The 72089-nt window shown below is 46.5% G+C and overlaps 1 protein-coding gene and 2 pseudogenes across 1 annotated transcript; 1 reads left to right on the top strand and 2 right to left on the bottom strand.

The window, feature by feature from the left end:
* Positions 1–39843: 39843 nt before the first annotated feature.
* LOC120836101 (G2/mitotic-specific cyclin-A-like) lies at positions 39844–61809 on the bottom strand. Its single transcript, XM_042287671.1, has 8 exons — positions 61266–61809; positions 57465–57711; positions 55772–55917; positions 53275–53498; positions 50603–50807; positions 48279–48392; positions 43949–44082; positions 39844–40554 (listed from the first exon to the last, which is right to left on the bottom strand). Exons 1-8 carry the CDS (start codon positions 61482–61484, stop codon positions 40506–40508), a joined length of 1338 nt encoding a protein of 445 aa, XP_042143605.1. The 5' UTR covers positions 61485–61809; the 3' UTR covers positions 39844–40505.
* A 1105-nt stretch (positions 61810–62914) lies between these two features.
* Positions 62915–63627, bottom strand: LOC120839833 (annotated as a pseudogene).
* A 1308-nt stretch (positions 63628–64935) lies between these two features.
* On the top strand, positions 64936–70965 carry LOC115325755 (annotated as a pseudogene).
* Positions 70966–72089: the final 1124 nt, after the last annotated feature.

The raw sequence follows: 72089 nt of genomic DNA, 5'->3' as shown, positions 1-72089 counted from the left end.
ACACGTCGAAAAGACGGATGGCTGTGATCCCGTATTTTCATGGAATTTCACATTACCTGAAGGCGTGTGCTAAGCAGTTTGGGAGTTGAAACAGTTTTTAGTTCTGATTTCAGGTTAGATAGATTAACTCCTTTTGAAACTGAAATGCAAGAGTGCAGGAAAGGTCACCGTGAAAAATCGATCTCGTGCAGAAACAGTGTAGTGTATGAAATTCCGATGGCGTGTGGCTTTGCTTATGTAGCGCAAACTTCGAGGTGTGTTAATGACAGACTAACAGAACATAAGAGAAATGTAAGGATTAACGCTACTAATTCTGAAATAGCTAAGCACATAAATGAATGTAACAATTGCACTGCTTTGTGGTCAGAGACGGAAATAATACATAAAGAAGTGAATGACAGTAAGAGACTGGTAAGGGAAACCATTCGGATTAAATCAATCGGTAATTGTATAAGTCGGGCTTCATTGCAGTTGGGAAACAATGCTAAAGCATTTTTATTTTTTGCGCTTTTTAGAGTGAGTCCTTCTGTATCTGTCTGTTGTGGTTGTCGTTCCGGTTTGGAAATATTCTTCCCAGTTCTCTTTGTGTTCGCGGACATTGTTGGTCTTTGCACTCAAGTTTTGGGTCTTGTTGGTTCGTGGGTGTAGTGTCAGTGACACACAGAGAGAAAAGAGAAGGAAAGGAAAAATGAAAAGGTTTTCTTTCCGGACAAGTGGATGGTTTGCCCCTGTTCGTAGTATTGCTTCAGGGGGCGTCCCTTTGCACTGTTGTCTTTGGATTTTTTTTTTCTGCTGTGTTGTGTTTTTGCAAGGGGCGTGTTGAATATTTGGGTGACCTTGTGGTTGTGAGTATATAAGGATGTGGGACTAAATAAACATTTTAGCTGCGTTTGGGAGGTTCTCTTCTTCACTTGTCTCTGTCCCTTCTACTTTTAAGTTTCTGTTTCTACCCCAGTCTCGGGTTAAGTTCCATCATGATTGACGGAATGTTGTTTTGCCAAAACTGATTCCCAACAGCGCTGGATTAAGGAGGGGGGCTAAAGAGGCTGCAGCCCAGGGCCTCAGCCCTAAAAGCAGAGGAAAGAGGCCCCCTTGCCTTGGCGTATTTTTTTTATTATTATTATTTTTGCATGACAATTGCGGAGGGGGCAGAAGAAAAGTCGGGATGCCCTGAGAGCGGCCTTCCCCCTTTAAATCAATGTAACTACAGACAATAGAACTTCAAGCAGCCGGAGAAGTCAGGGACCCCGCCTAATGTCACTTCCTGTAGCTTGTTTACTTCCGAGTGACCTTGTCAGCACTTGCAGAAGCAAGGCCTCTGGCTCTCGGGGGGTCCCCCATCCTAGAGGCACTCAACCCCGTCCCGCTATGAAGTCCGCGTTTGCTGGCGGATTGTCGTGGAGTCTTTTGTGGTTGTTGGAAAAAGCCCCCGATTACCCCCTCGTCTCGACGCAAGCGGAAAGCGCTCCGGCGGCACCACCGATAGACGAACAAGTACAGAAACACTGCATCGGCATGTGTTTTCAGTTGCCGCATCAGCTTGCACAGACGTTAGCCGCACAAAACACTAACAAATAATTTCGTGGGTGTATTTTTTTTTTCTTCTGGTTGGGGGAAGCTGAGCACAGAAATCTTGAGTCGCTCTTCGAGAAACTGAACCAGATGCAAGTGTGCTGGGCATCTGTATAGTTTCCAGGCTACTATTGTCATTGCAGAGGGCTTTTGAGACGCCAGATCTTTACTTTGATAGAAAAAAAAGAAATGCTTGGGGTGACGCCGTTTGGAGCGCTCGGCACTCTAAGTGTTCTCTTACCGCCTGGTCTTTCAGCGCAGTACCACGTGTTTGCAAGCTGCCTTTGCCGCGGAATACTCCGATTGAAAATTTTCCTGTTTAGAATCGGATGTGTCTCAAACATCCCTTCCTTTTACCACTGTAAAAGCCACATCCCTATCCACGAGAAGGCACACGTGGCTCTCATTTGCAACCTACGTAGCGTTTTTCAATTAAGATGAAGAATTTTACTCTTCCACAGACATGGGAATAATTCTCTATATTTTATTGCCGCACGGAACGTCGTGTTCGTTATGATGATAGGTTAAACAAACACATGAATCTCCACCCCCTGGCCTCTGATTGGCTCTACTGGGTTAAGGGCGTGCACGTACGACGCAGTGGTATAAATTATATGTATTCTATGTTTGGTTGGTCAACACTTTACATCACCTGTGACGTCGTTCATGTGGAAAGAAAAAAATATGCGCCACCAATGAACACCGTCTGGCTAAAGCTTCCATGTTGAGTGAGGTGTCTACATGAGTTCAGAATTTCCCAAGATATTTATTTGCTTCTAAAATTCCGCTTCGAGATGTCCAAAGTCCCAAAGTGCTCATTAGCCCAGGGCGCCTATATTTCTTTATCCGGCCCCGATTCTTGTCATCCCTCACCACCTCCAACAAGAAATATAACGTCTACACGAGGACACTATTGCCAGCCATCTCAGATTTTCAAGAACTTGCGCAGGATTCCGACATCCATCCTTCTGGCCCGGAATTTTTATAACTACTATATTCAAATATGTCTGGCGTTGCCACCTGCGCCAGTGTCCCACATTGTCCCCTGCTGCCCTTCACAGCACCTTATTTACCGTTCAAGCTTGTGGGAGTCGACCTCTTTGAATCCGTTCTTACATCTACTTCCCAAACCAACTGGACCCTTGTTGCCATTGACCCTTTAAAACGTTATGTGAAACAGCAGAACTTCCCCATGCCACAGCACCTGATATTGCTGCGTTCCTTCTCAACTAAGTGGTTCTCCGCCACAATGTGATGGGCAACGTGACCCAGCCGGCGGCACAGCACGCAGGACGAACACAAGAAGCTCAGCCAGCGGGAGTTAGTGTGGGAATCTCCGTCTTCCGAGTAAGCTTGGATCTAACAGTAACTTCATTAGCTGGCCCTCTTTCTGCTTCAAGTGCCTCAGCAAGACAAGTTGGCAAGGGTATGCAATGTCAAAGTAAACATATTATCGCTCTCCAACGTTCTCCCTCAATTCAAGCCATCCTGGCTGAAGCAAACACTACAATGGTGTCAGAAGTAGGATTTGTCATAATGAAGCTAGCATGCCACATCACCAACTAGCGTGCCACATCATCCCCGGAAAAAACACCCAGAACACCAGCAACGAGCACCGAGACGACCGAAGCAGTCGGAGCGTGGCGCATATGCTAGCGCTATTTCCAAACTTCAATCTTCAAGCAACCGACGCCGACAACATTGGCCAAAATTGGCAAAATGGGTGGAAAGGTTCAAAAATGTGATTATAGCGTGCAACATCACTGCAGACGCACTACGCGGGACAAGAGGTGTTCGGCATCTTCCAGTGCCTACCCGACTCTCTGTCAACATTATCGGCGGTCTTCAGCACGGCCCAAGCTCCAGGTGATTCGAGAGCTTTAACGTCAGAGTTGTCGGCGCATGCGGGATTCCGTTAAGGGCTCCGGGTCGGTCAAAGATTTTGTGGGGACGTCTGGGGTGGCCCTTCTATGCCTTCTTCCGCACAGCCAGAGTTAGGTCTCGCGCATGGGTCCACGTCGATGCGGCGGGGCACGCAGTAAAACAGAAAAAGTCAGGAGACTCACTCGGACGTCACATTCGGAGTCGACAAGGTCCGCCCGTCGTGGCACATTTCCATCTTGCAGGGTCTGGAAAGATGTGTAAACCAGACCTTTAGAAAGAGAGTGACCATCCGCCTCCATGTATCGTCAGAAAAGTAACAAACATACGTAATACAGCAATTATTGTTTGAAAATGCCGTTTCTTGGAGGTCCCTGGTGTCTGCTCTAAGATGCAGAGAAAGGGGCATGTCACAATCATTGAAAGTAGTGAAAGCGCACAATAAAGACGAATACGAAGACGGAAAGGCAAACAGGACGAGCGCTCGTCCTGTTTGCCTCTCCGTCTTCGTATTCGTCTTTATTGTGCGCTTTCACTACTTTCAACATGCATAACCAACTCGCCTGCATCGCCACATCACAATCATTGGTCAGATACTTAATAGGGAAATTGGCCGCCAATGAGTAATTTTAGGCTTTTTAAAATGCTTAGAGCCTGAAGATTGAGTCATCATCATTAATAGAAGATCTCAGATTCCATTTGAGTGCCTCTTTAATGTCCTACAGATCCACTAAGCAAGGAAAAACAACAAGAATGCCGTATGAACTCTTTTTTGGCAGACCTATAAGGAACCTTCTTCCCAGATATGTCGCACCGTCTCCAGAAACAGCAGACTCTGAAGGATTGAGGATAACTGAACTTAAAAGAAGAATGTACAGCCTCGGGACATATAAGCTACCATAGCAAAGCACTAACCGGAGCAGGAAAAAGCCTGCATGAAACACTCCGAGCGTTTCCGCACCTTGGGAGCCGGGGTAATGGAACAGTCTCACTTTGTTATCGAAGGTAATAGACGCAGGAAGAATATCTGCATTCCCTCTTTTTAAAGCGAATCTGCAGCACGTCCCATTAGAATCACTGGCTTAAGTTGTTTGTATAAAGTGTAGGGCGACTTATAAACTGCTGATGAAAGTTGTTTTTGTTTTTTTAGAACTGGAGACCAATGCTTCCTTAAAAAAAAAAGGTGCTGCCTACTTAAAGTTTCCAAGAAAATGAATATACTGATTAAAAAGCGCACAAAAAACAAACACAAAAAAGAAACATGCACGGCAGACAAACATTTGTCTATCGTGTGTGTCTCTTTTGTTGTCGTTTTTTGTGCTTTATTTAGTATCAGCAACCAAGCTCATCATGCTGTCATTCTTGCAGATAAGCACCGACGGCTGCAGTCGTTAGGACGAATAAAAACAAGGTTTAAAAATAGTGCAACACTATTGGTCGCTTTAATTCACGTTCCCTGTGATAGGCCCAATACAAGATGTAATTTTGGGTGTAAATTCAACACCACCATTCTGTTCATCACACTGTTATACCCACGTCGCATATGCCGCTAAAATGTGATATACAATCGTGGCGCTGCCAGAAGTTGGAAAATCCCGGCGAGACATTGCACTGAGAGTTACTTGCATAGTGAAAACTGTCGCCCGGATTGTTCATGCTTTTTGCAATGAAAAACGCATTCATGATGCTCCACATTCACGTAGACCATTATCTACAACCACAAAGGAAGATCTGTGGATCGTTGCGGCGGCTATTGACAGACCGACAATCACCCTCGATGAAATCAGTCAGGAGCCAAGATTTTGGGTGAGTGAGAAGACTAATAAAACGGCTCCAACAAAACTTCATTCCCGTGTGGTGTGCCAAAAACCTTTACTGACACCTAGACATAAGGAGCTTCGTCTGGAATTTGTTCGATCAGTGGAAGCTGGTCGTCTTCAAAGATGTGTGCACTCTTTGCATGATGTGGGATCAGCAAAAACGTGATTTTAATTGTGCAAAAAGGCATGTTAGACCGTAGAGCGCCAATACTGGAACCATTTTTCATACACATTAAAAGGATGGACCGATCACAGAGCACCCAACAAAATTATCAGTTTGTGTGCCATCAGTATAGACAGAAAAAAAATTAGGTGACAGGTAGGTTTATTGGAAGGCCTACAAAGGCAGCCAATATCTTACTCCTCATTGACAAGGGAGGTACTCCGGTGGGTTTATTTTTGAATGTTCGTTTAAAACGGGTTCTCTCAATTATTTGCTGGAAAGTATGTTGTGGCACTGATCTGACTATCAGGAAATACTGCAGACCTAAGACAGCCTACCTTTTTTCTAAAAATAATTCATTTGCTTCAGCATAGAGACTCAACACAGGGGAGGTATGAAATGCACCAGTGGCAAGACGAAGGCCGGCATGATGGGTTGGGTCCAACATTTATAGTGTCGTTGCCCTTGCTACACTAAACATACACCACACTCATCCATACACTAAACAGCCGTAATCCAGGCATGATCAAACAACCGATCAGAAGCTTAAGTCATGTGGAACGGAACCTTTAAAATGTTCAGAGCCTTGTGGCATTTAGGTTTTAATGTTTCTATATGTTGGCTGAAAGAAAGCTTGTAGTCGAATGCAAGGCCTAGAACTGGGAAACTGCCGCGGAACCCTCCCCTTCCCCCCCTCTATATTTGCCGACCGAGAAGCAACAGATGCACAATCATAGGCAATTTTGCTCGTGTTGCTTCCCATATATCCCCACCCAATCAATTGCGATGTCAGTACAAAGTGAGATGAAGGCGCTTTGCATGGACCTGCCGCGCAGCATGCAGCAGAGGAGGGGGCGTTGCAATTTGGGTGTTCACAAAACCCATGAGACCAGCTTGTGGAACCCCTGTATTACCCGGAGCCAGTTTGAGACCCCTTGGCCTAGAAAGTTGTGCTCCGTACTGAAGTGAATTGGTGCATTGTAAATCGTCAACGAAGGTCATTGGCAACACACCACACTTCCGTAAAAAACAAACACAAACAAGAGGACACAGAGATTTGAAGATCATCCACGTTAAAGGAATAATTAACGGAAGGTGGCAGGACACACATTATTGAATTCATCTTTACTATAAAAGGGCGCAGTGGTGGAACGGACAAGTGGTGATTTCGAGCGGCTCTTGTAGCTGGGAATAACGGGCTTTGGAGCAGATTCCCACTTTTGGAGCAGAAAATTTTGAGCTTTCAAGCCAAAAAATTTTATACAATCTCTTTGAAAGTTTGCCTGTAGAAAAAACTACAGTCGCTGGAGTGTTGGGAGACTATTTAAAGTGTCATACCTAGAGAAGACCTGTTCGCTACATATACGTATTTACTTATTGAGCAATCATATGCCAGTAATTTCGCAGATGTCTCAATTAACCCATTACGAGTATCGATGGGGTCTTTGGTCTGTGTTTGACGTAAAAAGATGTCTTGGGCCACTTTGTAGGGTTTGTATCACGGTGACATAATTGTCGCAAGTTCGACATCAAATGGTCACTTTAGTATTGAATCTGTTTCCCGCTGCCGTTGCTCCCACTCAACCTGCTACTGGTCATAGAGCACCTAAGTGGAGCACATAGCTACTCTAACTGATCACAAGTAGCGCTAGATATTCACTGCAATCAATGTGAGCACCATTCGCACAGACCGTTGACTCTTTGTCAGGCCTGTCTAAATAATGTATTTTGGGTTCGAAGCAAATTCAAAGTGAATACAGTAAAACCTCGTTATAACAAAGTTGAAGGAGCGGTCGTAATTATTTCGTTATAACCATTAGTTTGTTATAGCCAATGTCCATTTCTTCCCACTATTGGCAAGCAAGAGGAATTATGATTGCTTTGTTATATCCATTAGTTTGTTATATCCCGTTTTGTTATAACGAGGTTTTACTGTAGTGGTTTTGGCCGAATATATATTTCTTAATTGAATATTGAATAGTTGATGCACGCCCTCCACTACTGTTGCACCATGCTTAAACTAACGTTCAGCTGAACTCGTAAAGGTTGTTCCCAAGCTTCTAACTGCCCACCTACGAGCTCTGTTGAATTTAATCTAGCTATATATAGACTGTGACCTCAGAAAGTCTAATACCTACATGGGGATGGTAAGTAAATGACCGATTTGACATAAAATTTAACCTACAAAGCAGCACTGTCACACCTGATTGAGGTAATTCATAAATCTTCTTGCTATATGAAATATTTTCTTTGATTCTGATTGTTAAAAAAAAGCACAATTAATAAGCATAGGTTGTTAGAATACTTCTGCCTGACATATACCCTTGCATACTAGCCACAGTCATTAAGGTGAAAGCCTTAAGTGCAGTTCACACACTTGCAACCGAGTAGGACGGAGAGAGATAGTGGTTTTTACGCCTCTTACCAGGTCTTAGGACCAGCTCCACAGCTCAGCATCCCGTCCTAAGACGTCGCGAGGGGTTTAAAAACTGATCCTGTCTCTCAGTCACTCTGTTACAAGTGTGTGAACAAGCCTTTACTTGTCCCACTAAGAAAACAATTTAAAGAAAATGGCCATACAAATGCAATTGAACGGCACGCGACGCTTAATGAGCAATTATACTTGTCCCATTACCTTGGCGTCATCCTTGCAGTCGTCCTATAAGTCGTCCGAGACTTCTATGAGGACCTCATTTGTCAGAGTATGCGAAAAACAAGCGGCGTCCGTCAGCATTGTGACCGAAATATGGCCATAAAAATATGTCATCAAGCATCATGAGCATTTTGTCATCAAGCGTCATCATACTTCATCAGCGTGATGTCACCACCGGAGTGCCATGTGCAAAAGGTGCGCTTCGGACTTCATCTGTGCTCGTTGAGTGCATCGTGCGATGGACTGTGAGGCGACATGTATGGCCTCAACATCGGCAGCAGCATTTACACCTGCAGGCAGCAGCTCACTGGGCCACAGGCCAAGCTAATAAAACATTTGGAGCTCAAGCTGGAGAGGTGTAGCGAGCAACTGAGAGGCACTGAAGATGACCTGTTCAAGGCCTGCTCAGAGCTTCATTATGCTCTTTCCAGGTGCAACCGCTTCGACGGACAAGAAAAGGAGCTCCAAGACACAAAGCAGGCTTTCTTCAGAAGCAAACGAGATCTGGAGCTCGCAGAAGCACGTTGAAGAACTCCAGACGAAAGTGTGAGTCTAAAATTTTCGATCGAATTTCTTAAAGACCACCCTGCAGACATGCAATTTTACACTGGAATGTTAAGTTACGGACTCTTTGAGCCTCTAGAAGTTCTTGGCTCCAGGGGAAGGTGGGAAAAACGTCAAGTATGGGCCACAACGTACAGCGAAAAGACCACGAATGCTGGCATAAATCCACTCCTATCATCAAAGAAACAGCCCTCTTTAGTGCTTGTGCACCTGCACCTTGGTCTTTTTGAGAGAGACCTTGCATATCGTTTCAAGGTGTTTGTGGCCACTGTCTCGAAGCCTGGATCAACTATACCTTAGTGCACCTTGGCCAGTTGAGCATGTGATTCACCCGAGCAGAAGTAAACGACACCATGCCATTAGCGTTTAAGGAGCGTTATCCATCTACCCATGTTATCCTCTATGCTACGGAAGTCAGATGTGAGGCGTCACGCTCCCTTGTACTGCGGTTGACAACTTTTTTGGCCTAGAAGTCGACAAACACATTAAGGGGACTTACCGGTATTTCCCATGACGGAACGGCGACTTTTATGTCTCAGCTTTCACAGAATCTATCTCAGACAAAGACGCTGTTGAGAGGAGCGGTTTCTTGATGCTTTCTTTTGGCGACGGCGATTAAGCCGTGGCAGACAAAGGCTTCAAAATACAAGACCTACTACGCAGAATCAGCGTGAAGCTGAACATACCGCCTTTCCTGCACAGGGGGCATTTCACAGAGGAAGAGGTGCAAGAGACGGAAGAAATAGCTTCTCTCCGTAGCCATGTGGTGCGGCGCATCCAGCGAATCAAGAACTTTTCATATTTTTGACCGACCTATTTCCATATCAATTGCTCCTCTGGCCAGTGAGATGTGGACGATTTGTGCAATCCTCAGTAACTTTCGAAGTCCCCTGATAAAACGCTGTGACGACTAGCATAGTTATAAAAGTACCAAGATTGACTTAGCTTAACATGAGAAACATTTTAAGCTATCATGTGCCCCACCATCCACGAGGCGAACTGTGTAATTGGGCTATTTTCTTTGTTGGGAAAGTCAGCCTTGTTATAGTACTAGAGTTGCCATTCTGCGTATACCAACATTCCAGTTTTGTCATATATGAGTTAAGCTGGGGGTCACTGATCTTGAGCTTCTGTTGACTTGGTTAAAGTGCGCATGTGTCCTGCTTTCTAAGTAAATTGAGATGTTAAAAAACTGTTGCCAATTTAAAGAAAATGTGTTTTCCTACTCAATATTTATCCCAGTTTATCGAAAATCATCACAATGAACCTATCTGCTGTGAATGTTTCTACAACTCTGTGTTTACTTTGGATACAGGCTGAGCCGCATCTAGGCAAGTTGGCAAGTGGTGGACTGGGCCGTCGCAGGACTAAATGGCCTGCGGTCGCTCGTTACATTGCTCAGTTCAAGATCTGTACAAAACTTTGCACATCGCTTGGGAGTTTGCATGCGACTTGCCTCAGTGAGCGACGTGCCGAGTGACAGCAGACCATCGTCGCGTTGCCTTGTTGCTCGTCTGGAGAATCACTCCCACGTGGTTCATACCTGAGAGAAACACGTCTATGAACTTAGGAGCAGGATGTAGACTTCATGTAGCATCAACGAGGTAGAGCGGCTCAGAGCGATAAACTGGTATCCTGTTCCGCAAGCAAAAGTGACCCCCACTTGACTGCAGCCCTGTTGTACAATTTTGACCACTAGACTCGTGGCCGTACCAAATCCTGAGGCTTTTACACAAAACTGAGTCGAGATTTTTATTGTGATCGCTTTAAAAAACATGATAAACTATCTTTTCAATTCAGTTTTCCCCAGAGATCACTGTCTACATCCGATAAAAACCAAAATACAGCACAGCGGCTGACGGCATTTAGCGGAGGCATTGCAAAGCTGCCAGAGTAAAAGCACATTTGAGACTGAAAATGAACGAAACCTAAGTTATCTCATCGGTGCTGTTATTAAGGGTCAATAAGCAATTAATTGTGTGCGGTACTTTGTTAAAATCTAGACATAAAATTATCCATACTCCACCTACCTGTAGGTGGCGCCACTCGTTTTCCAAAATGGTGGTTATAGTGAGTTCCATCTTTTTATGTACTAGTTATTTTATTGTAACTGTAAAAGCCTAGTGCGCAGAGTATAAATTTTGGTCAAGCGTACTAGTCAGGAATGCATTGTATAACTACCTCGGTGATTGGAACACAGTTTTGATAGGTATTATAATTCCAGGGGGCTCATAGGTTCAGCTTTCACTTCATTCGTCAATGACACGTGCTGCTGAGAAGCGAAGTGGTGCAGAAGACATCGCCCACAAGTTCTGCAGAGCCCTGTGCCAGGCAGCGATCCCGCTGCGTCAAACAGACGGTCCTCTTGGTGACCTCTTTCGTCAGTGCTGCCCAGCGGCCAGGACCATGCCAAGTACTTCACATATGTACAAGAAATACCTTCTCAACGTACGACGTAGCAACAATCCGAGACGCCATCCGAGACGCTCCAATTGCTCTTTGACGCTTGACGAGTCACCTGATTTCCGTGGACGCCCTGCTGTTGCTGTAATGGTGACATTTTATGACCCTACTTTACCAGGCAGACGCACGTACATGCTTGATCTCAAAGTGCTTCTGCAGTGCAATGCCTTGTCGATGGCCATGCTTCTTCAAGAAGTTTTACAGCGTCTTGGCAAGCACATCAGCGATGTTTGCATGCTCACATCGGACTCGGCGTCCTACATGAGGAAGTTGTACCAAGATCTCTGCCAGTCCGACGTGGGATTTATTGGCATTCACCTAAGCAATGCTTGTCACCTTCTCAACAACGCCCTTGCCGAAGGTCTGCGGATAGAAGGCCTCACGTCTGTGCATGACTTTGTAATGCATGTGACAGCAACGCTGAAGAGTACCAGAGAGCTTCGATGGAAGTTTCAAATATTATGCAAATCAATGAACATTGAGCCCAAATTTCTTGCCACCATTTGCCCCACCAGGTGGTTTTCTTTCTACGACTCTCTGTGCGATGTCCTAGATTTCTGGATGCCTATTCTAGCTTTCTTGAAAAGCTCAGATGCGAAAGGTGAGAAATGTAAGAAGCTTCAGGCCATCATTGAGGGCAGCGAGGGAACGCTTGACCTTCTGATTAAGATGAAGTTTGTGAAGGAGAACTCGAACACGGTTTTAGCAACTTTGCGGAAGCTGGAGTCAGAAGACACACTCGTGTACGATGTGTATTCATTGCTTGCCGTGCACCTTGGAAGTGTCTTCACGGGATGGGCAAGGGACGACGTTGGCTACAGCAAGGACGTAGCTAGTATGCTAGATGTTGTGGACGAGGACTGACGGTGCGAGCTCACTTTGACCTTCCAGTCTTACCGCAGAGCCGTGGCGAAAAAGTGGGACGACAGTGTTTTTCGAAACGTGTCCGAATGTATGGGATACACGGATGCCATCACGACGTTCTGGTTTAATGTGCATATCATTGATCCGAACGTGAAGTTCGAAAGGCCCCATGACTTTGCCATGTGCAACCGTGTTTTCAAACTCGTAAGGCAGACTGACTTGATGCAAGCTCTGCAGCCACAGTTTAGTGAGTACACGAAATATGTTGTGCTTCAAAACGTCGCACCATGTCTCTTTTGGCGCTCGCATTTGGTTGATTGGCCGATTTTGGCTCAGGCAGCGCTTCATCTCCTCAGCCTGCCAGTGTCCAGTGTAAACGTAGAGAGGGCATTCTCGAAGCTCAAGGTCGTTAACAGGAAAGAAAGGGCGCGCATTAAGAAGGAGAACTTGGGAAAGTATATGTATGTTTACTATACACCTTTCCAAAAAACGCTCCTAGGCCGCCGCCATGTTGCTGATGCTGATACGGATGGTGCGACTCTCGCGCCCTCTATCAGCTAGAAATTTTCTGCCACTCTCTTGGACTGTGAAGACCCGCTCAGCGCGGTTCTCTACCTACATTTTTGCGGTTTTACATTCAACGTTTTCTAACCCCTCTTGAAAGTTTCCACTTAATTATTTTTATAAGTGCTGTGTACCCTTCCCGTGTTATCTTCCATTGTGAAAAATAAGGCTGGTAAGTGCCTGCCATTCAAGCTTTTCTGCTCGACGTACACGAGAAACAAAGAACGTCGAACGGCCCTAAAGTCTCGGCGCGATTTTGCAAACATTGCTCTCCCCCTTCCAGAGATAATCTGCAAAGCATCCTCAGTCATCTCCAAAAATAGTGCAATGGGTTGGGGTGGGAAACGGGCCAGTCGCGTTCATTCCTTTGCCTCAGAACTGTTATGAAAAAAGGAAGCTCTCCCCACAACGTGCCCAAAACAAAGTCATCTTGGATTCCTTCCGATCGTCAAGATGTGACTGTTGCCGACTGTGATTGTGTTATTTAAGATCTTTCTCGAATAAATTCTTTTCAGATAACGCGCTGTATCGTGTGGTACGTATAATATATTGTTTGAATGTTAACACTTGCTAAATTGTATGTCCGTGTCCTGTCCATCGGTAAACACGTTATTTGTGAGCGTGAAAAAAGCATGCCTCTCGTCTACCTTCTGTTGTAAATTATTTTCAACAGCCAAGTGTTTTGTCGTTTGACATGTGGCGAATCGCGTGGTGCCGTCAATACTTATCGTAAAAAAACAATAGAAAACTAGAACAATACATTCCAGTCACATTCGTTCTGTCGCGCACATACCCAACAAAAATAGTTTATAGGTTTTTTTTTATTGCTTTTTGTTTTATTCAAATGTGGTACAATGCTGCTCAATGACCTCGGGAAACACAAAATACAGCGGGAAAAGATGAGATTTAGCCGCCAGCAGTATTTGAAACTGTGCCTACGCAGGCTGCACCTATCGAAATTAAAGTCCACTCGGTACGGGTTTAAAGGGACGCCGGTGATAGTCTAGCCTCAAATCAGTGAATGGGCTCGAAAATGGTTTGCTGCCCCTGGGGTCGAGTGTTTCTTGGAAACGTGCATAAGATCACGTAATCCTGATGTACAGGAGGTGAATTTCCATGATTTGGGGCATATGATTCATATCTGACTTGTTTGGACTTGTGTTTTTTTCTTGTTTGTTTTACATTTGCACACATTTGCCAAATAAAGTGTAAATTTCTTTTTTTCAATGTATCTGTGCCGTTATTCTTTGGGTGTCATGAGTGATATCAAATCTCAGGGCTACAAGGATCATATGATCTGGTGTCCGATGGTGTTTTTTTATATTCACCGAAAAAAAATGGTAAGCTTTTGTAAGCGTAAATATACAGCAAAAAAAAAAAAAAACTAAAATTTAATTTTAAAATAAACACCGAAAGAAGTACGCCGAATTTTTAAAAAATAGAAACCGAAAACCGGAACCCTAAGCATATGGTACTATCGAAGTCCCGACCTTTGCCAAACGGCAAAAGTTTCAAATTAGCCGCCGATCCTTCTGGACCAAATGCCCAAAAATACAAAAAAGATATTATTTTTTTTTCTTTTTTTATTACAAAGTTTCAGACTATTTATTTTCTTTCATTTTTACGCACTGTCGTTTTGCCAATCTCAGCTTTTCCAATTCGAACGAACACCTGCCCGCTTGCACGTCTGCTCACTGCAGCACGTTTCGTAGGCGTTGGAAAACCGGTAAAAAGTTATAGAGTTTTGTTTTTACGTATACAAGCGAATGCAAGCACTGGGTGTTCGCGTTATTGTTGCATGTTTCATACTGTCTGTGCGCGGTGCCCAAAATTGCCGTCTTTGATTGGCATATAGCACCGGCGCACATACGCGGCGGGGAGCACGCAACTCGAATGCAAACGCACAATGCTTGCATTTGCTTTTATATTCAATACTAAAACTCTCTACATAGTAATGCACAATCCCATACCGGCTGCAGCGGTACATGGTGACAGTGGAGAGAGTTATTTGCATTTAGAAATGACATTTCACTAGCAATAGTCGCAAGTAGTTCTGCCGTGTCCGCTGAGCAGAACCGGGGGACCCTCACTAGAATGCTTCCCGTTTCCACCGCGAGAGGGCGAGCAACGAGCTGGAGACGCGAACAAGGTCACGTGTCTAGTGGTCAAAAGCGTGCAACATGGCGGCAGCCAATTGGGATCACTTTCAGCTCCCAGTTTATCGCCCTAAGGCCCTCTCGTTTTTCTTTTGCGAAGGAGGAGTGAACCCAAGAGCACAAAATTAAAAAAACTCGGCAAGTGTTCAGCTGGGTATCAGCTCATATACTCAAAGTTCTTTGTTAGTTTTAAACACTTATTTTGTGTTGCATAACCACAGTTTAGTCCTTTGCCACAAGGAGGGCACTGTAGTGTTCTGCATTTAGCCAACTGTGAATGAACGGTTGGCAACAAGGATGAGCAGTGACGAGGTAAGGTACGCACGTTATCTTCCCACAGTGTCCTCCTCAATCCACGTCATCCTGGCCGAAGCAAACACCGGAAACCAGAAGAAACGTTGACAATATAGAAAGATGTTACTAACACACAACTGTATGTCTGAATAGTGCGAGAAAATTACAATTTTAACGATGATGGCAAAACGCAGCAATTTGAGATTGTGCAGAGCCGTCTGAAGTAGGATATACTCTGTTTCAAGATAGCTGGACGAACCATGGACACTGCGGCCCCCATGACCTCATAAGAGCATCGGAGGAAAGTGTCTGAAAATACTTGATGACTGAGGCCACGGAAGCCTCGTTACCGCAACAGCAACGGTGCCGTCTCCAACAAAAAATAGTTCTAAGTTACTTTTCCTAACACAATTGAACTCGCGTGATTCTATCTCTCGTGAGAATATATAAACAATAAAAAATAATTATTTACGCGTTTATGAGTTTTATTTATTTTTAAACCGAAAAAGTGACGGCACATCCGTATCTGCTCCAGATTTTTTTTCTCGTTGTAGCACTGTGGCTGTTGGTGTCACTCTTTTTTGTTTCGCTCAACCAGTCACGCTAATGTCGCGTTTAGCACAAACTCTTCTCGCCGTAACACTACACGACATGGAAGAAAGAGGAAGACATGTTACTCTTCAATTATACTCAAGGGGGGATACTACCCACAAAGAAACTAGTTCTGCAAAAAAGTTGATTTTGAAAAAATGACATATTTACAGCCACCATCTAAAGAGCATTCCCAGAAAATTTCATTAGTTTACACTGCATAGTTATTTCTTATCAGTTATTTTCGGTTCAACGATGCTAAAGAAAAGGTAGGGGTTGGAGCACTTTGAATGCATTTTTCTTCGTTCCACTTTTCGGCATAAATTTCACTTCAGGAAAACTATCGTTTTCCTTTTACACAATGGAAATTCATTCTTTGGTGGTTTTCTAGGATAGGAATTTTGTGAGGAACATGCCTGGCTGGTTAGTTTTCTACTTTAACATTCTTTCATGCTAAAAAGCTACATTTGTAAACAAGTGCAGACATGAAAAAAAAAGTAATCTTTTTATGGAGTTATATTTACGAAAAACAATCCGATGACTTTTTGCCCGCACCGGGCAAAAAGGCATCGGATTTTATGTCTTCCCGAAAGAAAGCAGCCCACGAAAAGAGTGTCTAAAAAAGGTAAAGAGAGCGGTAGAAGAGCGGCAGGAAAGAGTTTTTAGATTTGTTTCGTTATTTGATTCATAATTTATATTCACCCCATTGCACGATAACTAAAGAGGGTAAGCTTACACAGGGCATGAGACGTAGTAGGGCGTGCTAAAGTGTTCCGTACGTTGGAATCTCCCTGAGCACTCGCTCCGTCGCGGTATATCCGTTGGTCTATCTCAGTTGGAACTTCCACACTGCCTTGCTGTGACCGTTTTTAATACAATGTTTGCTTGATGCATTTTGGTGGTTACAACTGTTATTGATACGACATGTTTTGAGCACAGCTGTGCTCCAAAAGATCAGTACAATCACTGGAGAGCAGAGATTCTCGGTAGGTATAACTTGAAATAAGACAACTTTTTCCAAATCAGACATAATTTTTTATTTTTTGGTGTACTATTATGCCACAACGTGATTTTGGCTGGCGTTACTGATCCATTCTGTATTAACACCAATCGACACAGCGGAAAAAAGCATTTTCCGTCGGACAGCTCTTACCGTTAACCAAATAAAATTGAATAGAAAATGTACACAAAAGCTCATCTCTAACCGAAGTATTCAGGCATCTCGCATGGTTACGTTTCATTTTGACAAACGTGAGTTGTCACGGCTCTTCAGGCAGGTTCTTTTTGTGGATCGTTTTTTTTGTGTGCAGGCTTCCCCCCGATTTTCATCTGTACCCTGTCGCAAAGGCTGCCAACCAGAAGAAAACGAGTTTTAGAAAACTATCGCTCCCCGAGAATGTCTATTGAGCTCGTGTTCATTGTCGAATAAAAGTTATGCCCAAGCCTGCGCACTACATAGCTCAGTATTTCACAGACACATTTGACGCTGTTCCGCGGTGCTACACCGAGCCGATGGTCCCCCGAATTTTGTGCTCTCTCACGTTGAGATAGATATTCACTTGCTTCCAAGTTTATCCGGAGTGCTCGAGGGAGTAGCGGCCTCGTTGTTTTCCCGCTGTTGCAGTAAGACCACCGCGTGAACGCAGTGGGTTCACGCGCGTTCACGAAGGCGAAGAAGAGGACGACAACGAAGCAGACGACAAAGCGATTTTAAAGCGATAAGACGACCGAAAATTTGTTTTTCTTTTTTTTGCGCTTGATGACAACCTAAGGCATCACAAACAACATAATCTTATAAAGTGCTGATATGCAGGAGAATCCAAGCTAACACCAGGGCTTCCCAAACTATGATGTACGCCCACATGAGTCCTTTTCAACCAGGAAGCCGGGGAGCGATGACTACAAGTAGCATGGCGGCGGCAATACTTCCGGAATGCGCGCGCCTGCACTGTTCGCTTGGTGGCATCGGTCTATTCTTTTCCAAGAACATGGCCTTTGAACGATGTCTGAACGATCGCTTCCGCTTAAAACATCGTCCTAGCATTAGCACCTGCCACAGTCGCGGGTAAATTGAGCATATGGTTCTCTGATGAACCATTTCCAAAGAGCTCGCTACTCTAGCAAACGGATGACAATGTTGCAGCAGTGTATGTTCATCTGAAGCGGGTTGGTTTCGCAGCAGGCGACTCTTGGCCAGAAGACGACAGCGGGCAAAAAGTCAAATTTAGGGGTTTTACGTGCCAAACCTACGACGGGCATCTGGCACGCCCCAGCGGAGGACTGAGGATTAATTTCGACCACCTGGGGATCTTTTGACGTGCAACCGAAAGCTCGGTTAGACGGCGCCTTCTCCGCAATATGCGTCCGTCATATTGCGAGCACCTCAGTCGGGATTCGAACCCGCCACCTGAGAATCCGTAGGCAGACGACAGCGGGCGACTCCAGGCCTCACATTTGGCGCAGTGACAAAAACGCCCCTGTGACGTGGTGTCACGTTCCTCGCTCCGACCTCCTTATCGCAGTTCACAAAGTTATCGTGAAACGGAGTATGACAATCACCAGTGCAGTGACAAAACTATCGAAAACTACAACCAACAAAGAGCAGAAAGACAGGCGCTACGACCGCAAGAGGTCAACATCTATCAAAACGTTTTATGGGCGAGTAATCAATTTTAGTAGTTCTTAACGAAGGAGGAAAAATGTGATGTTTGGGTCTCGGTTTGTAATGCACGACAAATAAAAGCGTCGAAAAAATCTCGCAAGATCGGACAGATCTCGCACTGCCACGCTGATAGAATGGACTTGATTTCTGGCCTCAGTGAATGACATAAAAACAGCAATGTTCACAGAACTGGAGTGGCTGGGATGGCTCGTAGCATCCGCCATGGTCCATTGTAACCGATACGAATACAGCGAGCCTCACATAAAAGTTTACGTTCTAAAATGACCCGCAAAAATCTAAGGCTTGATCGTACAAAGTGAAACTTTCTCAAAGACGTTGTTTACTGGTCCAAAGAGAGAGAACTAGGTGCACCATCTTGGTAGCGGCGAGGAAACTAATCCAGCGACCCTGCCACCAAAGACCCCATGTAAGCAAGCGGCTGCGCTTCACACGAGAGACGCGATGCCAACGTGTTGCTGCGTTCCGTTGCGGATGCGGACAAACCTTTGATTTCTGCGCGACGTGAACAAGGTTCACAATTATTTATTTTTATTTGTTACTTGAGACGCATTTTTTGATAAAAACAATCGGTGGCAATGTGAAGAAACGTGGATGTTATCGCGCGGCAACAAGCCAATTACAACTATTGAACTGGGCCCTAAGCTTTTCACAAACATGTACCAAATGTTTTTCTGAACTTTTTCTTTTGCACGTTGTAGTGATGGTTTGCGCTTTTCTTGATGCGCAAGCGGCTCAATGTATGCGGACAAGACCAAGGCTTATGTTAAGCAAGCAAAAAAATGAGTTTTAATCAGGGTGTCGAACCGGAACCGAACCGAACCGAAAACCGGAACCGAACCAGTATTTTTTCCGGAACTGAACCCGAACTGTTATATTGTTATCGCGATGAACCCGAACCAGAACTGAACCGGAAAAACATAACGGTTACCGGCTCATGTCAAAACGGTTCGGCCACGCGCTGTTGACAATGAATGTGCTATCAATGCCATTTGTTTTTTAAGTGCCGTCAACTGACACACACCCTCGCTTACATATTTTTCTTCTCCCCTCAGTCTTAGGAATATAAACGCTACATCCATGAATCTTGACATAGGAACCAGTATTGCGCTGGTCGCGGCTTGCACGGAAAAAAAAAATTGAAAGGCTGTGCAAAAAAAAAAAAAAAAAAAATCGCGTCACGGGGTTTCATTTTCCTACAATCTCGTAAATCCTAAATGCTGCTGTGTGCTCATTTCATAACACGTTTCTAGAACGCGCGAGTTCTTGAAGCTTGCTTCCATCGGAATGAGAAAAGAAAGGGCTGTGGAGTTTGATAATAATGCATCCGGTTTCGTATAGGCACTTAGAAGCTAACATATTTGTGAGTCAGAGAACTCTTCTATTTTAATATTTATCCTATTACGTCCTTCTGGCGTTGCGTTCGGTGAAGTGTTTTTCATATTCCGTACCTTGTTTAATGAAAACTTTTTTAATGGTCTAATTTGAGTTACCGAAGCCTAGTTCAAATAAAGAAAGCTGTATTTTTTCCCCACTGTTCCTTCAATTGCTTACACGCCGAGGTGGCGGGATAGTTGGCGAGTTCTACTTGTAAGTGGGTGTGTAAGGAGGTCGCGGATTTTACAGCTACTGCGTCAGACCCAATTAGATGAAGTTTGAATGCGTAAACGTCGGTGAGGTAACCTTTGAGCGCACATAAAGAAAGCATTCCTGGTAGAAATCTCTGAGCATTACACTACGATGTATCCCGTTTCGTATGTGCTGATTTCAGATGTTTTATTTGTAATTTATTTTGATGTTGCAATTTGTCATTTATAATTTCCGAACCGGTTCGCGAACCGGTTCAGCGCCCCAAACCGGTTCGCGAACCGGTTCGCGGATTGAATTAATCGAACCGGAACTGAACCGGAACAAAATAAATTTACCTGAACCGTAACCGAACCCGTATTTTTTTCGGTTCGACACACTGGTTTTAATAATCTATGCCACCAACCATAATTGAAGATGCGTATGGTTAACAGTGTACAACAAAAGTTGAAAGCACCACAGAGCCCTCACTTTAAAGTCCTATATTTAAAAAAAGAAATTAATTACTTTCAAAAGCCAGAAAACAACCTCATTGCTTTGCAGCGATTTCTATAGACCATTCCATTTAGCACTCTCAGAGTGGCGCCAATTTGTTAGACCGCAGCGGCCTCTCTACGCATCTTTGAAGTTCAGCAGGTTTGGCAGAGTAAAACGAGAGAGGGCAAGCGCCCGACTCTGCTAGCAGACGACAAACCGGGAGGTTGCCGTTCTCCATCTTTGGGCTGCACCGGCGGGCTATACCGAACATCAAACTCTCGCTTGTGGCTGCCGTTATGAAGTGGTTCAAGTTCTTAAAATATTTATGGCTATTCCAAAATCATCCTTTAGCGTTCTGTTGTTTTATTTCTGTAAATAATCAACTAGCGTATCTTTGTTCCGTTAGTTCAATAGCGGTGGAGTCAGCCAGCACTTCAACCACTGCGTCTATTCCGCCAGGAGAGCCCGTTTTTATTTATGATTCCAGTATACATGGCTTGCACGTGACGTCATTCAATAAGCGGTTCGATGACCACCAGAGAAGAGGGGAAGGAGCTCCCCTCTTAGCACGATCCTCTTTTGTGCCTCCCGGATTTGCACCCACGTCGCTATTTTCCTCCCAAAATTAACCCGTTACTCAAAGTTCTTACAAAAGCAGCTTCCCTCTCCTCCTCTTACATGGTGGTCAAAGGTATGCGATGTGACGTCAGTGCAAGCCATGCATAACTTATACGCTCCGAGCAGGAACTATAGGGGGCGCTTTGAAAAACGCGCGTAGCACCGCTAGCGGAGGAGCTGGCGTTTGACAGTGAGGCCCGCTCAGCAGCCTGCGGCGCCTTTTCGCGTGCGAAGCTGCAGCGGCGGAAGCGCGCACGGACGGACCTTTTGCTTTTTGAGCCGAAAAGTTGAGGGTGACGTTGCATGACTGCTGGGGCAGATTTAAGAAGGGCATTTAGCTGTTCTCTGCTTCTTATATATTGAGTTCGAGTCATTATTAGGAGTAATTTCTTTAGTTGCGGTCGAAACAGGGGTTTGAGCAATTTTCCGAAAGACCAAGACGGCCGCCACCATAATTGCTCTCAGTGGGAAATTTGTTTCGCTCGTCGCTGTAAACGTAGGACTGCTGGGACGACGATATTTGAAGGCGAGTGAGATGTTCACTAAGTTTGTGCACAAGGTGGGCCAAGTTTTATTAAGACGGCAGGTGTGAAAGTTATGGTTAGAACGAATAAAGGAATAAAGCTGTCAAGAATATCCAATATTGGACCCAAAACGTTGTGTTATAACCGGGCTGTGCGAAGTGCAGATTTGGACACACAGGTTCTTGGACATGACCATAACTTGACACAACCGTTATAATACCAAAAATAGGTGGCATAGGGAATGCGGGTGGAAATTTGGCTTGGGCAGCGTAACTGAATGGGAAACGGTTTTGACCGTGAAAGGGCCGTCAAGAGAATACCACTCGTCGTGGGAGATGAAGACTTTACAGGTAGGAAGGGACTAGTGCACTGTACTTCCAATTGAAACAACTTTACGAAAGGTGGCTGCAAAGCCGAGAAAACCAAGTTGCCGGCCAACACACGGTTTGGCCGTCAAAAGATTTTTGCCGTCAGCTGTTGTGTAGTAATCTTGTTGTGCGAGGTGCTGATTTTCGGCACACAGGTACACTCTAAGAAAAAAGGGAGGAGAAAGGTAGCAAAAGCGACTGTTCCTCCTTGTTGCGGACAAGTTGCCCAGAGAAGGGAGGAACGGCAGTTCAGATGAAAGGAGGTGGGCGAGTTCCTCCTTGTTCAGTTGGCGCAGGGGTAGAACATCGCGCTACTGACCAAGTGGTCAACGGTTCGATCCCCAGAGAAGTTTTTTTTTTTGTGTGTTTTTTTGTTTTTGTAATGTTTTTTTTTAAATTTTTGTTTACCAAAACACACATAAACAAACCCAGACCGATGAAAGGAAAATTAAAGTCCTTATTATTCTCCGAGACGTTTTCCTCCTCCAGGCAGACCGGAGAAAGCTTTCGCCCTCCCGACCCATCTTCTTTCGGTTTCGTTTTTCGAGCACATCGCGCACGTTGTTTAATAAATTAATGTTGAGTTGATTGAGCTTCAGCGGCAGCGAAGGCCGCCCGTAATTCCGTCTTCTAGTCCAAACGTGCAGAACATTTCGGTTGCATTGACGTTTTTACCACTAATTTTATCAAACGAGCTAACGAAGCCGCTAGAAACAGCGAAGTTCCGGAGCAGTGCCAGCAGCGCTACATACACTGGGTAAGACGGCCGTCTCCAATTTGCGGGACACACGCGGAACTACAGCAGCGAAACCACGAGGAATTGTTTCGACGTTTTCGACGTTATGGAAATCGCGGGAACTGCGTCCAAGGAAGGCAGGTTTTCCTGCCGGCTGCCTGGGTGCCTTCCGTGCTGAGTTCGGTTCCGTTGTCCCGTGCCGAGTGCCAACCGGCGTTCAACGTGATTCTTCTGCGTGTCAGCAACATCGTCAACGTGGTTCTGTATTTCTTCGTGTCAGCGACATCGTGATGGCAGTGTTGTGGGTTGTGAACAGAAGACTGGAATTATCGCCGATGTGACCGTGTGTTCGCATATCAGTGGTGTAACAACAAGATGAGATGACGTAAACTGTCGGGCATTGATGCCGCTGGTCGGGCCGTTATCGGAGGGGCCGGGGTGTCGCAGGATGACATTCCGCTTTACATTAAAGAGTTTAAAACCACTTGAGGGATTAGGTGCAGTCGACCGACGTGTGGATAGTCATGTTGGAACGCTGGTCTGAACGGTAAGCTCCTATCGTACAGTGGCCAATGTGACTGTCGGTCCCCGAGAGCGATTGCGCTCTGGGGAAAAGACAACACTACGAAAGTATGACGGAAAGTACGTATATTTATAATGGAAGTTTAGCATAAAAAAAGAAAGAGGCAAAATCGAAAAAAAAAAAAAAAAAACGCTATCCTTTATTTTACTGTTTAAATATATTACGGTTCCTGTAGAAACTGCCCTCTAAGTGGCGCGCTGGGATGAGCGCTAGAAGTTTTCGAGCTCGCAACGGCGCAGCTCCGTACACTTAACAGTTGTCGCAAGTCGCGGCTTTGACTGCATTCAAGTTGATCGAAAAGCGATTTCTGTGCCCGTGAAGCATCACTTCCAGCTGAGTGGATATCCGCTCTACAGAGATTAAATCAAGACGGCAATTGCAGCTTTGCGCGAACAGCACAAATAGAAAAACGAACACTACAATATAAATACTGGTTACGAAGGGCCATGCGGGAAAACAAACTCATGGCTTGGAACCACATTGGAGCGGCTCGATTTATTGGCTTTCAAATAATTATGGCATGATCGAGCGTCTTCTTTTTAATAAGAGATTCATCCCCTGAACCATTAAAAATAGCCTCAGATGTATGACATTGCTGTAAAAAAATGAACATGTTCGGAATATTTTTTTTTTTTGCTTAGGGAGTCACCGAAAAATTCCGTACGTTCAAAACGACCACTATAAAAGACGGAAACGCCGGGCTCGGTAGTAGTGATCGGGGTAGTGAGTTGTATTGATGTTTGTATGTGCGATGCCTGTGTATGCGTTCAATATATGTTGACCTGATGTTTGTAGTGTGCGCAACGTGTCTATATGTGTTAGCGATTCCGAAGAAAAGAAACGCAATTGTGGCGTAAGGAAATAAATATATTTTTTCGTAAAACATGAATTGGGCGGTACCTAGCGCCACCTAGCCTAGCTACGTGCGATTACTCTCCTTGACCCTGCCATCTGGTGGCAAGCGATTTAACATCATTTTACGCTACGCGGCTACGCCATAATTTCGTGTTACCGTGCTGAGATAAGCCAAGAGGTTGCTTCGGATTTGCTTTTTTTTGAGAGCGGCTTTTGGTTTTGCGGGCGAATGATTTTCACTCCTCCGTAATGTGCGGTTGACGCAACGGTTGACGAAGGAATTGTGGCTCGAGGAATAGCAAAGGTAGGACATAAAGTGCGCGAACTGAGTGCCGGTTGTCTCCGTTGAACATCGCAGTGCTGACGATGAGAAGACTGAGTGACTGCATGCTTTCGAAACGTAAGTTTCTTTACCTGCAGGGGTAAAGAAACTTCGGAAATATATACAGTTCGCGGAAAGCTCGTGTTACGTTTTTATTTCCTGCTCCTCTCGCTTCGTGCAATAGACTTAGTGTTCTCGTTAAGCCTTACCGAGCTCGATTTGCTCGATTCGTGGCCGCCATAATGAGATGCAGTCGACGGAGGAACTTTTCCTCCCCTGCTTAAGGGACGAAAGTTTCTCCCTTTCTGAAGGAACATATGTGTCAAGAGCGTTCCTCCCTTTAGGGAGGACTATACTGACCCTGTTTTCTAAGAGTGTACTTTGACAACCGTAAGTTGACAAAACACTTATGCCTAAAAGAGGTGGCATAGTTTAACCAGGTGGAAATATTTTTTGGGCGGCGTAACTAAATGGGAACCGGTTTTGACCGTCAAAGGCTGTCCAGAGAATACCACTCATCATGGCCGGGAGGTGCACGCCTTACAGGTATGAAGGGACCAGTGGACGGTACTTCCAGTTCGAACAACTTTGCGATAGGGCCTCTAAAGCTGAGAGAAAAAAAAGGTGTCTATAAGATGCATTATACAATATATGTGCATTTTAGATTAGATATGTGTTACCTACAAGACGTATACGCTTCAAACACCAAAGGCATGGCTTCTTCCTCCGACAACCAAATCTTGTAAGAACTACTTTGCCCGGCGTATGAACAATGCACCTCCAAAAAGAGGCTGATCAAAAAAGAAAGCACACCACATAAACTTCCATACTCAAACATCGATTTGCCAGTGATTCCAAGTTTCGTTGTAGTTTTCCTTAGATTCCTATTTGTCACTTTTTGTACCATCCGAATCGTTCTTCATAAAGTACATACGGCCATAGAGTTATTATAATGTACGCTAGAGGTTCAACTGGCGCTAGTGTCTATGCGACTTCCGTGACGCAAATTGAAGCAGACAGCAACCAGTCTACTTTTGCGGTGCTCCTGTGCATTCCTATGGGAAAGCGCGCGTGCATTTTGTCTGTTCGCCGGAAAATAACACGGAACACTTTGGTTATTTGGGTCGTACCAAATAGCATGTACCTTGATTAACACTGTATAAGTGTAATTGCTTTAGTTAGCGCATTTTTCTTCATCAGTGAACGATATTGAACTTCGCTACATTTCAGTCCCGAACGTGTGTTCCGCAGCAGGTGTGTAAAAACAAGAGACGATTCAATGCAAAATTACAATCGAAACGAATATAGAGTGGGTTCAAGGCACGCCAGCATTCCAGTGACGATTGTATATTGACAATATGCCAGTCCTGTCACTATATGAAAATGATTCCGTCGTGCATGAGGGGATAAAAACCTTCAAAACGTAGATAATAAAGTCCGTGGGCTATGAAAGGTGTCTCTTCGTATTGTTTTCTCTGCCGGGCAGCTTTTATCGCACACTTGTTCTCAAAGATATCGAGCGCGCGGGTGATATTTTGAATGTAGAACAAGCAGCTTCGCTCAGGGCAGAAAGAATAAAGCAGTACTTACTTATTTAAAATCGGAATAGATTACGTGGCCTTCAATTTACTTTGATTGTACATGCACTGCGAGTTATTGATCCGGTGTTACTGCGCAGTTCTTGCCGCCGCTCTTGATTTTCCAGATGTGCTTCGTTCGTTTGGCATGTATATCCCCCATGCTGGAAATCGCCGACGCCGCGTTCGCGCTAACAGTGTCCGACAGTGCACATAAATACACGTACGAAGCCGTTTTAGCACCGTTTTTAATGCGATGAATTCGAAAGAAAAACGCCGTAACTGACCAATTCTTTCGTTGGCCTGACTGAGAAATGTTCCAAACTACCTAGCAGAGTGTCGAACCGATATTTTTATTGGTTCGGTTCGGGTTCGGGTTCACGGCTTTCGGTTCAGTTCCGGTTCAGCTCGGGGGCACAAAAAATAACGGTTCAAACCGGTTCGAACCGGTTAGAACCGGTTTGAACCGCTAAATTGAGAATATATTTTCCGCGTTGTTCTGTCAATAGGCGCTATTTAGGCCGTGAAACTAACTGCTGTAAACGATCTGATTTTTGCGAGGACCTATTTTTGAGAATTTCGCGAATCGCCTACAATTCGCGAAAAATGGGTCCCGCGAACAATTTCAGTAAAATGTAAACAGATTGAAATTTATATTGAGATTCCACCGCGTCGAGAAAATTACAACCCGCGAATTATTCCAAAACTTCAGCTTTGACCTGAATCGCGAAATATTGAGCCCACGAAAAATAGTCGTTTACAGTATATAGTTTTTTTTTATTGTTTGTTCAATTCAGTTTTATTCTCAGGTACCAAAATTATAAAATTCTGTTATTTATTCCTACACAACAAGAAAGGAAAATCTACATTAACGCACAAAACGTCGTGTTTTTACGACTCAACATACCTTCGTTTACCAGAGTCACATATATTGTACCTGAATCGAAATGTTTTCGGAAGTGAAGTAGGTTGGCTAAAATACCCGTGATTGGTACAACTTTGTATCGCAGTATTAGATGTTGAATCGTGGTTTTGCCCTTGAACTAAGGAATTAATTACAGTGAATACAATCATGAAATGGGCACCTCGTCGCCATATATATCATGAAATGTGTTTTACGGAATACGTTTCACAATATATATATGATGACGAGACGACTGAGCTTAAGGGAATATAATTTTCAAAATGTCACGAAAGTCACGGGACAAGTCCTTCCAGTCTATATTTTATAGGAACACTAAGCGACAATCGCAATGCTTGTTTTTCTAACTAGCATATTGTTTGCTCTCAGCACCATGATGCGGGCGACGAATCATGCGAAAAGGAGTGGCTGAAATTGTTCACTCTAACCTATGAGCACCTTAGTACTGAGATCGAATCTGACCTAAAACAGTGCTTACCCATGTGAACATTTTCTTATATTGGATAAACTGGCATAGCCTGGATGTTGAGGTTTGCTCTTGACAAAATGCAGGTCAATTTAATTTGCAAATAAGCATCACCCTCGCTAATTGATGATTTTTGTTAAATAGGACAAAGTGGTATTTCATGCTCTACTCAATTCGGAAGCTACCTAATTGGACACTTTCTGAGAGTTTAAGTGTGCAATCGTCATAGTTCCACCATTCGTTCCAGTAAAAAAAGGCGATAGTAAAAACACATAAAAAACGCGATAATAAACTTCTATATATTTGAGAAGTTATATATGCGTGAGGAACACATATAGTTATTTAAATTAGCTTCAAAATAATTTAAAAAACATTATTTAAAGCTTTTCAAAATCACCTATAACGTGTCTATAGAGGATAAAAGCGCCGGAAAATATTTGCCGAACATCTTTCAGATAATTTAAAGGCGCATTTACTTATATATCTTGGAGGTGAGAATCTTCTATTTATGCTGCCAAATCTTCAGACAGGAATTAAGTATATTTTATTATCATCGATAAATTTGACTTTATTGAAGTTCACATAACCGCCTGAGACCGACACGGAAGGACGATACTCGAAAATACGCCAGCTGTTGTGTCTTCGGCAACGTGCTTTTGTTAGCTGTTTTGCAGTGTAAAATAGTGGGTTGCAGGGCATGCCAAAAAACACTGTGGTCACATGATATATCGGAAGGCAAATACACGAAATGTGCAGAAATAAGGAGATGACACGCAATTTTTTCTAAATAATCCCTTACACAACGCTTTACTGCAAAAAGAAATGCATAGAAATGCATAAAATGAAATTCCTAATTTAACATAGATTCCGCGCAGGGCAAACGAAGATTTTTTAGAATCCTAATATAAATCACTTTTGGACATCAGCTTGCCTCAGCTCGAAACGTCGCGAGATACTTCCTCGGGAGGCTAATGTTATCTTAGGTTTTACGTGCACTTGTTTTGAGACCTTACTTCACGACTCTGTTCTTTATCAGTCATGTGCTCCAACATTTAATTAGGCTGCCGTATATCATCGCGAGACTGCTATAAATACTACACAACTTTACACATTGGACGTCTACTGCTGGTGTTGCGAACGTCGCACTTCACCAGAAAGCTGAAGTATTTAACATGGTTTGCACGTGACGTAATCGCACTAGATACTGGTTGTCATTGCGAGTTGTTCTTGCTGAGAAAATCAAATCCGGTTTGGAAAAATGCAGGCTGCAAAAGTTTCGCGCTCAGTGCAAGCTATGTATTTGAGAGGCACAGATTTTTCTTGTTGGTACATCGTCGTTAGGCACGGCGCGAGTATCTGGCACGACGAAAACGTGCTTTCTGGCAAGAGTGTTTTTACAAATAAAAGTTGTACCAACTACCCATCTGTCACTATCGTTTCCAGGCCACGCTTTCTAGTCTGCGCCGAAAATGTGGGGCAGAGGAATCTTTACGACACAGTATGCTTTAAAACTACCCCCCTCCCCACTCCCTTTTTTTTTTTAGTTGCTCCTCAAGATACTTTTTATTCCTCAGGGATTGCCTGCTCCGTATTGAGTGGTGTTCACTCGACAATTATATTTGTCTCACTTGTTAACAGTAATTCTTCCTTGCTTTAACTTTGCACCAAACTGTGAAGGTTAAACAAAATACAGGGCCGTCGAAACTCGGAGAACTTGAGAACGACACTCCTGTGAGACTTAGAGCGGCTGCCAACATTCGGCTATCCCCGTGAGGCCACTAGGAACTTTCTTTTCATGTATCCCTCCCGTACACACTAATAGTTCCATGTAACGTCGGACTAATACGTCACATTTAGACCCTTTAACACTTCTATTCTCGGGACAACTTTCTGAGGCAGTTCAGCAATAACGAAAACATGTTTGGGAGCCTAAATGGTGTGCATACTTGTAAAATGGGTCGTGCAGCATTTTTTTTTTTTACCTTGAGTTCAATAAACACCGCTAAGTTGTAATCCCTGACGTTGATAACTTGCAAAAGCATCCATTAGTTTGCCCCTCCGCGAAATGGCAGACAGTCGAAAGAAAGAAATGAAACAGCCTTTCCCCTCCTCAACTCACAATTAGAACTATCAGCCACGTGATCTGATCCTAATATATACACCGTCAGTGTTTATCATAGTCATACGCAGGGTTGGCAAAGCAGAGAGCATGGGCTGATCTTCAGATATAATTTTAGTTGGGCTATAATGCCCGAGCCCCACTAAAGCGACAAACAGAAACAAACGACAGCGGCTAGCCTTAAACCAGAGTATTTCGCGATTTGACAGGCTTTGTAGAATAAAGAAGGTTATGCTCAAACACGAGTATCATGCACACGATGGTACCATTTGCAGGCTTGTAAACACTCGTGCTAACTTCGCGAGCACCGAACAACTCAAAGCCGTATAAAGGTACCATCGGGAACATGCTGCAGGTGTCTGAGGCTTGTCGCTTTTGTTTGTTTCTGTTTCTAGCTCTAGTGGGACTCGGGCCCATCATAATCTTTGAGTTGAACACGAGCCGTTACCCGAATATTTGGCGATACTGGTTGTCATGAACCAGAGCATTTGACTCGGGATCATGACAATCGGGTACATCATGGTGTCACGTGACTCTCAGTGCGAAGTTGTGATGTCATGTGACGTCACGGTATCAACAACGTTAACAGATCTAGCGACGTCCTCAATTCGAATCGACTTAACGCGGTGAGTCACGTGAAGTCATGGGGTCACGTGATGTGACATTACTTGACAGCATGTCTTGACGTCATGACGTCACGTGACAATGTGACACATGGCTAATCATAGTGCCAATAAGAAAGTGCCGCAAAAAACCAGGATTTATTCTACATTGCAATTCTGTATATGACGATTTGATCAATACGTAGAGGAATACACGTGCCAATTTGTTATTCCCAAATAATAAATTTGTAATACTAACAAAAAAAAATACCATGAACCGTTTTAAACCGGTTACCGTTATATTTTTTTCCGGTTCAGTTCCGGTTCAGTTCCAAGATGGCGGCGAAGATTTCGGTTCGGTTCAGTTCCGGTTCGGCTAAAAATAACGGTTCTGTTCAGGTTTTCGGTTCGGTTCGGTTCCGGTTCGACACCCTGGCTGGTAGCCTTCACTATGCTTGCAAAACTTTGTTTCCAACGACTCTGGCGTATGAACATCGATTGGGACAGCCCGTTGACCGACGATATACTAGAAGAGTGGAATCGATGGTGTGAAGGACTTCCCCTTCTGGGTCAAGTGGCTGTACCACGGTTCTACAGAAATCAAATGACTGAAACAGCACAAGGAACGGTAGTACACATTTTTGCGGATGCCAGCACTGTGGCGTATGGTGCTGTAGCATACCGGTGCACAACGGGCATATCAGGTGAAACATGTTCAACCTTTATGTTCTGCAAATCACGAGTGGCTCCACTGAAAAAGGTAACCTTGACAAGACTAGAGCTCTTGGCTTGCCTCGTGGCTGCAAGAATCTATGATCACATCAGAACTCACTTTCAAGAGAAATTGAAGGAGACACATTTTTGGACGGATTCCGTGATTGCGTTGTGCTGGATCCTTGGAGACGCCAACAGATGGAAGCAGTTTGTTCAGAATCGAGTGCGCGAGATCCAAGCTATAACAAACCAAAACTGGAGACACTGTCCTGGAGAGGGAAATCCAGCGGATCTCATCACACGGGGAATATCTGCCGAGCAACTAATTACCAATCAGCTATGGTTGAAAGGACCCACCTGGATTACAATGAATGAAGCAACGTGGCCCCCGAGAACGATACCAAAGGAAGAATTCCCTTGTGAGTTGGAAGAGAAAAAAGCTGCGAACGTCTTGCAAACTGTAACACCAATTGAACCGGCCATACTAGATGAAAACCACTACAGTTCTATTCAGCGACTTCACCGAACTACAGCCTGGATCCTCAGGTTCACTCGCAAGCTGAGACACAAGAGTGACCGAAAAGGACCGCTGACTACAGATGAAATTCACGAAGCCGAGCTGTATTGGATTCGAAGAGTACAACGGGCATCATTCCAACAAGAAATTAAGTGCACGCAGCGAGCTCAAAAACTACCTACGGAATCAAAACTGAAGGACATTCCTTTGTTCGTCGATCAGGAGGGCCTGCTACGCGCTACTGGTCGACTACAACACAGCAACGCATCCTATAGCGAGCGACATCCAATTGTTCTACCAAAAGAACGCCGATACTGTCGGCTTATCGTGCTTCAAGAACACCAAAGACTCCTCCACGCCGGAGTGCATGATACTCTTGTACAACTCAGAGAACGCTACTGGATTATCTCTGGTCGACAGTTGGTGAGACGGGTGATCAAAGAATGCGTTATCTGCCAACGTTACAACTCAAGACCAGCTTCTGAAGTCACCGCACCGTTACCTCTCGATCGCGTAACAAAGGCCAATCCATTTGAGGTGACTGGTATTGACTTCGCAGGCCCCCTCTTCGTCAAAGGCAAACCGAACTCACAGAAAGCTTATATAACCTTATTCACTTGCGCCGTGACCAGAGCAGTACACCTGGAACTCGTAGAAGACATGACCGCAACATCCTTCCTACACGCCTTTCGACGATTTATATCAAGGAGAGGCATCCCACAAATAATTTATACGGACAATGCCTTAACATTCAAAAGAAGTAAGAAGAAACTGCACAAACTGTGGAACATTACTAGAGACGAAGTCACGAATCAAGTGAGTTCCTTCAAGATTCACTGGAAATCCATCGTCGAACGGGCTCCATGGTGGGGAGGGTTTTACGAACGACTCGTCCGCTCGGTCAAGCTGTCGCTGAAAAAAGCCCTTGGCTGCAGGAGTCTAACCTCCGATGAACTCTACACAGCACTGACAGAAGTAGAGGCTGTTATAAATTCACGACCCCTCACCTACGTCTACAACGACATAGGAGAACCAGAGGCATTGTCGCCAGCCAATTTCCTCACGGGAAAACGACCGACATCTTTTCCCACACTTGGACTTACAGAGATTACCCACACTTCTGCAGATCAACTTCTTCAAATGTGGAAACACCGCGAAGAGGTTCTGGACAGATTCTGGAAAAGGTGGTCAACAGAATACTTACTGGAAACTAGAAATATGCAAAGAACCATTACCTCGAAGACGCACAACATAAAAGTCGGAGACCTTGTCCTAATCAAAGACAACTTACTAGCGAGACAGCGATGGCAGATGGGAACGGTTGAAGACGTTTCTAACGGAAGAGACGGAAAAATACGATCTGGTACCATCAGATTACCCGGCAGAGTATTTGTAAAAAGACCCATTCAACTGCTTTTTCCTTAAGAAGTTTCTACCAAGTAAGTGTAAAATGAACAAAGTTCATTTCAGGGGCAGTGTGTAAAAACTTCCACGGCGGTCTAGAAGACGACAAAACAGCGGACTGAACAAGCCAAGGCTCGAGCACCACCAGATGAGCACGAGCAGCGGGGGAACGAGCCGGCTACAACCGTTTCTGCCTAGCTTCGATGTCCGTTTTCTGACTGTAAATAGTGTACATAAAGTTGCTATCGATTTATACCCCTGTCAGACGGGCTAGTTTAGTGTCACTACAAGCGAGTGCACTTCAACCCGTCGAAACACACTCCAAGTGTGTTGGTGCTACACAGGAAAACTTAATGTCACTCCAAAATGATGGCAATAACGATGGATAAGTAATGGGCACGCAACATATTACAGTGCATACGGATTTTTTCATAAATAACTTCGTCGTCTTATTAGAAACATGTTACCACACATTGTTGCGCTAAGCCACGAGTTTTAATCCAAATTTAAATCCAATTTCATCATTACGATCAGCCATTACAAGCCAGTGATAGACGTCCGCACGCCGGTACGATACTCTGTTTCACCTTATGATGTACCGCAGAAACGGCTACAAGCGCGAGCTCTTTGCTCTAGGGCATATCAAGGCGGCGCAAGCTCTCGTGCGTTAAGAGTAGCTCCCAACGCTATGACCTCGCGCATCTAGCCTTGTCTGCGGTACAACATAAGGTGAAACGGAGTACAGATCGAAATGAGCAGAAGTAGAGATTGAACCCAGGATTCCTGGGTTCTGCAGCGCGAGCCTTCGCTCCACGTGCTCCGAGCTGGTGTGCGCGAGCCCACTCGGCCACTCGCCACTCGCCACTCGCCACAATGAAACATCATGGAGTGTGTGGAGGACGAGCCGGAGGGCAATATCCGCGATGTTGGACAGTGGAAGCGCATGTTTGGGGCACTTTTCTCTGTGAGAGCCCAACGCCTTTCAGATAAGAGGCAGCTGGACCTGGATGCCGACGCACAGGCAAGAATTTCAAGTAACATCGATCAGCAGCTGCAGGCCAATGCCTTCACCATAGCCACTCTCATGACCGACAACCTACCCGTGATCAGTCGAAAACGGTGGACTTTCCAGAGGAACGAACGGTGGTTCGAAGACACCTTGCCCCATTTGGGCGAGTTCTACTTCAAGAAAGCCTTTCGCGTCTCTCCTGCAACCTTCAGATCCCTGGTGGAGTCGTGCAGGTGCCTCCTGGCCTTCGTCGGCCGTCGCGCAGGGGCCAAGGCTTGAAACTAGATTAGCCGCTTGTTTTTCTACAATGCACTACTTTCCTGCCAACAGAAAACAAATGCGCATCTAACATTAGTCTTGTCAAAATAAAACTAATTTTACGCAGCGTTAATTTCTTCTGTTATTTTAACTCATTGAACACTGCTATCGAGATTACACACTTGGTCTACCGGAGCGAGCGTAATGTGCTCCCCGAACTCACTTCATTGGAAGTGTGTTCTTCGGGCAGGGCTGGGGATTGAGCTCAGAATCACTGGGTTCTCCAGCGCGAGCTTTCTCTCCACGTACTTCGATCTGGTGGGCGCTAGCCCACTCGGCTTCGATACCCCTTAATAAAGACATTTAAAAAAAATTGACGTTTACAATTCTCTGAAATGCCGAATTGGAGTGAAGCTCTTGAGGAGGAGGGAGGAAGGGTACGAACAGGGGCGGATTTAGAGGGGGGAGGTCCGGATGTCCTGACCCCACTCTTGATTTCTTCATCTGTAAAATTTAGGGCGTGAAACGAGGGAGAGGGGGAGAAGATCCTAAACATATGGTACGCTGACCAACACCTGACCCCCCCCCCCCCCCCCAGGAAATTCCTGCATCTGCCCCTGGACCGAAGGGGAGGGTATGCCAGCTGCTCCCCCTCCGTACCCTCCCATCCTCCTCTCCTGTTCCCATCCCACTTAGCGTAAAAATTTAGCTAAATTTCCAGCTAAATTTGGTCGGGAAATTTTTCCGCTGAATTGACGTGTGACATTACATGACACGTCATCTGAAATTTTAAGTGTGACGTCACGTGACGTCACACGGGTGAAATTTTTCCTCTAAATTTAGTGGAAAAATTTTCAGCCAAACTTAGCAAAAACTTCTACCGCAAATTTTAGCGGGAAAAATTTACCCTCGTGACGTCACACGTGGCGACACGCGTGACGTCACGTGTGACGTCATTCTGGGAAACAGCCCTTAATGCAGCGCGCCGTTACGCCGACGCCGCTCAACTCGGAAACGGGTTCCTAGGAGCTGTGCTCTAAAACAACGTTACATTAAAGAAGGATTTTTACGCCAATTGGATGATTCTGATAAATCATCGGAAGCCAAGATAAAGAACGAAGCATATCCAACTTTAGCGTTCCGCTTTGTTCCATGGAAGCCTACGAGGAGGCCCTGACACTGCCTAATCAGATCATAATTATCGTGTTGTCTCGAATAGTTACATCCTGAAACAAAAGTAGGCTCTATCATTCGCTGCGAACCAAGATATCCATGAATGACTGACTTTGTCGTCATCTTTTATCAATTCAGCGCTCCGCTAGCCTTGATTCAGGTCAGCCTAAACTCCAAGTCCAACCCACTATTTTGTTTTCGCAATGCCATTATTTTACATGTCGTCGCTTTCACGAATTTATTTTTCTTTATAAAATAAAACTTACCCCACGCTTTTGGTTTCTGTCTTTATGTTTTACTGTTGAAACACTCCTACTGATTCCACGCGCTCGATCGAGCGAAGTGAGTTCGTCAAACTCACTCCAAGCGAAGTGTGTTCCTCAGGAAGGAGCCGTGTGGCACACTACAGAAATGACACTAAGGGCGAAGTGCACTCGCTTGTAGTGACACTAAACTAGCCCGTCTGACAGGGGTATTAAACACCATAACGTCCAGAAGATCTTCTATACGCATCGTGCGTCGTGTGGACATTGCGCCACGAGATAGATACCTCTCGAAAGCTCGCGATCGCGAAGTGAAAACATGTTCATGGTTGCATGACGAATCGCTCAATACGTACCTATGCCAAAGCGATGTGCTGGAGTAATATTTGATTGCATATATGTTGCCGACGTAAAAGCGCGCTTGATGGGGCCATCGCTGTGCTTGCCTACGGGGTGGTCCAGATGTCGGGCAAGACGTAAATGAATTGCCAAAAATCGGATGCGCACGGTACGACACTGCAATTTATCACGCAGATGAAATTGCAGCGTCGTACCGTGCAGCGTCGTAAAAAAAGCGTCGTCGCGGGCCACTCGGACGTATGATTTAACAAAAAAGTGCAAAGTCGTAGCGCGATAGGTTAAGAAACGAAATTTTGCGGTCGATTTAGAGAGCCTGGCCTCTCCTTGAATCACCCTGTAGAATATATGGGGGGTGCAGCTATCTATGTTACCTTAAAACCAGTTTTTTGTTCCTATACAAAATGGCAATTTGAAAACCATTCCACCATAACACGACATTTTCTCCTCATCAAGTTTCTACTTTTTGGCAATAAAAAATTCATTTAAAGAGAGAAATAAATATCTAGCCGCATTCCTTATTCAATTTTAGTTCCGAAACATCCACAGCGAAGAATATACGTTCAGTGATTCATTGAAATTATATAGATTTTCTGAAACGAAAGCTGCTGAAAAAAAGTGAAACTGCGAAAAAGCTGTTTGAAGTTTCCACACCACTACATTTGGTTTAACTGGTGGTGGTGGCAACCATACTCTGTTTCATACTTAGCGTGCAACGCTGTCAAAGCTACTGGCGCGAACGCGTGGCTTTATCTATAGGTTTTGTTTGCGCGAGAACGCGTGCAAATGATCAACCAGATCAAGCACCACCCTCACGCTAGTAGCTTTGACAGCGTTGCACGCTAAGTATGAAACAGAGTATAAAAGGCACTAAGTGCATAGTGGTGCCTTCCGATTTCACCCAATCTTCTGCACGGTTTTGCTGAGTGAGTCTGAGCTTACAATGCTTTCTTGAGTGTCATTTTGTTGTCAGCATGTGGATTGTGAAAGGAGTGAGGAATTCGGTATGCTTGCAATACACAAACCAACATCAGCAAGAATGGACGGGGCAAGCATCAGACAAACCCACTTGACTTTCTATAAAGAATATGCTGGTTTTAGTCAGTTTGCCCGCTAAATTTAGCGGGGAAACATCCCATAATGCAATGTGCTCGGTTATGCCAACGGCGACGCTTAAGAGAACTGCACTATAAAAACAGCAACTTTATTTTGAATCACAGTCAAGTTTCAGTATTCACACTTGATTCGCTCGACATACCGTTGCTCTACACTACTAGCGGGAGCATTTGCCATCACGGTGAGCAGAGATTGAGCTGGCGGCCACAAGACCAGAAATCCCCAGGGCATGCGATATACAAAAAGTCCCTATAGAAATTAGACATTCTGGCTCCTTCATGCAACGCTGTGGCCGAGGCGGTACACGAGAATTCCCATACTAACAAGCTCACTTTTTTCATTAAAACGGCTTCACGCACGAACACGCCCAGAATCATGTGGTAATAGAAGTACCAAGGCCAAAGTCGCTGCCACTGACCTCGCTCCTCTGGTTCTTTGTTCAACCGCGAGAGAGACGGGCTGGAGTTGTGAATGCGAAAAACGTGAAAAGGCGCAATTTCTTTATTTTTGTTTTTGTATTAAACTTTGAACGACCGGACTTTGAGGAAGCTTTTAGGAATGGTAGGGAATTTTCGTGTTGTGATGTCAATACTTCCTACACAAACGTTTTAGGGAAAAAATTATTTTCTAACCTGCACGGGCCCCTAACCAGGCACAAGCAGCCAGTGGGAGCTAGACAGTCATGGAATCGGCCAGAAAGGTTTGCTTCAATGCAATGTTTATTATTAGTTTTTCACCTTCAGAAAGTTGCAAATTGCATTTGAGGTATTTTTGTTTTGAAATCAAAGTATGGGATAGCCGAGGGCAAATCGACTCTTGCTCGCTAACGTAACCTTTTTTTAAAACATTCTCAAAAGAAACTGGGTTCCTGTCTGTATAGGGCTTATTATGTACAGCGCCTAGCATGACAAGGCACGAGTCATGCGCAGTGCGCCCGGTGCTATATGATAAATACCGCCAACGTCCATCAAACTATGTTCTTGTTGCTCTGCACACGATCCTGTCGACTGCCTCTTTCTCATCAATGTTACATGGTGTCAGAAGTGGCCGGTGCGGGCCCAAGCGTAGTCGGACGACGCAGCGGCGACGATGGATCTGCTCAAAACGCCGGAGCCCTTGCAACTGTCGGGCAACCTGTTCGAAAACTGGAAGCACTTCAAGGAGGAGGTCGAGCTGTTCCTGAAGGCTACGGCATCGAAAGAACGTCAAAGAAGTGAAGCTGCAAAACTGTGGTTCATTGTCGCAGCAGACTTCGAGCAGTATGCTCGAAGTCTGCACGTTGTGAGGATTAGAGACACTGCATGGCTGCAGAAAGCCAAGGGGATTGACACGGCCCCTCCCAGGTCTTACCGTGTGTTGACAGAAGATCACCGAATACTGAGACGTAACCAGCAGCACCTGCTACATGCCAGAGAGCACTATGCGGAAGCGAGTGACGACGATGACTGGAGTACACCCGGTTCAGACGAGAGTGGCGCCGAGCTTCCAGTCCAGACAGAGTCGACCCCGAGCAACGGGGCGACGTCGCAGGTCCAGGAAACTCTAATCGGCGGTGGAGCACCTACGGCCAACAGAAACCTGGCCACTGTTACGACGAGACAGCCCTTAGCACCGCCATGCCAACAGCAACTTTCAGGCGATGGCGGGTCAGGGTCACAAGCCAGGAAGTCGACTCGCACGGTGAAGCCTCCAGAGCGTCTCCATTATGACAGTAACTTCAATCAAGTGGCATGAACTTGTACTTTGTACTTTGTCTCTTGTTACCCGTGAAGAGATGTATCGGGCTTATCATGTACAACGCCTCGCATGACAAGGCACTAGTCATGTGCAGTGCGCCCGGCGCTATCTGATAAATACCTCCGACGTCCATAAAACTACGTTCTTGTTGCTCTGCACGGGATCCTGTCGACTGCCTCTTTATCATCAATGATACACTGTGGAGTTATCTGAAGCATGACTAAGATTCGGAAAGGTTGAGCAGATGACAGAGATTGGCATGTTGTTTTTGCAATTTTCTGAAGAGTTACTCACACCGGCAAATTCTGTCTTAATATTCCTGGAAAACAAAGTTCCTTTACAAGACACTTCACACAAGCTTCAAAGAGTTTTGCCTGGTGACAAGCAATGGCTGCCGGTGCTGTCATCGTCTGGCTCCTAATGCGCGATCCAGCCTACGAGTGATCATAACACACGTTACTAATTCAAGGCATTGTATTGAAATGTTTGTTTTTGGAAAACTGGGAAAGATGTACAATAGATCCATGCCCGAAGGGTGGAGCGTCCATAACAAGTCTCAATGGTGTTTCCGACCCACAAACACCAATTTCTTTGAGAAACCGAGCAGGCGAAAAGTCCTGCTCATTAGTCCCCTGCAGATCCCTATACTAAATAGGAGGCAAAGGGGTTTCTGCATTATTTGCTTAGGACTTCAAATGAGTTTTTTTATGCTTACTTATTTTTTTTACCCAGTTTTGTTCTGTCCTTTTTTGCGCTTCTCAGGTACCCCTCGGACACAGTCTCCCGGAGACTTCGCAAATCTGCAGGACTTTCACGCATCTGCCCTTTCGCAGTTGCGGAACTTCATGCCAGATTCGTTCAACTGTTTACCAGTCAATAAACCTACCATGGCTACTAGGTGTTGCATCTCATCTCCTCCACTACCCCTCCCCAACATAAACATCTTAACCTGAAACACGCCAGATTCAAAGATTACATTTTCACTCTGGTTGAAGCATTCGGGCTGATCACAAAACCGAGTCACCGGTTCGTTTAGTTCGGGTCACCGGAGTATACGTTACCTTGAGGCATTTTGCATTTGCCGTAGATGCGTTTACGGCACAATGGTAGTTTAGCCGCATGCCAGGGTACATAAATCGCCGCACGAATTGCGAGCTAAAAACATGCCTTTTTTGTAAGCCTCGTGAGAGGCCGGCAGGGGAGTAACTAAAGCACAGACATGCACTTTTCTGAACCAATCGCATTCATTCAAAACACACCAATGCAGACCAACGAAATCTGGTTCAGAACATTTATTGAACAGGACAGATACTGGCTTAAAAATAATACTTTGTTCGACGCTTATGTACAGGGCTTAAAATGGAGTCAGTTTGTTAAAAAAAGGATGTGACAATTAGATAAATATACCTCCCTTTCATACACCTTAAAAATGTCTCTTTGGATGATGCATGCGAATCATATCTGCACTGTACATGAATATGTCAGAGACCGACCATGGGAATTAAAAACTGAATGGGAGGGGCAAGTAAAGGCTGCGAGATGCGAACTGCAGACAAGGCCACCAGGATCAATCTCAAGCGAGCCAAAGAACATGCGCCATGCTGCCCTAAGATGTTGCAGGTCTCCGGTTAGAAAAACGGCAACGCGTTGCACAATTCTTAACTCTCTCGTTACTGGGACTGGCAGCCAAGTCAACAGTTTCGCCAATAGTGCGTCAAAGGAAGAGACAAAACACAGAAATATTGGCCCCCCCTTGCCCCACATAAAAAAATGGGTTTCATTAAAATGCTTGCAACAGCAGTGGCAACATTCATTTTTTTTCACAATGGCACAAGACATGAAATTGCAAAGTTCGACCATCGGTGTACGTTATTGTCCCACATGCAATTAAAAAACTTCAGGTTGAGTGGCAGTGGCGGTGACACGGAGCCGTCCGCTAGAAAGGCAGCGTGCAGGCAGGCTTCAGATTTGTGACGCAGTGAAACCTGGTGTGGAGGAAAAACAAAAGGCGGTTTGTGAGCGACTAGAGCCCTAGCAGCACACTTTTTTCTGCAATTCCTTAGGACATAGAAGGGACGTTCACTGAACTAGGCGCCGAAGTCACAAACCTCGCCCCAATTGAGGTGCACCTCCACTTCCTCGAGGAAGGCGCGAGGGCCGGCGCCGGCCAATCGGGAGGACGAATAGGCGACCTAGGCTGCTTATTCGCCCTCGCGATTGGCCAGCGCCGGCCCTCTCGCTTTCCTCGAGCAAGTGAAGGGGCACCTAGATTGGAGCAAGGTTTGTGCATTCAACGGTAAGCATGCTAGTACTCAGGAAGGCAGGCAGCACCAAAACGTTGTAGGCCTAAGTAGGGCTCCACATTTTTAAGGCAGAATCTGTTTATACTTCGTTTTAGAACTGCTCCAACTCTCGACTGTTCCACATAGGTTGAAGTTATATAAAGCATATAGACCCATTATCAAACTACAAATGAAAGATTACTCTCGGATGGGGATGGAACAAGGAACAAACCATTCCCAGCCAGATACCACACCGACCGACTTACACAGAGCGGGTGAACAGGCCGGCTAAATTCACTGGCACGCACATGGGCCTATAATCATAAGCAGGTATGCCATGCATAAAACATAGCTGAAACATACAACACAAGTTATTTCACCCCTCAAAAATGTTTATCGTGGACTGTTTAGACAGCACGTGACACCTTAAAACAAAATTAAGTCTGTTCATCTAACAAAAAAGGTGTCTGTTGTGGACTGTCAGGCAGGGGACGCACGAGCGATAAAAACAGGCGCTGCACTGCAATTTACATGGCAACTTGCGTGGACGCCGCACCTACGGCATGCCGCCTGTCACAGCGTCCGTGCAAGTTGCTATTGAAACTGCTGCACTTTCATTGCTCATGTGTCCCCTGCTTTAGCCCCATTGAGCGTGCTTCTTACCGAGCACCAGAGCATTGCGGAAAAGCAACACCCGCGGATACAAGCCCCGCAGGTGTTTCTTCTCCGCATGGCACCAATGCTTGGAAAAAAGCACACTCAACGGGGGCAGCGAGACAAAACAAATACTGAACTGAACGAAAATGCCATTAGAATTAAACGGCTTATGAAATTTGATTAAAAAATTACATTAAACACAATGGGACAACCCAAATTTTTAAGTGTAGTTCAGATTAACCAGAAGTATGGCATATCCGAGGTTGAACTGTTGCGAGCGTACTGCATGTCACTGCACTCTCTCCAAGTGTCCACACTAATGGCGAATTCGGGTGGTCAATCGCCTGCAAGACCAAGCCAGTGGTACCGGCAACCACAAACGTGCCGGCGTTACATCACGTGACCCTCAGCAACCGAACATGGAACGCCAGACGGTGGCAGTTTACTTCGCCGCTGGACCGCAAGACACCGCTAGCGAGGCTGCTGCTGCCGCGTCACCCGTGTCCCAATGGCATGGACTGGCTCGAGTATTGGCTGGTCAAGTGGCTTCACATTACAGACAGGGACAAGAAGTTGACGTGAACACTGGCACAACTCGGGGCCAGTATTTACGTCAACTTTTTGTGCCCGTCTATTTTTTGGCGCTTGTCTACGATCATGAACAAACTAACTCAAATTGCCACATAGACTTCGGATCAGTATTGTTCTTTTGCTCAGTTTTTCTCGCTGACCCCTCCCATTTCGGAGGTGACGACACTGGACAGTCTGACGCCCGCTCGCCTGGCCGTTCGGAGCTCAGGCGGAAAAAGCGCCGCAAATTTTTTGGTGCTCGCCGGAGAACCACCACCCGAATGGTGCGCGCCAGCCAGAAACTGACAACGCGAGCACCATACCTGCCAACCTGTGGACTTTCAAATTCGTAAAACTCCCGCAGTCGCGGAGGGGGGGGGGGGGGGGGGGGGGGGAGTCGTAAGAGGCAGGCACTTATCGCTGGTGTTTATGCGAAGCGATGTGCAGCTTAATGTCAGCCTTGCCACCGTGCGAAACGCTTACATCACACGTGCACGTGTGACAAAATGCAAACTTCTCTCACCTCTTGGACGGCACGAAGCACGGGAATTCCAACATGTAGGATTTCAGGAACACTTGAAAGTACCTCTTTCGAGGTTTGGAGTTCGCTATTGCGCTGCAAAGCCACCGCGACTAGGGAAATGCTATGAATATACGTGCATCAATGACACCGCTCTGCTTGCCACGAAACTGGCCAAAACAGCGAGGCACAACACGTCAAACCAACGTGCGCCGCCAAACATATGAACAAAGGCTTTCGGCTTTGGATTGGTTTTGGATCCGTGGCCACTGGATAGACAAATAGTAAAAACCACGACGCTGCGTGGATGGTACCTATCGCCCTCTTGTGGCGGTGCAATATACCACCAGCAGCAATTTTACAAAAAAAAAATTAAAAAAAAATATTATTAAATTTTTTTTAAAATTTGAAGCAAGATTTGTAAAATTGTAAAATTAGTCTCAATTCATACATTTCTCGAAAAATCGGAAGAATTGGCAGGTAGGGAACACTATTGCCAGTTTTCTGGCAAAATAAATTGCCGACGATTGACCACCCGAATTTGACATAAATAAAAGTATGGCAATGCCTGGCACTATCACCATACAGCTGCTGCGAAAAGCCAAAGGAACGATAGAGTTATTGAAGAATGTGGCATTTGGTTATCTCGCATCAGGGGGGCTAGCAGAGTGCAGCGGTTTTAATTTTGCTTGAACACCGAGTAATATGCCTCTTCACTGCCACAAATACCATAAAAGGGCTCCCCTAAATAAACTTTAAAAAACTTTCAGCCTTTCCACTCTGGTGAAGAAGGAAGACCAGCAAAGCTGTACTATGGTGGGACGACCTCGAGACCTCTTGGACGTCCTCAAGGACAACTTCTCAGACGACCTCATGGGCGACCTCAAGGATGACACCTAGAGAAATTTAGCCTTTCCACTCTGGCGAAAACCAGAGTAGAAAGGCAGGAAAGGTTGCCGCCATTGCTCATAGATGACGGTAGCTGGGGAAGCTAGTCCTTAACAGCAACCTGTAAAATTACAAGGGACTTCGAAGTTCCCAAACGAAGTAGAACCGCATCGTTTTGAACGCAATGATACTGCCAGTGATTATACTGCATGACAGCAACAATGCAATCTCCGATGATCTCACCAATGTCTTCCCATTTTCGCAAAGGATGTTTGACACCATGCCTGAAGTACCGTCAATCATTGCTGCTTTCTCGAAACAAGCCGCCAGACAAGGCCAAGATATCAAGTTTTAAATCGATGTTCCCCAAATGGTCATTTTCGTCACAGGAGTCTTGACAATGAAATTCGAGGGCTCACAAGGGAGCACAGAACAAAAAGGCATGCAGTGCAGTCTACTCACTTGGAGGACTTGAACTTCTCCTGGATGGCCTGCTGTGCTTTTGTGCCAGCATTGCAGAAGCTGCTGTACAGGCTGTGGACGCACTCCTTGAAGTCCTCCAGGTTGTAGCCAGAGTAAAGGACCAGGTCCGAGGACTGCACGGAATGAGAAGGAAAGGCATACGGATTGCGGAAGTTAAAGGGGCACTCCAGTGTTTTCTTCATAGTCCCCGATTTGCCTCAAATTGACTCAACTGTGAGCATGTGTTAACCGTAGCCATCTGTTATTCTTCCATCCCCTCTGCCGCCCCCGCTCAGTTCTTTCCTTCCGAATTGCTCCCCGCAACCCGAGTTCTCTAGAGCCAACGAGCCCTCGCTGTTCAAACCCACCGTCCATTCTTCTCGCCCTCGGTTCTACCCATCGCCCAAATGTAAACACCAGCCAAGTCGACTCTGCTCGCAAGCCCCGGCAGCCGACTTCTTCGCCGCAGCTGTAACCTTACCCCTCACTTTATAAACTAGCCTCGCCTTCGCCCGCTGCCATCGCCTCAAAGTACTCCAAGCCCACGTTCTTCTCTTTCCAGTTGCTTCTGACCGTCCCATTGACTCAGACAAACCTTTCTTTTCCGTAATAAACAGTTATCTTATTCTTTAAACTTGTTCTTTCTTCCTGGGGACTACCACCGCCCCCACACGACACACACTGCCGAATTAACCGAATTGTTTGGCCAAAACATTTCCGCCAATTTATTAAATTTAAAATGTTGGTCCTCGGTTTTCTTTTTGAGACTGAAAGTTTCAACTGGCAACAATGAAAAAGTGACGCCAGCGGTAGGTAGGGGTTCATTTTTGGAATGTAGAATAGGTTCCCACTGATTACAAGCAGTTTCATGGCATCAAATAAATGTTTTGGAAACTCGATCAACCACCCATGCTGCAGGATGAAACAAATGCTTGGCATACTGTACTGCATTTACACGATTGTAGGTCGAGTCGTAGAAACAAAGCATTCCACAGCCGACAAAAATGAATCAACTCCGACATCAAGAACACTTTTGCTCGAGTTCAGTCGGTTGAACGAGTAGCATTGCGCCATTTCGTACGCTTATTTTACAACTTTTCCTCTTGATTTTAATTGCGCGGAAAAGTATTAATCATTTCCATTCGCAAACCAGCCTGAATGTTTCGCAGTGAACGGACACGCCTGAATCACAAGGGTGACGGCACTTAAAGCAAGAGCCCCTTTGGAACGACCCTGGAACAGCCTCACTCCCCTGCTCTTCGCAAAATGCACGGTCGCACATCGTTTGATCTAAAGTCGAGGTCATGCAAGCTTGCTGGGGTGCCAAATAGGTTTTTTGCTATCGACACTTGTGATCTAGGCAGCTTCGGTTTTCGATGTTCCTTTACGGCCAATACTTCATCAGAAAGGGACCGAAAACAGCGCTGCTGGACGCAAGTTCGACCCGTCAAAGCGGGCGGTGCTCCAGCAGCGTCTGCATCGGCAAAGGGGTTTAATCGGGGCGACAAACAGAAGCTTCCGAGGGCCAAAGTCAGGACAGGTCCGGATGCTTTCCGGAATTAGAGGTCAAGCTTGCAACGTACGTCGCAGAAGTGCGCGATCGTCTGTTGCCCGTGACGGGCGACGCGATCACAGAGGAAGCGCGGAAGATGCGGTCATTTGCTAAGAGCGAGAATTTGTAGGACGACATCGACGAATCATAGTGTCTAGTAGCGGAAAAAGAGCGAGAAGTACAGGGAGCAGCTTCAGTTGTTCCGCCTCCAGCTTTGATAACTCTCCGGCATCTCGTGCGCCTCGCATGTGTTTGAGCGGCAAAAGCACGGCAGAAGGCATCGAATGCATGCTGGAGGCAGCGGTTTGCCATAGAATGTGCCTCTAAAGTATCATCTTTCTTTTTTGCTGCTGTGGTATTTTTTCAGGGGGGGGGGGGGGGGGGTTACATACAATTGTGTAAATACGGTATTTAGACTACCTGCTCGTCTGTAATGTGACACTGAAAAGTCCAGGTATACTTGAATGTTAGGTTGGACATCACATTCATTTGCCCATTTCACAATAACTATTTTGACTTTTGCGATACGAAAAAGTACACCAGAGATGGTAAAGGCCGGCGATTAAAAAAACCCGGTTAGTTGGGGTGGCTGAAAAAAATGTGGTGGGAGTACCCCTTTAAGCACAACAGACTTCAATGGCTTTTTGGCCGAAACTCCTTGACGTTCGCCCCACAACGATGGCTCATGAAGGCTTGCATAAAAAGTAGCAGATGCGCCGCTTGCCCGCTGCACAATTGGTCAAGGGGCAAGGAACTGCCCACCTGAACTAGAGTGTCAGTAAAGCAACATGCAAAACAAACACTCGAGTCAAATCTTATAACTAGAACATTAAAAAAAGAAATCTTGCCGTCAATACGATGAAGATCTCTAACCACTGTGCGAGGCCGACAGGGTATCTATGCTCACTGATGTTCTCATTTTAACACGACCTCCAAGAGCCCAACCACCCATAGCACAATTTTAATGCGAAAGCATTAACTGGTCCCATGGAGCGAATCGCAGTCATCAGCATTGAAGCCACGCCAAACGGCACCTTCCCCCGTCCAAATGTTGTCTGCAGCAGAAATCTGACGGCCCATTGGCTGGCGCATGTCATAGTTTTTAAGGAACGGGGCTCCCATTGGCTCTCGTGCGGCGTAGTTCCAAGGGACGCCACCAGAGAAGCCCTCTCCGTGGTGGCGCAGTGTACGCAGCGGCCCGGCGAGGTGCAGACCTGGCCGCAGAGCCCGCTCGGGCAAACTCAAGAAAGGGTGCACGGCCGAGCTGAGCGCGGCCACTTCACGAGAGCGCATGCTCGGCCGTCGGCGAGCAAAACCTGGCCGTCCACGCGATGACGCCGCAGACGAACTGAGGGAACGGAAGGTCGACATTCATGCTTTGCCATTTACAGCTCATAAGTGCGTAGGTGTCCTCGAAATATATTGGCTGGAAATTTGTTTTCTCTCCGTTCACATGGTGTTCAAACTGCAGTAATCCTTAGCTATAGTGAAGTCAAGGGGACAGCAAAAAGAATTTCATATTAAAAAAATAGTGCGAACACCTTGAAGGCGGATGGTAAGAATACGGTACACTCTCACCGTACATTTAATCAAACCAACCTTGGTTATGAACATCTTGTGGCCGATTTATAGAGTAAAAGTATAACTAAATGGAGTTTGCAGATGATTTCATCCTGGCACGAGTTCTCCTCGAATTGCTCCAGGCATTGCAAGAACACTGTCACCGTCACCGCACTCCGCTTTGTTTTGAAGTAGCCCTAAGATGTTTCGCATCTCCGCAGTCGTCGGCGTTTCCTGAGTGCCTCTCCAACGTCACTTCTTGTTTGCCCCGGCCGCACGCAAAGTCTACGATCGCAGCATCTGTTGCAGGACCTACAACGGGAACGTTCGAATCGACAAGCACGAACCAATTAAAGTTACCCTCAAGAGCTTTGCAAACGTTTTTTAGGGATGCCGCGAACCCCCCAAAGTTCCAGTTCTAAAGGTTTCGAAATGTTCAAACCTCTCTTAGATCCGAATTTGAAAAGTTTTCAACATTATAACTCTGCTAAGGTTCAATGGTTCGAATAATTCGAAAATGTTAAGCTTTCTGAAACTTAACAGTCCTAAGACATCAAAATATTTTTATATATAGTTGGAAAAATTTGAATGTTGAACATTGAATTGAACACCGAAAGGTTCAAAAGTTGAATTTTAAATTCCAAGCCTGAATTTCATGGAAATTCAGGCTTCGAAACTGCGGAAATCAAACCCCACAGTTTCAAACAAAGTTTAAGGAGTCATAAAACAAAACGCGAAATGTGCTACAAGTTTTACTGAAAACGTTGCCCATTTTTCTTACGCCGTGAACATACGCCTCTCTTCTTCGCGCTGTGCTACTGACGGTACTATCTCTATTACTCGTTATTTGTCGTAACTTACGAGACACGCGTTGAACTGGTTGGTAGTCTCCCGACACCATATTAAACCGCCTGTCAAAAAAATAAAACTAATTTTGCGGAGATGCCATTGTCTCTTGAAAGGCCGACGTACAACCTCGGTTTACTGCCGGGAAGACAATCCTCTTAGCTTTCCCCTCTCCTAAGCTGCGAGAAGAGCCAAGTTGGGGCGAGGTAAAAACTGGAGAGCATATAGGAAAGGAGGACAGCAAAAGTGGAAAGCGTGAAGTCTGCCTTTAAGAGGTGGGGGAGTGTTAGCACCGCTACTTCTGTAGCTACATCCTCATTGCTGTTCACCACGGGGAATAAGAACGCTAAGCGATTGATAAATCAGATTTACCCATGGGTATCGTTTGAGTGTGTGGTTTGCCAGGCACAAGGAGGCACCGGCAACGATGCTGGGCAGGTACTGAAGGTACGGGTCGTCCTCCAGCAACGTCAGCTCGCACAGATACTGAAAGAAATGCCACGCTATATTCGAGCGGCCACTGGTTTAAAAGCACAGAGAAGACACTTCCAAACTTCTCATAATTAACACGCTCGATGGAAAGGGTAGATGTCCCTTTAGGCCAGTGTTCTGGAACAAGCACTCTCTTCCCCGCCCAAATTCCAGGGAATTAGTTTATCCTTTTCAACTCCTAGAAGTGAAGACAGAGCCCATTCCCACTCCTAAAATGGCTGAACTGCTACACTCCTATTCCTCAATCTGTAAAATGGCTTTTCGCAGCTCCATTGCATTGCAGGCAAAATCGGCATAAAGTCGACGTCATAAAATGAGTAGCAGACAACTGCATAAACCGGCAAAATGCGTCCACAAAGCACTGATGTAAAGAGCACGCTATGCAAAGCACAACCTCTTGCGGTCCCTTAGCATCTGTCGGGCAGCTGTGGAACTCTTGCGATTTCCGGACATTTCCCGTTTTTTATTCGCGTCATTCTTTTGCTATGCAGAGCGCAAGTTTGTCTATTTCTTTGCAAGGGTTTCAATAATGTCAGAACGACAATCTCTTATTGGCTAATGGAGAAAAAATAGTGAGTAGACCTCAAGGCATTCAGCATTGAAGTTTACCCACTATTTTTTCAATCCAAGCCAATCAGAGCCCAGCGTCGTTCGGATGTCACCGCAAATCCTGTGCAAAAAACAGACTTTCTCTCCGCACTGGCTTGAAAACCTTACCGTAAAGTTCCGAGAGATCGCCCATCCCGTTTTTCTGGCTAAATATCTGCAACAAAATTTCGAAACATCGCCCACCCGCCGAGTCCCGTCGGACGTCACGCAATGTCCGACGGGAATCGCGTCGATTGTGCCATTTGCTGTACCGGCACGTGTCACAAGCGAGTTTACAGCGGGTACCAGCGTTTTTGTCCGTGATCCGCGCATGCGATATTGGCTCCTGTAACACGCGAGTTGTTCCCACATGTATGTTGCACTCTGAAATGCGAACCTCTGCGTCCGCAATCTGTGGTATCCAATCCCGTGACAAAGATTTTAGCGGATTCCTGTCTCTTTGTCCTTGATCTGCATGCGCGATATAGGTTCCCGTGACAGACAGGCTTGTAGCGAATTCCCGCGCGTATCGCATTGCGACACTCGAATGTTTGGTGTTCGCGATCTGCCTTATCAGTTCCCGCATCACGTGGTTTGTAGCCGATTTTTGATAAAGTTTTGCTGTGGCGTCCCCAAAGATAGCCCACCCCTATTTTTCACCATTTATCTCTTCATTTTGGGTGGGCGCTCTTTGGGAACTTTACGGTAATGTCATAAACGAGCACAAATACTGCAAAACCTTCACTGTAGTGAAATGCAGTTCCAAAGTTGTCTCATACATGGTGCCAGTATTTTCTCTTGTCTTAAAGGGGAACTCAAGTGCTTTTCGTAGACGCTTGTTTTTAATGACCTATTATTCATTGGGCCTTGGTCAATACAAATGACCAGTTCTAGATGGCAAGATGTCACCGTAAACTGCCAGCAAAAAATACCCTACGACTACTTCCTCTTCAGGGAGTGGGGAGGGAGGGGTATCCTCCGGTCTCCACTCTCTCCATAAATTGGACCAATGAAAAGAGGTAGTTGCGTCGAGATCACAAATATCTGTAATATTGCTTTTTAGGAGCATCGAGCATTACATTTCGACAAGAATTAAATCTTTGGGTGCCCGATCGGGGTGACGTGGTTTATGGGCCACACTGGCAAAACGAGCTGCGAGGAGGTGGCATAAGCGTCGATCGTCTGCAAACGTCTCCGCCTTTCCTCCTCGCCACCTGCAAACACAGCGTGCCTGCGACTCATGATCGCACGAGGTGTCCACCATTAAATGTAAACGCTCGCCGTGGTTTAAGACGGATCATCTCTTCAATCTAGGCTGTAGTGAAAATGCCGTCCGACGGCGCCCTCTGCTTTAAGGCGCAGAGAGGTATGTGTCACAATCTTCGGTTAGATTTTTAATACAGAAATCGGCCACCTACGAGCGTGATTTCGGGACTTTTTAGGATGACTTGAGCCTGCAGATTGAGTCGTCGTCATAAACAGACAATCTTAGAACCCATTCAGTTCCCCTTTAGGATATCGCGCGAGGTCGTAATGCATCAAGTCGCAAGCCGTCGCAAAAGTGCGCACCGGCCTTTGAGGGCAAAGGTGGCACCTAATCGAAGAAAGCCTCTCACATGAGCCAGGTGCTTGACGGTGTCCGGGGCCTTTCCGACTTCCGCGAAGCGGAGCAGGAAGTAGTAGATGGTGGGGGCCGCCATGTCAAACGAGAGCACCTTGAGCACCAGCTGTTCCATCCGGAGCACCTGCTGCTTCGTGTACGTGTCGTCCGTGATGAAGACAAACTCCGACACCTCCGGCGCGTAGATCTCCTCGAACTTCCTGCAGCGCCCGCGTCAGATGCACCAATTGGTCTACAGACAACTGGCACATTTACCAAGGGTAAGAGAGAAACGAGAGCGGTCTTCTGGCCGTACGAGCTAGTCTTGCCAAAACTGCTCTTTAAGAAGAGCTTTCGTACGCCACTGGTTGGCGACACCAAAACACAACAAAAGGTGTCAAATCTGCAACGGGTTTGTCGAATGCAGCTAATCTAGGAGAAGGCACCGAATAAGTCACGAATGGCTTAAAGGCTCCTCCACATGACTGACGCCACTTGCGTCTCGTTAAGACTGCTCGCGTCGAGCTGTTGCTATGGTGACCCCTACGACGAGCCAATGGGGAGCACCTGTGCTGCTCAACGCAGCGCAGTCGATGCAACTGCGTGGATGAGTGTTAACGCTTCGAGTGCCACGCCCGAATAAAGCAGGGGGCGCTTCCATATGGTGTCTGTGTTTGTTGCCTGCCCCACCCAACCGGGCAGTCTTTTTGGTTTTTTTAAACGTGTAGCAGCATGCAAGGGGCAAGCAATGAAAACAATGTTTGATTGTGTAGTGTCACTTTTTGTGGGCACATAATTTCTTTTCTTTAGGCAACTTCCTCGTGCTCTTCCATTGTTACAGAAAGGTGGATCTTTACGTCAACCTCGCCCTTCAAGGAGGACGCCGAGATCTAGAAATTGCCGACAACCTATATCCGACGACTGCGAGATTGCATCTTAATGAGTTCACTTATGATAGCGATAGAGGGTTCCTCTGACACGCGAGCATATTACTTATTGCCATTTCTGATAAGAACAGATATGGAGTAAAAGGAATAGTATTAAATAAGGCTCTAGTCAGAGTAGGTTTCATGCATAATGGGTACCAAATATGATTGAAACGTGAATCGTAGTGCCACACTCCACTGAAATAAATCCTCTCTCCCTTTTACACTTGGTAGTTTGTTTAGCCTGTAAATATAATTTATTTAAAATACAAGCAAGAAACAACATATCCACTAACACGTCTACCAAGAGCAATCTGACCCGTAAGTTTAATGAACCTACCAAACTCGAGACATATCCTAAAGTGCAAAGACAACCACCCAAAAAGATTATAAAAGCCTACACTTGAGCTTTAAAGGTGACACTTCCCTTAGTGGCATAGGAATCGGAGTTGATCAGTTTGCTGCTCTTTCGATCTACAGCTGCACGGGGACTACCGTGCCTACTGTATGTATTCGAATGTTTATACTGTAAACGAATAATTTTATCGCGGGCTCAATATTTCGCCATTTATTTCAAAGCTGAAGTTTTGGAATATTTCGCAGGTTTCGATTTTCGCGATGTGGTGGGATGATCTCAATATATATAGATTCGAATGCGTTTACATTTTACCGGAATTGTTCGCGGGACCCGTTTTTCGCGAATTGTAAGCGATTCGCAAAAACGAGGTCCTCGCAAAAATTAAGTTGTTTATAGACCCTTGTTTTTTTTTCTCCCTTTTTCTCTGTTTTTATGTTTTTGAAGAGATTAATTTGCAATTAGGACAAACCTCGACCTGTAACAATTCGGAGCATAATTTCCATGCCTATCGCGTTAGGCCCGGCGCTGCCCCAGGTCACCCGCTGCTCGTAGCACTCTGGTGCAAAGCGGTGAAGCTCGACGTGCGCACACTGATGACAGGCAGTGAAGGCTGACGCAGGTGGTGCAAGTGCCACGGCACGGAGGCATGTGGCACACACGATAACCGAGCGCTCTTATCAGGAGTACGAGTAGCTGCAATCAACGATCTTAGTATTTTGCAACAGGCTTCTCAAGACTGTCTCCGAAATAGACTGGAAATTTAGACGTCGGCGATTAACCAGCCAGTGCATCAAGCGGCCAGAGCGGTCGATGCCCAGCATCAACGACTCTGCCCAGTTGAATTGCCGCTTCCAAGCGAGACATCGTTGCGTTGATCATCTCCTTGTACCTGTGCTTTCATCGGCTAAACCAGCCAAGCGCAATCCATAGCCCCGTGATTTGTACTTGTAATACGAGTGTTTTTGGTTGCGGGTGTTCGAGCCTTCGCCAGTGGTCTGACATAAGACGAGGCAAACTATATATATACGGTGTGTAGAGACGCCGTGAAAGTCATATTTGTCAAATTTTTCTTTCCCTCTACTTCCCCAAATATTAAAGTGGACCAATAATAAAATATCAATATTTTTCTGATTTAGGCCCATCTAGGCACATGTGAGGCACAATTCTTAGCAAAAATGGCATTCTGGCGCAAAAAGTACCAGGATTCATAATGTAATTTGCCGCAAATGGCGCAGCACTTCCATCACCGATGCCTGGGGCACATAAATTGGGCTTGTGCCATAAAAGCTGCCCTAACCATAAAAAAAAAAAAGAAAGAACATGCATCAGTGTTGGGTGCAATCAAGATCGGAGCACGAGCGTGACGTCACCACCTTCGCTCTCACGCACGAAGAGTCCACTCACGCGGCGATGTAGAGGGCGGCTGTGCCGACGAGCTGCAGCTTGTTGCGGATCACCGACATGGCGGAGAGGAAGCGGTCCACGTAGGAGACGCCGAGGAAGAGAGTCTCCGGGTGCAGGCGATACTCCTCGGCCACCTCCACCAGCCAGTCGACGAGGATAGCGCGCATCGAGGACGTGATGTCCGGCTGCTTGCTCATGTACGTTGGCTTCGGGGTCAGCTTCTCCTTCGCACACCCGAGGAGAGAAGAGGAAAGCCTTGAGAGACTCGCGTGAGAAGGCGTGCTTGAGGTCCTGCACCCTTTGCCGTTCTCGTACAGTGCCGCAACTTTTTTTATATTTTTTCAACAACTTATGAGGCATTGAAAATGACGGCTCAGAGTTCCGACACTTTCAAGGACTTGTGGGAAGCCTGCACGATGGACAGTTTCATTGAAGTGCTCGAACTCGTCGTTGACAGTTAAGCAAGGTTTCGTCTGAAGTTGCGGAGCAGCTTAAGCGGTTCCGCGACTGAGCGAGACGAATTTGCCCGAGCCTCTCGACGCCGTATCCAAGGTTCGCGAAGTCCCAATTCGAGTGGTAGCTATAGTCAACTGCTCTTATGCTTTGTGAAACAATCGGGGAATGCGGTGTCACTACTCTGGGTTCAAAAACTGCCTTTCTGGGGGATGTAGGGGTTCCTCCAAGACTCTCCAAACTCCCAAATTTCCTCGAACGTCCCCACCCCCGAGTGAAGAGTTTCCTCGGTTTAAGTGCGATTTTAGCAGATCTAAGCCTTCTGTCAATGCTTAACTACAAGCCATACACTTCCTGCACATCTTGTGAGCAACGGGGGCTCCTTAACCTCCTCACTGGGGCATCTAAAAAAAAACCTGTTACCTTATCAGTCTGACGTTTTTTGTAGAATAAATGTCCAGTTTTAAATAAACCTCTGGGCAAGCCCACTGGTGCAAGTGCAAGAAGACAAGTTGGTCTTGGTGGCAGAGTTCTGAGAGGCAAGAATTCGGGTTCCACCAAGACTAGTTTTCAACCGGAGTCGTGAGCAATGTGTGCTGCACCAGACGCTCATTGTTTGCAGTCACTCGGAGAAAGGAAAGCATAATTTCCCCGACCGATGCCGATCGAGGTGGAGAATCCCCGGCCTTTACGGAATCGCTGAATTCCCCCGACAACTCACGGCTTCCACTGTTCCCAGGATGGTAGATGACCAGTTTACTGCATCAATCTCCAGATTGGGGTTTCCTCGAGTGTGGAATCTTCCCCGGGGCGGTTCGCTGCTGAACGCAGGTATTTCTGCCAGCGAGATTTTCTGGCGACGTCATTGGCTCAGAACGGAAAGTACCTGTACTCCATGTCACTAGTTGTGTGCAGTGCAGACGAAGGCAACGCCAGGCAAAGAGAGAAAGGGCGAGGACTAGGAAGGTGAGGGGAAAAGGCAGAGCGCTACGAACTTTGGAAAGGAAAGGAGCTTTCTCTCCGCGTCCCCAGCCTTCCTAGTGCTTGCCCCTTCTCACCTGGCGCTGCCTTTGCCTGGACCGCATGCAACTAGTAACACAGGCAATAGCATTCCAGCTGATATCGCTCGTCAGACCCTTGCCCATTTTTTTTACTCTCACTCCAAGACTACCTTTCCCAGAGATAACTTCACATGCCACTCCTAAAGCAGACAAATGCTATTAGTCTTGCATTTTAAGCCTCTTCATCTTCTCGCCTGTGCAAAAGCATACTTGAATAATCTAAGTGAGGACAGAATTGTGCTACGTCTTACTTTCTGTCCATGTCTCATGGCACTGCTGTCAAAAGGAATGATATACCAACTAGCCCATCTCTCCTATGCTGCCCTGCAGAGTCGAGGCTGGCACATCTTCCACAGTGCTCGCACACCGTAAAAGCCATTCGCTCGAGCGCTATATCGTCTAAAGAAAAAAAAAAGAAAAAACAGAAATGAGATAATAAATGAAGAAGATGATGAAAGTCGTACAACTGAATCGGCGTTCCTCCATCTTACATTACATTACACCTCATTTACGTTTAAAACGCGTTTAGACGGTCTTCTTTGCACGAGGGCGCGTGAAAACGAGATGCAAGACAAAGCCGTGCACTCTCGCAGCAGTGCCGAGCTGCAGCACAACACAAGAGACGCTTGCCTCGAAAACATAGCAGAAAACAGTAGACGTCGAGTTTTTTTTGTAGGTACCTTGTCCCCACGAAGCCAGTCAAGCGACAGTAAAACCTCCGGCAGAGATACCCACACTCACTAGCAAACCGACCCCGGTGGAGAAAGCGGCCCATTTGGCGGCTCTACCACGCCAGCTGCGACGAAGCCTTTCCAAAACGAAGCAGCGGCACCGTCCCGCAAGGCCGCAGTCACACTGCCCGTACAACGTACAAGAGGTATGGTGCGTACATGGAGCACGTCTACTTCATACATCTGTATGCTTCCAACACGTCCTTTTGCAAGACGTATCAGCAGCGGCGTGAACAAGAGAAGCCCACCCACCTCCTGCTGCCTGAGGTGGGTGTAGATGTCCTGGGCGTACTCCGAGCTGGCCTCCAGGTCCCGGATCTCCATGTAGGACATGGGCTCCAGGGTGTGCAGGGACGCGTCCAGGACCATGGGGGAGTCTTGGCCCCAGGGTCCACGGTCTGCAGGGTTCCCCGGTTGGGGAGGGGGGAAGACGGCGGGGGGTCCGCTCGTCGGTGCAACCAAAGTGCCGCCCTTAAAGGGATACTGAACCAAGGAATTTAGTGTCCATAATAAGTGGCGCACGCTCTTTCCACGAGCCAGGAGCCGCCTGTGTGCGCGAGCACACGCAACAAAAATGACGTCACAGACCTACAGTCCCGGTTAAGATGACAGTGAAATCTGTGGGCTTTGGGCCGAAGGAGAATAAAGGCAAGTTTTTCATCTACACAGTGGTGTCTAGTGTAAAAGGTAAGCGATCAATTGATCTAACAAGCACGTAGCTTTCACTTGTAGAGATGAAAAGCCTGTCTTTATTCTCCTTTGGCCCGAAGCCCACACATTTCACTGTCATCTTAACCGCGAATGGAGGTCTTTGACGTCATTTTCGTTGCGTGTGCTCGCGCACACCGGCGGCTGCTGGCTCGTGGAAAGAACGTGCGCCACTTATTATGGACACCAAATTCTTTGGTTCAGTATCCCTTTAACACGTTTTGACAGGAGCGCCCGGCCTCCTGTTCCGCCCACGCATTACACCATTTTCAGAGCGGCGACGACGCGAGTCGCAGGAGCCGTCGAGTAAAGGTCGATACGGGCATTTGAATTTCAGTGTGACCAACTACGCCGCGACTCCTCGAGTAAGCCTCGCCTTCCCTAGTCTGTCGCGTTCTATGCAAATGTCCGAACAGGTGTGCATCAGGTAGGAGGCTCTCTGGCACTTGTCCATGCGTAAAAACTGCACACGTGAGCTAACAAGGCTGTTTTTACTTTAAAGGTGCACTAAAGACGTTTCTGAGATCGTCTGTTTTCAGGGGCGGATTTAGAGGGGGGGGGGGGGGGGGGTCCGGATGCCCTGACCCCCCCCCCCCCCCCCCTTGATTTCTGAATATGTAAAATTTATGGCGTGAACCAAGGAAAAAGGGGTTCCGAAACATATGGTACGCTGACCAACACCTGACCCCCCCTCAGGAAATTCCTGCATCCGCCCGCCTGTTCTTGTTGGTAACTCATTGTACAGGATCTTAGCACCACAGAAATTAAAAAGTAGGCTCGTGCGACGTCCATTTTCCTACTAAAAATGTGATTGAAGTTAGTGACATGCCCCTTTCTGAGCGGAAAACTCTGGAGCACAGAATCCAGCGGAGCCGTGACAACGCGCACACGGCCTGGCTGACACTCGCTCATCGTCACGCGGCTGCCTCCGCTGGATTCCGTGTTCCAGAGTTTTCCACTCAGAAAGGGGCATGTCACTAACTTCAATCACATTTTTAGTAAAAAAATGTGACGTCGCACGAGCATACTTTTTAATTTCTCTGGTGCTACGATCCCGTAGTATGAGTTGTCACCAAGAACAGACGATCTCAGGAACGTCTTTAGGGCAGCTTTAATACGGAAGCTACCTATGACATGAGCCAATGGGGCTAACCACAGCGCAATAAGTGAAACGATGTGTAGGAGTTGTGAAAAAAAGCCGCAACGCCGACAGTATGCGACGCGAAGGCAGACTCACCCGCGGCCTCGCACTCCATTCCACAGTCTGGAGAGTCTGAGCAGACATCGCCGGACGCCCCCCGATCATCGGAATGCGGAGCCTTCTCGTCGTCCTCGTCGGAAGCAACGGCGGGGACAGCCGCTTTGACGTCGACTTGCGACTCCCGTGCGCCAGACGACTCTGCGTAGATCTCGAAGCTCGGTGGAGCACGGCACAAACTGGATCCTCTGCAGCTCAGTCTGGCCGACCGCCGGGCGTTGAATTGCTGCGTTCGAACGTTGTTGCCACCGTCGATTCAATCGATCGACAAAGCGACCGAAGAAGGGCACGGGTCGCTTTAGAGCCACGCGGAGAGTCGGGCGTCCTTCATTAATCCGGAACGCATTTTAAAAGAGGCAGAGAAGAGATTGGTGCAGCCGTTCTGGAACGGTGGCTAACTTTCCTCGGCTACCGTTTCGCCACGTTTGGTGGGAACGCCGCAAGGGATCACCTGGGCATGCGACTTCTCGGTGTCTCGCAACACGGAATGAGTGTAGTCGTGTCGTAAACAATCAAAAGCTCCAGTTGTCCCGACTCCAGCGCGACTGCCTTACCTTCGACAACTCGTACACCTGCATCACGCGTGCACAGCCACGCAGAAGGCATGAAGCACGTGTTCGAAGACTGGCAATTCAAAGACACGCCGTTTTTTATCTGCCAGCGCCTGCAGCGACGTTGGGGATTGAGTCGCGGTGCAATGTGGCACCACGACTCGACTTCTCGACGTGGTGCTGCCCATATTCGCATATGTATTACTGAGACATTTTGTGTACGGGATGTCTGGGCGGCAGATCAGAGAAGCTCCTTAATTATTGCAAGGAGCATAGACCAGAGCCAAGCAGGTTGGCTGCCAAGGAGGTTATAAGTACTAGGAGGGGGCACGTTGCAATATTGGTGAAGCCTAGTCATAACATGTTCAAACGATGTCGCCAATTTGATCGTAGATCCCTCTGGAAATTGGTACGAGTGGCATATCACGTGTGAGATCGTTGATTGTAGAAGGATTCCTTGCAGGCTTGTGCACGCTCCGTCCAGTAAGTTTTATGAAATCGAAGGCTAGACGAAGGCTAGTTATGGTCACGTGGTCATATTGGGCTTAAGTGAGGAGAGTAAGGAGGAAAGTGAGAAAGAGGCATCAAGGGAGCATGGCTTGTGGAGGCTACGCGGTCATGCCCTCTCTTACCCTTCTATCCTCCTTGTTGGCTGCTCTTAGGGAGCAGCCATCGGGTTTAGACACTCAGCATGGGCATCGCGAGAGCGACCATGTTTCAAGAGCAGCGAAACACGTGCATCTCAACACCATCGGTGGTTTCAAAATGCCCGCATTGCGCATTGGAGTAGGCAAGCTTTGTCAGAGAACAAAGACCCAACCTCCCACGGACTGTGGACCACTCAACAGTAGCCCTAGCGAACCTTTTCGTTCATTAACCACTCAAATGCCCACATTACGTTATGAACAGTCAGAAATCGCAGGTTGTTTAGAGTGTGTAAACAATTTTGCATAACCCCCCTTTCCCCACCGGATTTAGAGGTGCACTAGAGACGTTTCTGAGATTGTCTGTTCTTGGTGATAACTCCTTCTACGATAACTTAGCATCCCAGAAATCGAAAAATTATGCTCCTGCAAAGTCCGTTTCCCTACTAAAAATGCTATCGAAATTCGTGCCACTCGTCTTTCTGAGCAGAACAATCTGGAGCACATAATTCAGCAGAGGCGCCAGCCAATCGCAAGCAAAGGCGCCACCAGCACCTCCGCTGAATTCTGTGCTCCAGATTTTGCCGCTCAAAAAGGGGGGTGGCACAAACTTCGATCACATTTTTAGCAGGGAAATAGACATCGCACAAGCACAATTTCCCAATTTCTGGGATGCTAAGTTCTCGTAGAAGGAGTAATCACCTAGAACAGACAATCTCAGAAACGCCATTTAGTGCTTCTTGAGGATGGTGGCCAATGACAGCCTATAAGATTTCTTACCTAAAGAAATCTAAAGCCAAATTTCTCCAGCTGAATTCGACGCCATGGTATACAGTACTTTTGCAAAATGCAGTGGCTCTAAACTGCACCATCTACATTTGCCAACTATAGTCTTTTTACTGTTTGCGTTTGGCACATGAGAACTCTGACCAAGCCAGAAATGTCATCATTTTGACATTGAGGAAACTACTCTATTTCTAGTTGATGTAAACATACTACTCACATGCAGTCTTCTGTAGCATTAGGTTAACAAGGTCACATAGCATTATAAAGAAAGGGGGGGAGGGGTTACTAGGAACACGAAACTAAGTCTTCAGGCTCTCAGTTTCTTGCCAAGGGAGAAAGTCAGTTTCTCCCTATAAGTGAGAGCACAACGTCGCATATGTACCAGAATTCAAAAAGAGGCCAGGTGAACTGCAAAGGTCTTTACCTCACAAACTGGGCAATTTCGATAGATAAACAAACTGCTTGAGAAGCTGCATGAGTGGTTGTATGTATGGCTTAAATCAGAAAAAAAAGACAAAAAAAGTTTAAGAAATGGTGGACATAGAAAACCACCCATTCCAAAGTTCCTGTCACAGATATCGGCGAAAAGCACTATGACCGGAAAGCTGACGATTGTTCAAATTTTGCATTGCCAAAAAATATCTAAAAAAAAAGGAACAGGTATGATTTTACGCAAACGTGCATGGAAGTGTTAGCACAATGGAAAGGCAGTTCGCACCAAACACTACCGGCTTGTAAATGATGCATGCACAGTGCTAATCACACTTGTCTATAACGCGCGAGCGTGCGGATTCTCCGGGGAGCGCTAGACTTGTGGCATTCGCGGAAACTAACCTAGTCACGTGGCGCAACATGAAATGGCCCGCTCGAGGGGTGTCCTGCCCACTCTATCAGCTGGCGGCGAACGCGGAAGGATGCTCGCACGCTTTTTGCAAGTACCATTGCTCGAACAATAAACAAACTGAAGCATGAAGGCATATCAACAATGTCGTCATAAAAAAAAAGCAGATTATAAAGCACTTTACTTTTATCGCTTATCAAGCGATAGAGTGGGCAGGAAACCTCTCGGGCGGGCCGTTCCACGTTGCGCAACGTGACTAGCTTAGCTTCCGCGAATGCCAGCAGTCTAGCGCTCCCCGGAGAAATCTGCACGCTCGCGCGTTATACACAAGTCTGATTAGCACTGTACTTGCCAATCCCCATAGCTTTTAAAATATATATTCTCACAATAAAATACTGAGATTCTGGCGTTGAGCACTAACGTTCGGAAAAGCCGATCCAGGCTGGATATGTAAGCACGCTTGCTGCGTCGACCTAGCATGTTCACCCCTGCAGCAATCAGGAGTACCCGAGATATTTTTATCCAGTACACAGAGTATCATGATTGTTAACAAATTTACTCGGTAAGAAAAACAAAAATCTACGAAATCTTTTTGAAAACGCACGTAAGACACACAACCAAACTAGCGAAACGAGGACGCTTAATAAATGTTGCGAAGATAATCCGGAGTTACCACGAAAAACTCTAGCAGAATTACAGCAAACCGAAGCTTTCACGACAAAGATCCCAGGTCCAAGGCGCCCCCAAAATCTCGCGAACAACAGAGAAGCGACGAACAACACGTTAGGTTTACAAATGGTTCAAGATAACGTAATGAACAGGCATATTCATGCACGGGAAGATCTATGAACAAGGACAACATAAAACATAAAAGAAATGAGGAAGGTTCTCCGGAAACCAATAAAAAAAAGGGGGAGTCAACGACTGGAACAAAGCGACAAGGCATGAAAAGACTCACCTGTCGAACCAAATCCCGCTTCGTGGGCCCGGCCTGCTTGCCACCGCCCACCACCAAATCGGGCTGCAAATTGGTCAGCGCCGGCCTCTTGGTCAAAGCCTGGGTCTGCATCTTGCTGTCGGGGTTCTCGGACCTCTTGGAAGGGGCAGCCCCGAAGGCTCTGGAGTTTTCGTCGCCGGCGTCGACAACTGACGCAACGTGAGCTTGACGCCTCGCCATGTTTAAAAAAAAACGGTCGGCTCGCTTCTTGCGCTCACGGGCAGAAAGAAAGACGGGTCAGTTTGAAAATCTCGCGTCTCTCGGTGTGGGTCCGACTCACGGCTGCATGGGGGCTTCTTTCGGTGACATTCGTGGCTGACCAGAGCCGGTGTGCGGTCTTCGTATTGATGTCCGAATGTGGATTTGTTTCCCACGCCCGAGCCAACCGCGCTGTCAGAACCCAACTGACAGAAATGCAGCGATGCAGCTGAGTCAAAAAGCGCTAAATTCACCGCAACGGGTTGGTTCCGCACAAACGGACCAATGAAATGTGCCGGTTCGGGTCACGTGAGGCCACGTGTCAAGCCCATACGTCGCTTATTTTTATGTTTTTTGATCGCGCAAGTTCGCGCGACCGCGCGCGCCTTCGCGATCACGGCGCCACCAGCGCCACTTCGAACCTTTATTTGGAAACACAAAATCTGGTCCAAAAATAACAGATATTTGTGTGCGCTGTGCTGCAAGATTTAAAAATGAATCTTTTTTTTTTCGAATTATTAATCGCTGTTTCTCTGCGGCGTCCCAATGAGCTTCAAGCAAGTCATAAATAACGATTTAATGTCTAGTTTATTATGAATAAAGCTATACGCACTCTGGAGTGCATTTCGGTCGAAGTGGCTATACCCACTCCGCTAAACTCGTATAAAACGAAGGGCCACAACGTTTTTTCTAAGCGATGGCGTAGCATAGAGGTGAAGGAGACCGCTTTGTACGCAAGCGGACGCGGGTTCGATCAACAATCTGCCTATTTTTCTTTCTCAAAACATTTTGTTCTGTCGAGGCATTCACGATATTTACATTTCTTATTTGCGATGATGTTGTCGACGAAACTTCGCAGAACTAAATGGTATGGGTCTCCCTTTTCGGAGGTGCGATCGGGGACAGCGGGGCTTGGGTTGCCGGCTGGACTCCGCGAAGCGGCGTGTACTGGTGAAGTTTTGTAATTAGCAGCCGATACTGTCGCCGCGAAGCGGCGTGAACGCAGGCGGAGGGCTGTGTTAACGAGCCCCCAGCGATACACGCGCCGTTCGAAAAGGGTGGCCCGAGCGGCATAAGCTCTGCGCGGAGTGCGTATACCCATTTCGTCCAAAATGCACTCCGGAGTGCGTATAGCTTTACTCGTTTATTATTGCCGAAAAATACCTCTTAAGAATAGGAGTACGGAACTCGTACAAGTTCACAAAATGTGTAGCTATTTGTTTGACGCCCTTATCGAATATAATATTGATTCCTAAATATGGGCACATGCTTTCATTGCCCGTCGTCCGCGACGCAAAATCACACTAGGAAAATCTGCGCAGCGTCGGGTTCTCAACGTTGACAATTGTTGGGCAAAACAACACTACACAACAAAGCAACAACACACGACTTTCAGATTCACCATCGCCAAATCACTTTTTCATAAAGAACTTCCAGTACACGATGCCACCGAAGATGATCATTTCCATGATGATGATCAAGATCAAAATGAGTTTGTTGGTGATCACGCGCCTGTACATGGTGCGCTGTATCTTGCGACTCGTCGTCAATTTCTGATCGGTCTCTTCGAGTCGCTCTTTGGTCCGGACCAGAGACTCGCGCTGCGTGCGCAGCTCTTCGGCCACGGCAACCCCGACTTGATCGGTCTCGGCAGCGACTTGAAACGTTCGCGCGAGGGTATCGGTGGTATTGCCCAAGGTTTCGTTCATCTGAAGCAGCCGACTGCGCTGAGGATCGTTCCCAAAGTCACCGATGACGGTTGAAGGGCTCAGGAGTTCCTGCCTCGCGCCGCTGGCGTTGATGCTGGTCGCCAGTGTGACAAACGCCTTGTTGACGTCCTCGAGTTCAGCCCGCTACTTGGGGGTCTCGGCGTTCATCTGGACACGGTACGGGTTGGGCGCCGAGTGGGCTTCGTCCTGGAGTTCTTGGAGGACGTCGTTGGCCTGGTGCAGTTTACGCTGTACTTCGCGTAGATGGGTTTTCTTGCTTTCGCCGCTTTGAAGGCGATTGCGGGTCCCGTCCAACTTGCGCTTGATGTCGTCGAGGAGGGCCCTGAGGTCCTCTTCGAGGTCTTCGAACTTCTCGGACGACATGCCGTGATGCATCGCTGAGAAGTCCAGCGGAAAGCCGGTGGCGTTTACGGACGTGAAGAATGGCGAAAAACGGTTCCAAGACACAAACATGACACGAAACACACCCCGCCTTAAAAGATCGCAGAAACCAGCGACAAGAGCAGTGATATGGACGCGCTCGAGTACACAAGTCCTTCCGTCTCATTTTAACAGAGACGTCATTTAGTATCGAATGTTACGGGTTGCGCTGGTTAATTTATTTCTAATATAAAGGATATAAACCGCCCGAAAGAAGAAAACATTGCAATGATAAGCTGATGAGAACAATAATTTTCTGTTTTATACCGTTAAGGCATTATTACTACTTTTATCATTTTCAGCCATGCCGAGCGTTCTGGCATTTGTTTAATCTTGAAGGAAGTAAAAGAACGCACCAACGTTACTAAAACACTCAGTTGGGAAACTCGCCGTCGAAACCTGGGCCGCTGGCGTCCACCGAGACCGAGCTAAATGCGACAACAGCGCCACTCTTTATCATTTGTCTGTACTGTGGTCACCTTGAGCTTTCTGAAAGCCTGTTTTTGAGTAAAAACAAACGAAAAAGACTCTTTTTGTATAAAATTTATTGGAGTTTAGTACCAAAAGAGGGGCGCGTTATGTTTTTAAAATCAGGGTTTTGCAGGGTTTTGCGGCACAATTAATATTGTTTTTATACAACCATGCCTCAGCGGGCCTTTCAGGTAGCACGTCCCGCCCTAGGTGCATTTTAACTTCGGTAGGTCGACGCGGCGCGTCCGCCGGGGAGACGGGGATGGCACCCCTGTAACCTCTACCGCTATATCTGTTCTTAACGCCAAAATAGAAGTCACGTGCAGTTCCTCGAGTGGCCGCTGCGGGAGAAATGGTGTCGTTGTGTTCGTCATTAGCTCGGTGCTCGGAGACAGTTTGGGGCCACTTTTTGACAGCTGTCTCTATGGGAGTTTCCCAACTGAGTGTTTTAGTAACGTTGGAACGCACTCAAACAAATCACGTGACAGAAACATTTATATATGTACAAAACAATCTTATTTTTAATTAGACGGCTTCTCGCGCCATCTGCCAATATTATTATTATATTTAAACATGTTTTTAGTGCCGTCACCTGTGAGAGAAGCAAGAAGCTATCATAGAGGAACAGGGGAGAGCGAAACAGAGACTGGCAGAGATCCTCACAACAGCTGAACGAACCCTAAGCGCTTTTTGTTATGGCTCGTGCAGTGCCATGACTCGCTTGAAGTCGCATTAGGGCGTACCACGGTTATTTCTCGTGCACAGACGGAAACAGGAGAGCGACGAGTGCGTGCCCGTGACCCTGAAGCCGGATGGCGGCGTCGCCATAGTCAAACATGGCAGAACTCGACGCGATCTACGAAGAGGACGACGAAGACCTGAGGGCCAACAAAGATTCGCTGGTGAGCCTTGTACCCGAACCGATGGTCATACGAGGCGCCGGAAACATGACAGTGTGAGTACCGGTCTATCTCCTCCGGACGAGCTAGCGCATACTCCATGTGCCTCAACGTCACGCGCTGCAAGAGCACTTCTATGGTCCTTTTTAAACCATGCTTCGGTGCTTGCTTACGAAAGAAGGAAAAGACCTCCGCGGTATGACCGACAGCGTCTCTGAACGTCAGGTCGCTTTGAAAATAAATAGCGACACAAACCACGTTGGGTTTTTATCCCCTCCAAACGCCCAGAGGCAGGCGGCGAGAGCTGCCAGCGACGCGCTTTTTGTTTTTTTGTGCATTTTTCGTGGTAGTTACGGCAAACAAAGGGAACGATATCGCCCAGTGTGTTTGGTTGGCGTGCCGCAAATTTTTCTAGATAGTAACGGCGTGCGTGTATGGGGAAATGGAGGGGAGGTCTTTTCCCAGCATCGATTCAGCCTCACCCACGTGTTTCTTGTGGTGTCGCGCCGTTCCTCTTCACGTCTCGCACACGTCACGACCATTAAACAGCTCGTCGATCCGGAATTTTATTTTCATTATCGATCGGCTGATCTACGAAGTCCGATCCTGAAAGGTAAACCCGACTTTTTAGCTCTCATAAGTAAAGTACGCTTCGCGGAAGGCTGAAACTCCGTGAGATTCTGACGCTTGCGGTAAAGATAAAATGCGAAAGTTTGAGCGCATAATGTTGCCATACTACAGAAAAAAAAAAATTCTATGGGTCGACGTTTACCTGAGCCAAACTTTCACCAAATTAAAATTTGAGACTGTCAGTGCTTGCAGCAATATGTCAGTGAAGAAACTTGTCAGCATGAAAGAAGACAGTATTGTCTTTCTAAGTGGCCAGGGGGGCTATGTTCGACAAATGTTTCGTTTCTACTAAAAAAAAACAGAAGTGGCTGAACTGGCATCATGGCGTCTGATTGGTTAGAGGCTCAAATGACGAAAGAGGGAACTTTAGTCATTTGAGCTTCTAACCAATCAGACGCCATGTTGTCAGCTCCGTCACTTCCGTTTCTTTTTAGGAGAAACGAAATATTTGTCGCACATAGCCCCCCAGTTTCTTTCACTGAAATAAAGGCTACAGGCACCCACAATCTCAAATTACTCCTCGATGAATATTAGGCTCAAGTAGATATCGGCGCATTGAGAAGTCTTTTTTTTTTGGTGTGTCTTTTGATCCAGATAACTTCATGCGCTCACACTTTCACATTTTATCTCCACCGCTAGCATCGGATTCTCACTACGGTTCAGCTTTCCGTGATGCATAGTTTATTTGTAAAAGCCGTCTTTGCTTTTCTCGATTCGACCGTGATTTCCCCCTTTACCGTTCACTTCTCCATACTGGCAAAAAATCTCCTGCCTGCGAGTGTGCGTGCGATTTGTATTTGCATGACAGTGTTGTCCTCACCTAGCTTATTGTATCGCAACATATGAACACAGTTGTTGCAGTCTGACAAGATGAGAATGATGGCTTCCTACTTTTGATACCGCTTCGGCGTCTTGAAAGCCTGCAGTGCGCATCCCCAGCACTGTGCATGCTGGAGCACGGGCATTTGAAACAGACGCCCTGTGGTTCTTGTCCCCATAGTTTGAACTGTTGCCTTTGTGTGGCTCTCATGAGCCAATAAAGATTTTTAATATTACTTCTCTTTTAGATGCTATGCATTGGTTCATTTCCACTAAGTTCCTTTAGTCGACTGTTCCTAAGTGGTGTGACGTGGAGGCACAACCCGGAAGTGTCAGGGACATTGTCAAAAAACGAGCCCAGTCTGGGAAAATAAGCCGGAAACGCCATCGAGTGCCCTGAGCCAAGACTTGCAGACTTGGTGGAAGAAAAATTGGCATAAATTCTGCTTAGAGCAGAGCGCAGGCGCTGCTCACTCGATGTAGCTTGTGCTACCCGATGCAAAGAGAACAGCCGACAAATCCAGTCCAAGCATTGGATTGGATTGAGGGCGCGACACTAAACTAGACCCAGCTAGGGCTACTAGAGTTACTAACAAATGGGGAAAGCCGCAGACCCCAACCCAAGCTTTACTACGAAAGTATCCGAAAGTGTGCATCTGGTGGCCATGCTGCCATTCGGTTATCGACGTGTGTAGTTGAGCGTTGTGTTCTCATCGTGTCTCCGAAAGTGGCCTCTTTACTGACGATGTTGGCAGCAAGAGAGTGCTCATTTAATCCGGACTAGACGAACCCGAATATTTCGGAATATGCAAGTTGGATTAAGCCCGTGCAAAATGATTCTCACAGTGCTCAGTGCTCAATGCCTTGTGTTGTAATGGCCTTATATATTTAACCGTCTCTACAGTGGTTAGGAAATTTAACCTGAAATGGTCAGGGAATTTCAAAATAATAATTTGCTAGACACCCTGATCCACAAAATAAGCTTCTTCATTGGCACTACTCCCGGAGTAACAGGATGCCGTGGTACGGGACAAAGCGAAACACACTGCAGCAGAGACCAGTTGTACCTTCTGTTTCAAAAAAAATAAAAAAAAGATACCATTGAGCTTACAACTTCCAAGTGTCCCTATGTATGTTTTCCAGTGTTGATCGTTTCCCCGTATCGCTGTGCTTTTCAAACCCTTGATGCAAACTACGGTATCTTTTAAATGCGACGCCGTGCCTCGCTCAATTATTTTATGATTTACAATATATTTGTATACCCAAGCGTGGAGGGGTGTACACACATCATTTGACTGGTCTGTTGTCATGTTACAACAATCACATCTTCATTATCTTCAACGTGTTATGCGGTCCACGCGTGGGACCGTTCCCATTATCCAGTAGACATCTTTGAAGAGGAGGCAGTTTGTTTAGAAATGTGGCTTTCTTGTGCTTGCAGGTTTGGCCTGAGAAATAAATTCGACACGGAATTCCCGCCAACGCTATCTGCTAAGGTAAATACCCTCTTCGAAATCCGCCCCCAATCACTGACAATCCTTAACCGTGGTGGTTATCTTGAGAGACGCTCTTGTAGAGATATGCGAGTCTTAAGAAACAAAGGTTGAGATTTAAGCACAAATCTGGCTGTGATATGGTGACGCACAATGTGGGTTCACGAAATTTCGCCGGCTCAATTGTCGTAAAATTGCTTTTTCTCGCTAACATACTTTGGTCCCATTTATGGCCAGACAAACTTGATTATAGGCTGTGATACATGTTGCTGGCTTCCACAAGCTCCTGTGTGCAAACAATCATTCTGTATTGTCTGTGAATGCAACCTTGATAGAGGCTTGCACCAGTTTTTTCATAACTTTAGTTTTAATTAATAGTAACTGCCTGCTATCACTGAGAGATAATTGTTTCTGTCTAGGAAAACAATCTTTAACAAGCCCAGTGAGCCTGTTCAGTGCGTTTGGCGCTAGTCTTTTACCGGCCTCCCCGCTAACCCTATCTGAGTGGACCGTTGATCTCGATAGGTGCAGGCTGCGTAGCTGCAACTTCAGACACAGCTGGCAGCTCAACTCTCGCCTTTTCCCGCTGTTTTGTTTCGCATTTAATGCTGTATTTACTTTCCCAAAGACATTGAAGAAGCATTCTGCCGCACTTAAAACAAAAAAGGAAGCTGGTTGCTATTTTTGTTGGGTACCTACACGACTAAACAAATGTGACTGGTATGTTTGTTTTGTTTTACGACGGGTTTTGCTGGCGCCGCCTGCCCGGCAGTGTCAGTCAACAAACCTGTCGAAAATCAATAACAGAAGGTGGCCGAAAGGAACGCCTATTTGACGCGCACGAATGATGTGATACCAATCTACACGGCACGACTCTGACATCAAACTTAGCAAGCGTCAACATTCAAACAATATATTGCGCATACCACACGGTATGAAATAACGCGGCACAGCAATGTCGACGACAGTCGCACCTCTACAGTCGGCCGTAATCCAAGAGGACCTGGTTTTGGGGAGAGCTTCTTCTTTTTTTTTTCACAATACCAGCACCAAGCAGAGAGACAACTGTTCTCTCCAGACCCCAAGATAAATCTCTACGCAGATTATCTCTGGGACTTGAAAGAGCAGTTGTCCTTGTTTGCAGAATTGCGTCGTGGGCCGTTCGATGTTCTTTCCTTGCTTTGTTTCTTGTGAAAGTCGAGCAGAACCGCTGAAATGGTGTGCACTTACCAGCCTCATTTCTCACGGGGGAAGACAACAGAGAAAGGGCATGCAGCATGCTCCAGGAAAATAAAGCAGAAACTTCCAAGACAGGCATGATATCTTTCTATGCGAAACCGCAAAACAGAGGTGGGGGATCGCACTGAGCAGGTTTCAACAATCCAGGAGAGTGGCAGAAAAACTGTTAGGGCATGCGAGAGTCGCACCAGACGCTTTCATCATCAGCAGCAAGGCGGCAGCCCAGGAGCGTTTGTTTTGGAAAGGCTGTGTTTGGGTTTGCCCTGCTGCCTGCCCGACCCGGAGGAATAACACATACTCAGTTCCGGTTGCTGTCCCGACCGATATCCGCCTCCAGAAAAGTCGAGTGTCATGCTTTCGCCTGTAATGAAATCTTGGCTCACGATCACGGGTGCCACGAGTCCTGGGAGATAAAAAAATCGCTGACGCCGCTTCTTTCCATTAAACAAAGTCCGCAGCCTCACGGCTCCTGCAACTGTTATCGCTGTGTCAGAAGCTAGCTGCAAACGGGGTTTTGCATTCCTGGAGGCTTGTCTCCTATGCTTTGCAGAGAAATCACCTATAAGCGATATGACGGCCCCAGAATCCTAAAGCACGGCTATGGGAACATAAAGCAGTGAAATCGTCATGCGCGGTTACATGATGTTGGGCTCCGGCAAGATTCGACGTACGATGTTATTTGTGCCGCGGCTTAACTGCTCCCAGGGACTGTGATACCGTCAGCGAGTCGCTGGCTGGACTGAAGCACAACCAGTGCTCGTTGGTTTTTAGTATTCTTCCTCGTCCCGTCCACGTCCAATTAAATGTAGTTTCTTGTTGTTGAAACCGTTTTGCTCCGTGTTATTTCTCCGGGTCGGGCATGCAGCAAGGCAAACCGACCACTAGGTGTACACTGTATGGCAGGTTAAGAAAAGCGAGACAAGCTCTGCCTGCAAAGCCCTACATTCTTTCGATTTTAGCAGATCAAAGACTGGAGAGTAGGCAGGTGAACTGACCTCCTCTTTGGCATTCACTCTGCTAAAGTAGAAAGATTGGAGAGCTTTTTGGGCAAAGCTTGTCTTCCTTTTCTTAACCTGCAACAGAGTATATACTCAAGGACACCTTGCTGTGGCTATGCGGTCAAAATTGTCGGCCCAAGGATGCTCGAACATCAGAGCCGTGCAAAAGCGCTCTTCACTTCTGAAATGCCACAGGAAGTAGTCCACGTGTACAGAGGTTTGCATTCGTGAAGTGTGTAACGAGTTTTAGGAATGTGCATTAAAAATATGTTGGGCAGTATACGAGGCAAGCAAGTGGCTCTAACTGAGCAGGCGAAACAAGTGGGCACTATGAGCAAATGCCGTTGCCGGACCCATACTTTTCATTGACCGTAGTCGATGGGAAATGGCGCCCTCCTCGTTTACACGTAAGGCCGAAAGTTGTTTCTCGTGCGAGGTGGCGTGCTGTGGTAGCTGTAATTTAACCAGCTGCAAAATTACCGCAGGTGGCTCCAGAAGAATTCAAAGCTACCATTGTGCGCATCAACAGCGTCCTGCGCAAGACTCTACCCGTGAACGTCAAGTGGCTTTTCTGCGGCTGCCTGTGTTGTTGCTGCACCCTCGGATGCTCGCTCTGGCCCGTCGTCTGCTTGAGCAAACGGGTGAGTCGTTCGTCTTCTCGAACACTGAGCTCCCTTCCCAACGTTTATCTTTTCCCCAAGTTCTCTTTGGGAGCATCTAGCCCAAGCGCTAGGAGGAAGTACAGTGGAATCTCTATAATTTGAACCCAAAGGGGACCAAAACGTTCTTTGAATAATGCAAAGTTTGAACTACTGGGAGTTTCCTCCCTTATAACTCGTGGGACGGGACCTGCATGTTAGATTGAATTATCCACGAGTTTGAATATAGAGGCTTTGAATTAACGAGATTCCACTGTAGTAATGAACCCTTTTCAAGTAACAATCACAGTCTAGAAGGTTGCCTGTGAACTTCAAACGAAGTGCAGCCCAACATAGCATCCGCCCGTCAAAACGTGCTGGCATTGTATCGGTTTTTATTGATATTTATGCTGCATACTACCATTGCTCAAAAGAGAATCGCCGAAAAAGGCTAAATATGCGCGAAGACGGGTTCTGACCACGTTGGTCGTGCGAGACGTTGCCCTTCGAAAAGAACGACAGCGGGAAGCAAGGCAACGGGAGAGGGTGTATGTACAGGGTGGGGCAGTAAGGACCGACACATTTGGCACGCCTTGCAAAATTCGAATTCCAAACATGCATCCGTGAAATTGGACACGGAAGCATAGTTTAGCAAGAAGATTTATGTCTTGTTTTCAGAGCCCAACTCGGAGGATGTGAAATGGTAGAAATAAAGCGAAACCACTGGCCGTGTATTTCTTCTTTTTTAGAGCACAGCTCTTAGGGGCCCGTTCCCGGCTTGAGCGGCGTCGGCGTCGCCGTCGCCGTCGGCGTCGGCGTAACCAAGGTCATCCCAAGGTCACGTGACCCCCAAGGTCACGTGACCCCTCCAGGCCACGTGATCCCTCCCAAGGTCACCTCAAGGTCACGTGACCTTGGGGGTCACGTGTGGTCATCTTGGGACCACGTGACCCCTAAGGTTACGTGACCCCTCGAGGTCACGTGACCCTTCCCAAGGTCATCTCAAGGTCACGTGACCCCAAGACCCCACGTGACCCTTTGAAGGTCACGTGACCCCCAAGATCACGTGACCCCTCTGAGGTCACGTGACCCCCGAGGTCACGCGGTCTCCTCCCCAAGGTCACGTGACCCCCGAGGTCACGTGACCCCTCCCAAGGTCATCTCAAGGTCACGCGACCCCAAGGTGACCCCACGTGACCCCCAGGTCACGTGACCCCTTGAGGTCACGTGGGGGTCACCTTGGGGGTCAC

The sequence above is a fragment of the Ixodes scapularis genome, unplaced genomic scaffold (genome assembly GCF_016920785.2).
Source record: "Ixodes scapularis isolate PalLabHiFi unplaced genomic scaffold, ASM1692078v2 ptg000105l_1___fragment_6___debris__unscaffolded, whole genome shotgun sequence".
NCBI classification, from domain to species: Eukaryota; Metazoa; Arthropoda; class Arachnida; order Ixodida; family Ixodidae; genus Ixodes; species Ixodes scapularis.
This window is presented reverse-complemented; position numbering and strand designations above follow the sequence as displayed.

Excerpts from the sequence above, each read along its gene's own strand:
- LOC120836101 (XM_042287671.1), bottom strand. The coding sequence starts at position 61,484 with ATGGCGAGGCGTCAAGCTCACGTTGCGTCAGTTGTCGACGCCGGCGAC. Across the intron at positions 50,808-53,274 it reads GCCGCCCTCTACATCGCCGC|GAAGTTCGAGGAGATCTACG; the intron begins GTGAGTGGACTC and ends CGGGCGCTGCAG. Across the intron at positions 44,083-48,278 it reads CACTCAAACGATACCCATGG|TCCTCGGACCTGGTCCTTTA; the intron begins GTAAATCTGATT and ends CATTCCGTGCAG.